Raw genomic sequence first — 72089 nt, 5'->3', positions numbered from 1 at the left:
TGCTGTTGATTGCAACAGGCAGCCAATCCAACTGGCAAGGACTCCAGGTGAGAGGCACACAGAAACCTTTCACAGCTTCTACCCTGTGATCTTTCATAAACAAGCTTTCACATATGTATATATGTATGTATGTATGTATTTATTTATTTATTAAATTAAGGAACATTAGACCATACTTACAAAAGCAGACAGAAAAAATACACTGAATTTTAAGCAGTTTAGCCCAGACAAATTAATAATTACAATTTGAGTTCAAATTCTCTTCAAGAAATCAAGAAAGCAAATTAATTTATTTCAATAACATAGGCATTCACATATACTCCTTCCCATCTAATAACAACCAAACTAAAAAATGACTAAACATGGCCACAGTTTTATTAAACCAGAATCTCCACACATCTCATCAGCATAATGAACAACAGAACAATAAAAATTGTTTTACCCCTTCCAGCCTGAACAAATAAATGATTACATTGTCCAAAATGCCACTTAGGGTGTCAGATGAGATCCAACCTTTTAATAACATAAAAACACATTAGCCCCTAAATGAATTAGCAATAAGTGTGGAGAAGCCAAACAGCTGGTTTGCAACAGTGAAAGTAAAGCTGGTTCCAAAGCATCCCATGAATATCAAACATTAAGTCCATAATTCAGCTAAAGCCAGACCCAATTTATCTCCCAGGCATAACTTCCTTGTCTGTTTCTGAACCCAAAATATGCAAGATTGTCACAAATTGATATTATAATCTCTTCCATCTGATAGGAAATTAATTCATTAAAAACATTTCTGGGATAACAGGGATACTCAGGTGAAGGTACGGTTTTAAATGGAAGGCAGGGGAGTCATATTTCTCTGAGAATTGCACAGTGATAAGCCACATGATGCAGGCCAGGCTGGCCAAAATCCTTGACGGATACTTAGGCCAGAGTGCCCTAAGATAAGCTAATGAGATTGATGAATTGTATCAATGGAAGGTCTTGAAGAGGGGGATGAGAAATAAACCCATTGGAAGAGACTAATGGTAAACTAAGATGTCTGAATAAACTTTCCTCCCCTAGACTTTCCTTGGATTATTTACTGCCACATCATCAGGTGCCCTAGGACAAATAGTGTGGTGCTCCTACTGGGGTCCTTTATATGGATTTATTATAAAAGATGAGAACTTGAGTTGTTTTTTTTTTGGTTGTTTTTTTTTTTTTTTTTTGGGGGGGGGGTCCATCTTGTTGGTAGGTGAGGGAAGAAAGTCTTACTGACTGAATGTTGTTGTACTCAGGATAACAAAGAAATCCTTGTTCTTGCGCTATTGGCCTGAGTGTGTTATCTCAGAGACATTATCTGTGGTGAGTGTGACACTGAGTTAGCTATAGAAATAGCCATCATGGCTGAGGGAATGGCGTTCTCTTTAGTTTTCTTAGGACTGACCCTGCCAATGGTTAACTAGTGCTGGGCAGACTTATACGGTCTGTGCCAGAGCCGGTTGTGGGAAGCGGGACTGGTGGTTGGGAGGCAGGGATAGTGCTGGGCAGACTTATACGGTCTGTGCCAGAGCCGGTGGTGGGATGCAGGGATAGTGCTGGGCAGACTTATACGGTCTGTGCCAGAGCCGGTGGTGGGAGGTGGGGCTGGTGGTTGGGAGGCGGGGATAGTGCTGGGCAGACTTATACGGTCTGTGCCAGAGCCGGTGGTTGGGAGGCAGGGCTGGTGGTTGGGAGGCGGGGATAGTGCTGGGCAGACTTATACGGTCTGTGCCTTGAAGAACACAGGTAGAAATCAAAGTAGGGTATACACAAAAAGTAGCACATATGAGTTATCTTGTTGGGCAGACTGGATGGACCGTGTAGGTCTTTTTCTGCCATCATCTACTATGTTACTATCCAGCTTATAATTGAAAAAGAAAAACGCTTATATTGCGACCCAAATCGGGAGATAGATGTTTATCTCACAAAAACGAATAAAGCGGTATAATCGAAAGCCGAATTTGGACGTTTTCAACTGCACTCTGTCGCGGATGCGGACAATGTTGATGGGGGCGTGTCAAAGGCATGTTGAAGGCGGAACTGGGGCGTGGTTATCGGCCGATCAGAGATAGGCGCCTTTCGCCGATAATGGAAAAAAAATATGCGTTTTTAGCGAGAATTTAGGGCACTTTTCCTGGACCCTGTTTTTTCCACGAATAGGGCCCCAAAAAGTGCCCTAAACGACCAGATGACCACTGGAGGGAGTCGGGGATGACCTCCCCAGACTCCCCCAGTGGTCACAAACCCCCTCCCACCACAAAAATATGCCGTTTCACAACTTTTTATGTTCACCCTCAAATATCATACCCACCTCCCTGGCAGCAGTATGCAGGTCACTGGAGCAGTTATTAGGGGGTGCAGTGGACGTCAGGCAGGTAGACCCAGGCCCATCCCCCCCACCTGTTACACTTGTGCTGGTAAATGGGAGCCCTCCACACCGCCCCCCAAACCCACTGTACCCACATGTAGGTGCCCCCCTTCACCCCTTAGGGCTATAGTAATGGTGTAGACTTGTGGGTGGTGGGTTTTGAGGGGGATTTGGGGGGCTCAACACACAAGGGAAGGGTGCTATGCACCTGGGAGCTCTTTTACCTTTTTTTTTTTTTTGTAACAGTGCCCCCTAGGGTGCCCGGTTGGTGTCCTGACATGTGAGGGGGACCAGTGCACTATGACTCCTGGCCCCTCCCACGAACAAATGCCTTGGATTTATTCGTTTTTGAGCTGGGCGCTTTCATTTTCCATTATCGCTGAAAAACAAAAACGCCCAGCTCACAAATTGTCGAATAAAACATGGACGTCTATTTTTTCCCAAAATACGGTTCGGTCCGCCCTTTCACGGACCCGTTCTTGGAGATAAACGCCCATGGAGATAGATGTTTTCGTTCGATTATGCCCCTCCACGTAACTTGTTTTGTAAGTTCTGTTAAAAGAAATTATAATTTTTACTGAAGCAGCAATGCTTTCTGTCATTCTACAAAAACTCAATTCCTGTGTCGATAATTTTACATTGTGATTCTTTCAGATTGATGCCTGAATAAAAGCTCTTCATTATTAAAGCACAGGTTTCTTTCTTTAACATCACCTCTGGGTAAAAAGCACAGGCTTGAGTAAGAGTTAAAGCGTTTCTAATGTTTTATATTTGCAAAAATTCATTAAAAAATGGGAGAAAATATACTGAAAAAAAATAGTTAAAGTGTTTACACAGGTATTGATTTTTCTCAATGATCTGGCTGGAAGCAAAGTGACGGAAGCGAAAGTGAGGTTTGTAATATATTGATTGTAAGTAAACATGCCCTGGTTCAACCGCTTTAAATAGAACTCTCAGAAAGGGGTAGACTTTGTTGATTTTAATCTGAATAAAACTGTTAGTGCTTTCCAGAAGGTCCTAGATGACCTCAGACGTAATCTGTTCACAGATGCTCTTGTGGAAGGATGTAAGAACTTAACGGATTTTGAGAATTTGTACACTTATTTTTTATAAAGCAACAAAGCCTGAGCCAGCGCTCCCAAGGCAAGCAAGGTGAAGAAGCCAAACCTGAGCTGATGCTCCCATAGTAGAAGACTAAATGGCTCTGCACAGCACCCAAGGGCCAGGAACAGCCCATGCGGACCCCTCCACACTCCAAACACTGCTCCCTCGTCCAGAGATGCCTCGAGATCGGGCCTCAGCCGCTGCACCTGCAGCACTCACCGTCATCCAGCCCACATAGTCCCAAACACAGCACTAAGTCACTTGCTGCATACAGCGACCAAGGACTCACGGTGGGTGACTGGAATCTCAACTGACGCATGGGAGGCTCTGGACTCACAGGCTTGGCAGCAGGCTTCACTGGATCCAAGCAAAGGTGAAAGCTGTAGGCAGAGCTTTTACTCCTCAGGACTACTGTCAGGCTTTCAAGGCAGGAACTAGGTTTGTGAGCCCTTGGGCCACTGCCAAGGAGCGGCAGCGGCAGGCAAAACCACCCCACACAGGGATAAGACAGAACTCTGACAGGGACGGCTATGCTTCACCTGCACTTGACCACCGTTCCTCAGGAGTTGAGCCCCTGGGTGCAGGTGGCCTGCAGGACTTACCGGACAGGGCAGGACCTGGATACCCACTAGGCAGGAAGTGGACAGGCAAAAGGGTCGGGAATTGTAAGCTGCAAAGCAGCCACTAAAACAGGATACAAATACTGACAGACAAGAGACAAGACTGGAAGCTGCAGAGCAGCCACTAAAACAGGGAACAAATACTGACAGACAAAAGACAAGACTGAAAGCTGCCAGGCAGCCACTAAACAGGGAACAAATACTGACAGACAAGAACTAGACAGAGAAATACAAACAAGAAACAAGACTGGGAACAAGATAAGTGCAATAGTGTATATTGGATAGCGTGTTATGCTCCAGTAGTGATCTACGTACAGAAGACTGATATACTATCACTTAGAGTTTAATTCTCATTGAGCATACATTTTGACCACAGACAAAATTTTTTTTAGATCTGTGGTATCCTAGGTTTTTTGGCCTATGATGAAGAGAAGACCATTGTGTCTGTTTAAGCCCCGTGAGAATAATGTTTGATCTCAGAGCTCTTTGAGGCCTTTTCCCTTTAAGTAGAGTCGTTTTTCATTTTGTGGATTGTTTGACTGTTTTGGATACTGTTGTATGGAAAACATATTGAGAAAAGTTTTCAGTACACAGGGTGTGCTTACAAAATAAAAAAAATCAGTGGGGATTTTCAATGATTGAGAAGCTTGTCCACCCTCTAGGGTGGTAATCCACCTTTGTAGTGGATACCCCTGCATGGGTGAGTTATATCTCTGAGAAGCTCCTCCTCTCATTAAAAAAAATTAGTATCATATATTCTCTTTCAAATATTGCAACGGTTCTACTCTCGTGCAATAATATAGAACAAATAAATTAATAAACGGATTAATAAGTGGACAAAGAAAGGAAGTGTTACATTTTAAATATTATGTTGTATTAGATAAGTTCTTCCACAGCTTTGTTATTCTTGTACTCTGGGGTTTTTTTTTTTAAATATTTTGGCATTTATATATATAAATATATATGTATATAATGTGTAAGCCGCATTGAGCCTGCCATGAGTGGGAAAGCGCGGGGTACAAATGTAAGAAAAAAATATATAAGCCTTCCAAGCAAAAAAAAAAAAAATTGAAAAGCTTATATTCAAAGGCATAGAAAATAGACACCAATGTTTCCTTCACGTTCAGTTTTGCCTGGTGCATGCGCATAGGAACTTACCACGCTAACTCTTCTGTGCATGCGCCAATCATGTCCCCCCTCTTTGCTTTTGCCTTAGGGTGCATATAATTTGCATGCCATTTCCTTTGAGCATTGGTGAGCTAATTTTCTGCACTGTTCTGGCAGTATTTTTTAGCACTGTTGGCTTACAGTGCTGAGCATCGTTTTTTCATTGTTTCCTCCAAGATTTCACTGTGATGTGCAAGATTTCACAGTTCTGTCCTGGCAAAGTATTTCTAACACTATGCCTGACAGTCAATTTAAAGCAGAATATAGAACATCACTATGAGAAGACTCAGAATTCTTGAACCAAAATCTTCTTTAATGCAGTAATTAAACAAGGAAAAATAAGTTACTGTTCATATGTGCTGGACAAGTTTTTTTTGCCTTGCAAACTGAGAGTCTGTTCTCAACCAGCTCTTTCTCATGCTGGGAGAATTTCAGTCGCATGCTGAGCACTAATGCTGTATATTCTTTATATTAGTGGAATTTTGATAGAGTCACAGTAGCTTGAAGAGATCATAAAGCAAAATACAGCAAAGCAGTTTCAGTTCACATAGGAAACATGCTGTAAATTGACTTTTACAGACCAGATGGAGAGAGAACATGCCGCAGATTGACTTTTACAGACAGATGGAGAGAGAAAGGTGTGTGTGTGTGGGGGGGGGGGGGGGGGGAAGGGGGACGACGACTTGCCCAGCCTACACAGAGAAGAAGTCAAGCTGATAGAAAAAGTTCCATAAGACATAGGAAACTGGACATGTGCTCTAAAAACCGAAATCTTATCACATGACTGATTAACCCTTCGCTATTAACGACCAAGCACTACCACCTAAAACCTTATGTCGAATAGGGTCTCTCTATAATCGATGACCTAATGTATGTTACAATCTAATCTATTACTTAGGAACCTTCTTGCAATATCTTAATGCATCCTTCTTTACCATGTATGTATGCACAAGTTATTTATATATACCATGATCTGTTCCATATATGTTATGTTCCATTTGTTTCCTCCACAAATGTAGCAGGTAGGGGGATATGGGCCTGGGTCCATCTGTCTGAAGTGCACTGCACCCACTAAAACTGCTTCAGGGACCTGAATGCGCTGTCATGGACCTGAGTATGACATCAGAGGCTGGCATAGAGGTTGGCAATCAGTATTTTAATGATGTTTTTTGAGGATGGGAGGGAGTTAGTGACCACTGGGGGAGTTCGGAGAGATCATCCCTGATTCCTTCCGGTGGTCATCTGGTCATTTAGGGCACCTTTTTGTGCCTTATTCGCAATAAAAATAGGTCCGGGTGAAAACGTCCAAGTTTTAGTCTTGGACGTCTCTGCTTTTTTCCATTATGGCTCAAAGACATCCAAGTCTTAGGAACGCCCCAGTCCTGCCTTCACCATGACTCCAATACGCCCCCCATCAGATTTGGATGTTTTTGCGTTGGACTTCCGCTAGAGACGCCCAAAATCAGGTTTTGATTACACCGATTTGGATATCTCTGAGAGATGGGTATCCAAGTGCCAATTTATGTTGGAAGATGGACGTCCACCTCTTTCGAAAATGAGCCTGAAAGTGAGATTGAATATTGAATGAATTAAATTATTAGTTTTGCTTCAAAATATAGGGACTGTTTCAGCGAAGTCATTCTCATTAGATACAAAAAGGAAAAAGAGCCTTAGTAAATGAGGCTCTAACAAGAAGTCTGTCAAGAAAAATTCAGGTTATAGGGAAAAAAAAGTTGAATAGAAAATTCCTCTCCTAGGTCGTCTGAATGCAACTCATGGTTTAACTGACTGATTACGTGACCAAAGGTAGTTTGCTCACGAGAGTATCTCTTGGTTTGATCTCTCGCGAAGGGACAGCGAGGCGCTGCAGTATATTGCTTTTAGCAAACGCTCTGTATTATAAAATACAGCCGTAATTACTCTGCTAGACATTGTGACCCCTGACGCAGGCGCTGGGCGCCGAAACACGGACCGTGTCGGGTCCATTCAAGGATTGTCTTATCTAAACACATGATTAAAGGTTTTATTTTTCCCCTCTTTTTGAAGGCCCCTGGTACTTTTTGTTTTGCTCTTTGCAACTCATGGGATGAAATATTTACTCTAGTATAAATTTTCAAATCTATAGTTGAGAAATTTAAACTGAAGAAATCACAAAATGTGTGGTGTGTTTTGATTGCTGATGCTAAAGTGATGTTGTACAGAATAACTGTTGTACAAAATGATGGTAGTATCCTCCTGGATGAGCTACTGTTAAAATGCTGAAATTGCATATAAAATATTCCTGTAAATTCAGTGCAAACAGTAACAAAAAAATTATGCACATTGGCATATTTGTACTGCTGTCTGATGCAATAGCATGGTGTTAGGAGAGAAATACAATAAAGGCTAAAAATGATGCTTTATTATGCATCTTTTTTGTGTGATTTGTTGTGTTGGGAAGCAACTCAGGCAGGCACAAGGGAGGTATAATTAAAAATGCTCTAAAGAAGCTAGAGAACAGCATACATCACCGTATGGTATGTGGTGTACTAGAACAGGCCTTGTGTTGTATAAGAACTGCAATTCATTCCGATGCTAGACAAACTAAGATGTATAGCTGTCAGCTAGTTACATTGCTAATACATTATTGATCAGCCAGCAGTACTTACCAATGTGGATAAATGAGAATTGTACTTTTTTCACTTACGTAATTTACAAGTTATGATTCAATCCAACACTACTGTAGAACTGCAAATTGCAGAACTATCACACTTGTCAACCAGTGCCATTGCAGTAAGATTTTAGCTTAAATAGTAGCTCACAACACAGCAATATATTTAAGTAGAATGTTATCACTTGTTCATCACAGCAGTGAAAGGAAAGAACTCTTTTTTTTTTTTTTTTTACCAGGCCACAATAGGTAATGGTGATACGTAGGGTTTCAATAGTCTTTCTTATACATATATGTATAAAAAAAATTGTCATCCTTCAGACTTGCTGACCTGAACATGTATACCTTAAAGGAAAGGAGAAACAGGAGTGACATGATACAGACGTTCAAATATTTGAACTCTGAAAGAATGACTTTAATTGTTTCCTTTATATTTGAGCCGGATTTAGAAGCGGTTAAACGATTATTCTTCAGGAATGCACAGTCCCTATTTTGTGGGGCAAAGATTTGGATGTACTCAGATGTCGCTAAGCAAACCCAGGAGAGAAGAAGGGCTTTTTTAGCCATAAGAAAAGAGGCCCTAGCCTCTTTTATTTGAATTATCCTTGTAAATGTGTAATAAAATACCTAGGGCTTAAATATATCTTCTTTAATCCTGAACATTTAAAAGTATTTGTGGATTCTAAAAAGTTGTTGGTAGCTTAGTATCTATGATTGAGTTAAGATATTGAATGTTTGGATAGGTGTGTAAAGCTATATTCATGTTATCTTATACCTATTTTTCTCTCCTGGAATAATGAGTAGTGGTCTAAAGAAGACATGTAAAAGATTGATTTTTATTTGTATTTCATTTTTTTCCTTCAATTTGAATATGCCTAGTCTGTATTTCCTTACAAGTGTTCCACTTGTTATGGTGTAAATTTAAACTTACAAATAAATAAATAATAATTTAAAAAAACAAATATTTGAAAGGTATTAATCCGCAAATGAACCTTTTCTGGAGACAGGAAGGTGGTAAAACTAGAGGACATGAATTGAGGTTGAAGGGGGGCAGACTCAGGACTAATATCAAAGTATTTTTTTCACGGAGAGGGTGGTGGATATGTGGAATGCCCTCCCACGGGAGGTGGTGGAGATGAAAACGGTAATGGAATTCAAACATGTGTGGGATAAACACAAAGGAATCCTGTTTAGAAGGAATGGTTCCGTGGAATCTTAGCAGAGATTGGGTGGTGACGCCGGTAATTGGAAACAAAATGGGAGCTAGGTAGACTTCTACAGTCTATGCTCTGATTGTGACTGAATAGATAGGGATGGGCTGGAGTGTAAATTTTAAGGGGCTTTGACGTTAGCTCCAGAACTTAGTACAAGAATAGTGCTGGGTAGACTTCTACGGTCTGTGCCCTGAGAAAGGCAAGGACAAATCAAACTCAGGTATACATATAAAGAATCACATACCATGTAAATGAGCTTATCTTGTTGGGCAGACTGGATGGACCGTACAGGTCTTTATCTGCCGTCATTTACTATGTTGCTATGTTCATATCAGATACTGGCAAATGTAGAAGAGAGAAACTACAACTTTCAAACAAGGAATGGTCCTGTGAAAGGTGCTGAAATTAGGAGAACAAATTCCAAAGCCATTCACTTGGGTATATAGGGGCCCTTATACTAAACCACATTAAGCTCTAACATGCACTTAGGGGTGAATTCTATAAATGGTGCCTAAAAACTTGATGCCGAAAAAACCCACTTAAGCGATATTCTGTAAGTCTCGCCTAAAGTTTAGCGTGGTTTATAGAATAACACTTAAGTGGAGAGGTCATGTGTAAATTTAGGCACCGCCATTCGCATCAATGAAAACGGTATGCAAATTCACATACCTAAATTTACACATGAAGCACTCATATTCTATAATTACATGCGCAACTCAAAACTACACCCTCAATCTGCCTATGACCCTCCCATTTCCGTGCCCCCTTTTTCAGGCCTCGGGTAAATTTTAGGCGCAGATCCCGTGCCTAAATTTACATGAGTAAGTTCCAAATAAATCTAATTAGTACTAATAATTACTTGTTAAAAAGCCAATTATTGGCACTAATTGGCTCGTTAGTCTATTAAATTGTGTGCACAAATTGGATGCACACCTAAATTTGCGTGCACTATTTTTGGAGACTTTTATAGAATCAGGGGGTTAAGGTGGTAAAAGGCTTACTGCAAATTACGATAAAGCATTTGGTGATAATTTATCTTTCAGAGTACGCTAATTGCTGCTGTTGTTGTTATTTTTCAGGAGAGGGCATCTAATGGGCAGGGAGTAAGCGTGGAAGTGTTATCCAGATAGTGCATTCACATGAGCTTAAAAATGAACTTGCTGATCTGCTGTTAGTGATCTCTAATCTGTCATTAAAATCTTCCATAGTACCTGAAGACTGGAGGGTGGCCAATGTGACTCCGATTTTTAAAAAGGGTTCCAGGGGTGATCCGGGAAATTACAGTCCGTAAACCTTACTTCAGTACCGGGCAAAACAGTGCAAACCATGGGTGTAGTTTGACTGTTTCATTGGGGGGGGGGGGGGGGCAAAGGATGGGGCGGGGCATATTAGCATATATATATATATATATATATATATATATATATATATATATATATATATAACGCACCTCCAACGTTCTAATGAAGCCTCACTTTCCCAACGTTCTAAAAGTGAGGTGGCAGAGATCAATTTTCCTCCATGTGTGTCTGCCCCACCCATGCGTCAAACGTGATGACGTCGAGGGCGGAGCACTGACACTGAACTAATGGCATCGACAGACGAACCAAGGACCTATGGGGGGAGGAGTAACGAACATATCGCGGATCACGAGGCATGGAGGGACGGAGGAGGAGGTAAAACGTCAATGCTAGCAGGCAGGGGGATGAGAAGCGAAGATCACGGATTGGTGGTGGGTGTGCAGCAGGCAGGGGGATGAGTACCGAAAATCACAGATCAAGTGGCAGGGAGGGACGAAGAAGGAGGTGGGTGTGTAGCAGGCAGGGGGCGGGGCAACGAAGATTGCGGATCAAGAGGCAGGGAGGGCCGGAGGAGGAGGACGTAAAACATGTCAGTGCTAGCAGGAAGGGGGAGGAGTAGCGAAGAATGCGGATCAAGTGTCAGGGAGGCCTGGAGGAGGAGGAGGTGGGGAGAGAGGGGGGGGCACTGGCAGGCAGGCAGGCAAGGAAGGAGGGAGGGAAGGAGGGGGGAGGGCCAACACCCTGACACACACTCTCTCACAAACACACTCGCACACAATCACTCTCTCAGTCACAAACACACCCTTGCATCTGGCAGGGAGGGAGGGAAGGAAGGAAGGGGGCCACCCTGGGGGAGGGAGCCACCCTGGCACACACTCTTATTCCCACACACACACTCTCTCTCTGTCACAAACACACACTTGCATCTGGGAGGGAGGGGGGACACCTTGGCACACACTCTCATTCTCACATACACTCACATTCCCACAGAGATACTCGCACACAGTGTCACTCTCTCAAACTCACAAACACACACTTGCACCTGGCAGAAAGGGAGGGGGGGCCCATCCTAGGGAGGGGGGCCCATCCTGCCACACACTCTCATTCCCACAAACATACACTCTCTCACAAACACATTCGCACACACTCACTCTCTCTGTCACAAACACACACTCGCACATGGCAGGGAGACAGGGAGGGGGGCACTGGAAGGGAGGGAGGGGCCACAGAAACACACTAATTCCCCTGCAAAAACCCTGACTAGCCCATCCTCTACACAAACACTATCTGTGACACACACACAGACACACTCTCTGTGTCACACACACAGTGAAGCACAGTTACAGATCGCAAAACACGCCCCCTCCCCAACATTCTTACACGATAATCGCCACCGCACTCCTACTTTGCCACACTCTCTTTCACTTCCACACACACAATCTATCTTTGTGATACATGATCTCTGTCCACAACCACCACCACCCCCCAACGCCCCCTAAAAAAATACACACACTGATGCACAACATGGACAGATGGACACTCACTCTCTCCCCCACCACACCCTCACAGATCAACAACTCTGCCATCCCTCAACCCCCCCCCCCCCACAAAACCAACATTTTCAACACAAAAAAAACCCAACGACAACACCACACTAATACAAGCCAACAACAACATGACCAACCCCCCCCCCAGTTAAAAAATCATATTGCACATAATACAAAAATGTCAATTATTCATTACTAACACAACAAAATTATCCACAAAATCCCTTTCAAAACATTCAGTGCAGAAAACAAATACCTTGCTAGTGCCCATTTCATTGCTCTCAGAAACGGACCTTTTTTACTAGTATATATATATATGCATAAATTCTTACCCAGCACTCCCGCTTCCTCTCCAGTAGTATTTCCCCACCCCCTTTCCCATACCATGCCAGTGTTGACCTTAGAAATGCATAGGCTCTATATGTAGATCCTTCATGAGGTAGTGTGTCATGATTTAGGCTCTAAAACCCTTTCTGATGTTTTGATGCCACCTCAGTAAGGCCAACACACAATTTCTCCACTGCAAAACACTATACACAAACGTGTGCAAAAACACACTCATAATCTTACCAAACCATAACAGCACTAATTCCAAGGATAGGATGAGCTACAACCTTATGCGTGGAAAGGCAGCACTGTAATTAAACCAGGCTCTAAAATACCAATACACTACCTCGTGAAAAGAACAAAACAAAAAGGGCTGTAAATACTGCACCTTGATCACACATGAAAAATACATGACACAACAGACATGAAACAAGGAACTAGAAATTAAAAAATATGAAGGCAAAATACTGAACTGGAAAGTTACCTCAAGAAGTCAGACTCGGCATGCAGCAATACTAGAGAAATTGAAACTTACATGCAAAATATCAGATACACATTTCCAAAAGGTGACATATTCCAATTAATACATTCTGAATAAAATACATTTTTCTACCTTTGTTTTCTGGGCATTTAGTTTTTCTATTTGCTTTGGTCCCAGTGTCTTCTGTTTTATGCAGTGTCTTCTTTCCATTTGATATTTTTTCACTGACCATGTCCATCATCCTCCTGTGTCCTTATGCGTCCTGTCTACCATCTGTAGCCCTGCCCCTATCCTTCCTCCAGTTTCAGCATCTGCTCTCAAAGTGTTCCAATACAGCCCTTAAATTCACCAGTTTTCCCTCCATCCACATCCAGCATTTCTCTTCACTCCTCTCCCCTCCATCCATGTGCATCTACTTCCTCTGTCTTCCCTCCCCTCCATCCATGTCCAGCATTTCTCCTCTCTTCCCTGCCCTCCAACCATGTGCATCTCCTTCTTGTCTTCTTTACCCTCCATCCATCCATCCATCCATGTCCAGCAAGTCTCCATTCTCCCCTTCCCTCTCCTCCATCCATATCCAGCAAATGTCCTCTCTCCCCTTCCCCCTCCATCCATCCATGTCCAGCAATTTCTCTTCTCTCCCCTGCCCTCTCCTCCATTCATCCATGTCCAGCAACTCTCCATTCTCCCCTGCCTTCTCCATCCATCCATCCATGTCCAGCAATTTTCCTCTCTCCCCTGCCCTCCTCTCCATGTCCAGTGATTTATATTCTTTCTCCCTGCCCTCCCCCCATCCATGTCCAATGATTCTCCTTTGACCCCCCACCCTCCCCTCCCATCCATGTCCAGTGACTTCCCCAGCTTCCCCTTTTCAGTCCTTGAGTTCAGTTCCAACCCAGCCCCTCCTTCCTGCCCTCAGTTCCCCGACAGCCCTCCATTCCTGCCGCACTGCGATTCAACCTTTTATTTTAAGTCGCAGCGATGGCACTGCAAACAGCACAGCGGGCTCACCTCCAGCCTTTCCCTTCCCTCTCAGTGTCCTGCCCTCATGGAAACAGGAAATACATCATCAGAGGAAGGCGGGACACTGTGAGGGAAGGGAAAGGCTGGAGGTGGGCCTGCTGTGCTGTTTGCAGTGCCATCACTGTGACTTAAAATAAAAGGTTGGACCGCAGCACAGAAGAAATGGAGAGGAGGGCTGTCGGGGAGCTGAGGGTAGGGAAGGAGGGACAGAGAGCTGCCTGCAGCCGGGTTGCACCAGCCCTGCATTTGGGGGGGCAATGCCTCCCCCTCACTCCTACCCCCCAAACTAAGCCCATGGTGGAAACTATTATAAACAATAGAATTACAGAACACATAGACAAACTTGCTTTAATGGGACAGAGTCAGCATGAATTCAGCCAAGGGAGGTCTTGCCTCACCAATTTGCTTCATTTCTTTGAAGGCACGAATAAACATGTTGATAAAGGTGAGCCAATTGATGTATTGTATCTAGATTTTCTGAAAGATTTTGACAAAATACATCATGAGAGACTAGTAGAATATTAAAGTCATGGGATAGGAGGCAATGTTCTTTTTTGGGTTAAGAATTGGTTATTGGATAGAAAACAGAGGGTAGGGTTAGATAGCCATTTTTCTCAATGGTGGAGAGTGAATAGTGGAGTGCTGCAGGGATCTATCCTGGGACCTGTGCAATTTAACATATTTATAAATGATCTGGAACTCAGAATGACGAGTGAGGTGATTACATTTGCAAATGACACGAAACTATGCAAAGTTGTCAAAATGCATGCAGATTATGAAAAATTGCAGGAAGACCTTAGGAAACTAGAAGATTGGGCATCCAAAGGCAGATGCAGGGCTGGTCTTAGGCAAGGGCAAGAGGAACAGTCGCACAGGGCCCCACGCCTCCAGGGGCCCCATGACGCTTCCTCCTGCTCCCCACCACTGCCGTGATCTGACTCCTTGCCTCCCCTCCCCCGAGCCACAGGGTGCCCTCCCAGCACATACCTGAGGCCACCCTGGTGGTGTAGTGGAGTCTTCAGGGCAGGAAAGATCCCCAGTCTTTCCTGCCCGCTGCCGGTGCTGATGCCTTGTTGCCACATCACTCTTTAAAAATGGCTGCTGAGACTGTTGGCTTAGGCAGCCATGTGAATATTCAATTAATGTTTCATTACTGCTACCAAGTATTACATGTTAATGAGATTTGTTTTAATTCATTTATCTAGTCCTTACATGCACATGCTTTTGCTTTTTAAACCCAAAGGCAGTGGTGTGCTGGAGCCGTTGTTAAAGTTTGCTCTGACTTGCGAGCCGGTTGTTACTATGTGCGAGCCGGCTCTCCTCTCTCCCTCCCTCCGGATCTGGTCCCTCACCTGAGTCGCTTGTCCATTGAATTCTTCGGGGCAGGCAGTCTTGCCTGCCCGCTGCCGGTGCTGACCCTCCCTCGCTGCCAGTTTGCTCTTTAAAAATGGCCGCTGAGACTTCCAGAGGTGGCCTCATGAGACTTCTGCTGAAGTCTTGGAGGCCGCCCTTGTAAGTCTCGGTGGCCATTTTGAATAACGATCTGGCAGCATGGGAGAGTCAGCGCCGGCAGCGGGCAGGCAAGACTGCCTGCCCCGAAGAATTTGATGAACAACTCGGGAGGGGGTGGCAGGGGAGAGAAGGGAGTCAGTTGCTGGACATGGGTGGCTGGAGGGGGGGGCAGGGGAGAGAAGGGAGTCACTGGACATGGGTGGCTGGAGGAGGAGGGGCAAGGGAGAGAAAGGAGTAGCTGGGCATGGGTGGCTGGAGGGGGGGCAGGGGAGAGAGGTCAATCACTGGGTATGGGTGGCTGGAGGGGGGGCAGGGGAGAGAAGGGAGTCGCTGGACATGGGTGGCTGGAGGAGGAAGGGGCAGGGGAGAGAAGGGAGTCGCTGGACATGGGTGGCTGGAGAGGAGGCAGGGGAGAGAAGTGAGTCGCTGGGCATGGGTGGCTGCAGGGGGGCAGGGGAGAGAATGGAGTCGCTGGTTATGGGTGGCTGGAGGAGGAAGGGGACAGGGGAGAGAAGGGAGTCGCTGGACCTGGGTGGCTGGAGGAGGGGCAGGGGAGAGAAGGGAGTCGCTGGACATGGGTGGCTTCAGGGGGGCAGGGGAGAGAAGGGAGTTGCTGGTTATGGGTGGTTGGAGGAGGAAGGGGGCAGGGGAGATAAGGGAGTCACTGAACATGGGTGCCTGGAGGAGGAGGAGGGGACAAGGGAGAGAAGGGAGTCGCTGGGCATGGGTGGCTGGAGGGGGGCAGGGGAGAGAGATCAATCGCTGGTATGGGTGGCTGGAGGGGGGCAGGGGAGAGAAGGGAGTCGTTGGGCATGGGTGGATGGAGGGCAGGGCAGGGGAGAGAAGGGTCACTGGACATGGGTGGATGGAGGGCAGGGGAGAGGAGGGGAGAGAGAAGAAATGCTGGACATGGATGGAGGGGAGGGAAGAGTGAGGAAGGAGATGAGATGAGTGAAAAGGAAGAGAGAGAAAAACTGCACATGGATGAAGAAAATAGGTAGAAGCTGGATCCACTGGACAGTCAAGTCTGCGGAGGACCAGAAATGAAGAAGAAAGGAGGAAAGGAAAGAAATAAATGGAAAGGAAGCCCTGGAAATGGAGTTAAGTGGACAGATAGCAGCAGAATCGGATACTGGGCCAGCATGATCAGAAAAACAGTCACCAGACAACAAAGGTAGAAAAAAAATCATTTTATTTTCATTATAGTGTTTGGAATATGTTCACTTTGAGAATCAGGTGCTCAACATTAAAAGTTTATATTTATTTACTTATTTATGGCATTATATCGGACATTAAACATGAATTAGATTGGAACCTGGGATCATTTAATTTTTTTTTCCTGGAGTAATGCATTCCCCCCCCCCCCCCCCCCCCCAGGCTCTCTCCCCGGCTATAGCCAGCTCTGCAATTTGGTTTCCTATGATAGCATTGTGCATATTTGATTTAGTTTTTCTGTACAAGTTTTGCTTGATTTGTCTTTATTTGAAATAAAAAAAATGTTTAAAATGCATCTTGTCAACAAGGGGTGGGGTAGGTGGGGCGGGGCTAGGTGGAGGGCCCCACCTAACTGGTCTGCACAGGGCCCCACAATTGCTAAGACCGGCCCTGGGCAGATGAAATTTAATGTAGACAAGTGCAGAGATGCACATTGGGAAAAATAATAGGAATCATAATTATTTGACGCTAGGGTCCACATTAGGAGTCATCACTCAAAAATAAGACCTGCAGGTCACTGTAGACAATAAGCTGAAATCTGCCCAGTGTGCTGCAGTGGCCAGAAAGCAAACAGGATGCTAGAAATTATTAGGAGAGGGATGCAAAAGAAGACCAAAAATATTATAATGGCTCTGTATCGCTTCATGGTGATACCTCACCTTGAGTATTGTGTTCAGTTCTGGTTGCTGTATCTCAAAAAAGATATAGCAGAATTAGAAAAGGTTCAAAGAAGACTGAACAAAATGATAGGGGTATGGAGCTGTTCCAATGTGAGGAAAGGCTAAAGAGTTAAGGGCTCTTCAGCTTGAAAAAGAGATGCCTGAGGGGAGGATATGATTGAGGTCTACAAAGTCCTGAGTAGTGTGGAGTGTGTGGAGGTCAATAGATTTTTCACTCATTCAAAAAGTACAAAGACCAGGGGATACTCAATGAAATTGCATTGAAATACTTTTAAAACAAATAGGAGGATATAGTTTTTCACTCAAAGAATAATTAAGCTCTGGAACTTGTTGCTGGTGGATGTGGTAATGACAATTAGCATATCTGGGTTTAAAAAAGGTTTGGACAAGTTGCTGGAGGAAAAGTCTATAGTCTGTTATTGAGATGGACATGGGAGAAGCCACTACTCGCTTTGGGATTGGTAGCATGAAATGGTGCTACTAATTGGCTTTCTGCCAGGTACTTGTGATATGGATTGGCTAATGCTGGAAGCAGGATACTGAGCTAGATGGACCATTGGTCTCACCCAGTATGGCTATTCTTACATTCTTATGCTCTTATGAGCATGTTCTAATTAGATAATGCAGATTTAACGCAGGAGAACTTAGTTCCTCCAAATTAGGAGATGGTAAATGCTCCTGCATTAATATTTTTGCATGTCTCGCATGCTAATGGAAAAATTAGCATCGGACCTGAAAAAAGAAAAAAAAAACCCTCGTTAAAATGTGCTAATCCCATTGCTTAATACATTTTAGTAAACGACACCCATAGTGATTAATCCTTATAAATTAGCTGTTTGAAAATAGATTTTTTTCAATGTAAAATGTGCACTTTTAGCTGCGTTAGGCATGGTATTAATAAGGGTAGTAGTGGTGTGGGTGGGGGCAGCGGCTTATCTTGAGTGGGACTGAAAAATAATGAGTAAAGATTAAAGCTTCAAATTCTTGTTCTTTTCATAAAAATCTACTTGCACAAAAAGCATAGATGTTGATTCACCGAATTTGAGTGGAGGAGTGGCCTAGTGGTTAGGGTGGTGGACTTTGGTCCTGGGGACCTGAGGAACTGAGTTCGATTCCTGGCACATGTAGCTCCTTGTAACTCTGGGCAAGTCACTTAACCCTCCATTGCCCCATGTAAGCTGCATTGAGCCTGCCATGAGTGGGAAAGCACGGGGTACAAATGTAATTAAAAAAAAATAATAATAATAAATTATATATGTTGCATAGTGCTCTTAGGCATGCCTATTTATGCTAGCTACAGACCCAGATTAAATGGTAATGCCTAAATTTAAGGAGGCCAATTTGGGGTAACTCATGCATTCTGAAATGAATTGAGGGGCCCAAATGCTGTTATGGAAATGCATTCTCCATGCTGCATTAAGAGGCCTAAATGGAGGGAACCTGATATAGAATTGATCCCATATCACATTGGAAGAAGAAAGGGTCATGGACTTGATATACTGCCTTTCTGTGGTGTAACCAAAGCAGTTTATATAATCTATGCAGGTACTTTTTTTGTCCCCACTGGGCTCACAATCTACATTTTGTACCTGGGGCAATGGAGGGTTAAGTGACTTGCCCAGAGTCACAAGGAGCTGTAGTGAGAATTGAACCCAGTTTCTCAGCCTAATGCACTAGCCATTAGGCTACTCTTTCACTCTGTAGAAGAATAGGAGGAAATGGTCGGTAATGTGTATAAATAAGGTATTATGACCTGCCATTTTATGAATCCTGCACTGCATTGTCAGCTTTATTTCAACATGCATGTCCATTTTGTGTCATGCAATTCAGCCCTTAAATAGTGTGAAAGGCAATTCTATAGGCTGGTGCATAAAAAATGTAGGCACTAATACTGCACCTAGTTAATAGAATAGTAGTGCAGATGGACATTTAATGTGAGCAAGTGCAAAATGGTGCATGTGAGAAAGAGGAACCCGAATTATAGCTATGTAATGCAAGGTTCCACATTAGGAGTCACCATCCAGGAAAGGGATCTAGGCGTCATTGTTGATGATACGTTGCAATCCTCTGCTCAGTGTGTGTAAATGGCTAAGAAAGCAAATAGAATGTTAGGTATTACAGTGAAACCTCGGTTTTCGTCAATAATCAGTCCGAAAACAATTGGCGAAATCCAAAACCGATGAAAACCGAGGCAATTAATGAGGACGCCCAAAATCGGGAGAAGGACGTCCATCTTCCGATGCAAATTGGGAGATGGACGTCCTTCTTTTTTGACAAAATCCGAGGCAACCAACGAAAACTGAGACAAATTTCTTGTCGAAAAACTCTACGAAATCTGAAACCGACGTCAACGAAAACCGAGGTACTACTGTATTAGGAAAGGAATGAAAAACAAAAATAAGGATGTTAAAATGCTTTTGTATTGCTCCATGTGCGACCACTCCTTGGATAATGTGTTCAATTCTGGTCACCACATCTCAAAAAAGATATAGTGGAATTAGAAAAGGTACAGAGGCGATGAAAATGATAAAGGGGATGGGACAAATTCCCTATGAGGAAAGGCTAAAGCAGCAAGGGCTTTTCAGCTTGGAGAAAAGATGGCTGAGAGGAGATATGATAGAGGTCTATAAAATAATGAGTGGAGTGGGATGGGTAGTCGTGAATCACTTGTTTACTATTTCCAAAAATACTAGGACTCAGAGGCACGAATTGAAACTACAAAGTAGTAAATTTAAAATGAATTGGAGAAAATGTTTCTTCACTCGATATGTAATTAAGCTCTGGAATTTGTTGCCAGAGAATGTAGTAAAAGCAGTTACCGTATTTTTCGGACTATAAGACGCACCGGACCATAAGACGCACCTAGGTTTTAGAGGAGGGAAATAGGGAAAAAAAAATTTTCCTTTTTCCCTCCTCTAAAACCTAGGTGCTCCGGTGCGTCTTGTCCGAGTTCGGGATCGCCCTCCCCTACTCACATCAGCGATGTTCCCTGGTGGTCTAGTGACGTCGGGGCAGGAAAGAGCCCCCTCTTTCCAGCCCAGCGCGCTGCTCTCCGTCCTCCTCCGTCCTCCTGTATGCTGCCTGACGGTCTCGGCGAGATTCAAAATGGCTGCCGAGACACTCGGCGGCCATTTTGAATATCGCCGAGACCGTCAGGCAGCATACAGGAGGACGGAGGAGGACGGAGAGCAGCGCGCTGGGCAGGAAAGAGGGGGCTCTTTCCTGCCCCGACATCACTAGACCACCAGGGAACATCGCTGACATGAGTAGGGGAGGGCGATCCCGAACTCGGGGGGAGGGCGATCCGGAATCGCTACCTTCGGACCTTCCTCACAAATTTTGGGGGAAAAAAGTGCGTCTTATAGTCCGAAAAATACGGTAGTTTAGCGATGTTTAAAAAAGGTTTAGATAGCTTCCTAAGGGAAAAGTCCATAGACCATTATTAAAATGGACTTGGGGAAAATCCACTGCTTATTTCTAGGTACTGCCAAAACTCCTGTGCCAAACTCTGCTCTCTTCACAAATAGTCCAAACAGATACAAAATAGCAGCGAATATTAAACAAGTTAGCTTTATAAATTTACTACGTGAGGTAGAGTCTCATATAGTTAACATGGCTGTTTTCATTTCACTCCTGCTCGTGTGTACGTTTCAATCATTGACTCTTCCCCCACCTACCTCTCTATCTTTTTCAAATTGTTCATAGACATGTATATAATTGTACCTTCATAAGAACTTTCTGGTCACACAACACTTATCTGTTCATATTGGTGTGCTCTTACACCCCGACAGGTGCCTGTTTCGCTACGCTTTGTCAAGGGGGAGTATCACCAAATTGACTGCAGTGTCTGTGTGTTCCTTCTCTCTTCTAGGATAAGCAGCATAAAATGTATTGTATTGTACTGTTCTGGGATCTTCCCAGTTACTTGTAACCTGGATTGGTCACTGTTTGAAGCAGGATTGCTGGGTTTGATGGCAATACTTATGTACTTATGTATGTACTAATACACTAATTGATAGCTATGCATATAAATGCTAAGCATAATTCTATAAATAGTGCACATAAATCATTACCCCCAAATTCTATGTATGGTGCTAAACATTGTGTGCACAAATTTGGGCATGTGCCCAATTTATGCATGCAATTTAATTGAATAATGAGCCAATTAGTGTCAGTTATTGAGGGCTAACAATCAATTATTGGCACTAATTGGCAACAATTTAAATTTATGTGTGCAATTTTCTAGTCTGTATTCTATAAAGATGGGCATGTAAATTTTTAACTGCAGATCCCCAAAGAGGGTGTGACCATGGAAGTGTTTGCTTCTTCATATTCCATTTTACTGGGACTAACGGACCACTTGTCCATCTGTATTTTACGACTATGGGAGGGGCATGGGCAGGACAGGAGCATTCCTACAATTTGCACAAAGTGTTATATAATACGGCAGATTTACACCTAACTAGGCACAGGGTTTACACCAGGTTTCATTTGGTGTAAATTCTTGCGTCCAAAATTGGGCATGGATCCCAGTGCTAAGCATTATTCTATAAATGCTGCCCAACTTTTGAGCGCCATTTATAGAATAGCACTTAGTGCTCATTTTTTTTTTTGCTGCCCAAATTTAGATACCATTTACAAAATTTACTTCTTAGTGTCTAACTGCCAAGGGGTGTACATATTGGTGGAGCATGGGTATGTCATAGGCATGTCACCAATGAACTCAAAATGTATAGAATACTCTCAGTTGCATGCATTGCATGGCACAGTTAAGTACACCCACTTATATCAGCCATTGACCTGTCGTAAGTAGGCATGCCTAACATTTGGCGTGCCAATGCAGCTTTGCATACCCTTAAGTCATTATAGAATTGGCACTAAGGCCACAATTCTATACATGGTGCCACATTTTAGGTGCCACAAGAGGACATGCTTGGCAGCAATTCTGTACTGGCTCAAGGGCTGTAGCAAGAAAGGTTGTACAATTCTCTTGTTCTTGAGTTGAAAAATGAATCACATAATTTACTCTCAAAACAGTATATTATGTACAGAACTAGCTGACCTCATTTAGATCTATTATATATTCCATCATTAATGACTTTACTTTGTCTACAAGAGGTTTGGAGAGTTAGGTTAAGATGACAATGACGTTGATTAAGGTACTATGGCTTGCAATGCTTTTACGTTTGTCTTTAAACTTTTATGAATCACAAAAATCATGGTCTCAGTGAGGTGGTTTGTATATCCAGGCCTGTTTTGTGGCTCAACAGGAATTTAGTGCATTGGATATAAGACTAGAACAGTATTTATTAAGCTTTAGGAAACAACTTTGATTGGCATGGACAGTTCATTGTTCTGTAGACAAATTATTTATTTATTTACATGCATGCTTTTTTACTTATTTATTTGGGATTTATTAACTACCATTATAAAGTAATTCAGGCAAGGTGGTGTGTAAGTTGGCCCTAGAACCCAACATGAGTACCAACATCATAGCACCCACATAGCAGCCATCCCCTGCAGAAAGGCCAGAGTATTCAGTAACCCTCAATACAGTTTGACCATAATCCCAGCAAGTGATTGCAGGCACCCCCCAAAAAAGTCATTACATATCGGGGGGGGGGGGGGGGGTGGAGGCCTAGCACCCCACTGTGAGCAAGAACAAGATGGTCAGCATGGCACATACAGCTACCTAGCTAATTGCACCAGGTAAACTGTCAAAAAGAGACAGCAATCAGAAGGAGGCACAGGGAAACATGCCCTTTCCCCTATATGGAGAGCCCACTCAGTATGCTACATCTCACACACCCCCCGCCCCCCCACAAAGCTATGCTCAGGGAGGACAGCACAGTGTCTACACAAGGCACTCACAGCACAGGGTGCCACATGCAAAGCAGGCCCTTGGGCCCCAGAGCCCACATAGATTGTATATGCCATTGTGAAGTCCAAAGTGATGGATTGCTCTTAGTGAAGCATCCAGCTATGATACAGCTGGGACCATGAAACCTCCACCCTTCCAGGTTGGACCCTCCCCTCAGGTTTCCGTGCCTTCTCCAAATGCATGCTCATGAATCATGGGGTGGGATGCTGGCCCTGGCAGCTGTGGGGACCCCACATAATTGCTATGGCTATACCGCAGCAGGACCCATCCTAGGCAGTACAGTGACTGTATCATGGAGGGTCCTGCAGAGATGGCTAGAAGACATGAAAGACCAAACAGGGTTTTGTGTCGTCTCTCAGTCAGTGTAGACCTCATAACCATAGGTAAACCAACCTCACCCAAATCCATGGTAGTACCTGTAACCCTGTCACCATTCATGGAAATACACATTGGCATCCAACATCACAGTCAGTGACCAGTCACCTTAGGGCCTCCAGCAGCCTGGAGCCTCCTCTTGCTTACCTGTAAGGATGAGAATTTCTCAAAGGAAAAACATGCATCCTCATCATGTCTTATCATAAGTCATACAAAGCAATGATGTTCTCCAGTCACCCATATATAGGCCCTCAACTCCCCCTGTACCTGCCTCATGTTGTGCTGCTGAACTACTTTGCAAGCCATATATGATGTGTCTGACTCATATGTGCACTATGTTCACACACACAGGTCATCGACCAGCAGCAGCCCACCAGAAAGAGGAAGAGGGAGAGAGGCAGGATGAGGAGGCTGTCCTGGTCCCGGCTGCCCAGACCCCTCCCCCCCAACCACCAGCCAGCCACCGTTCAGCCCACAGCTGAACACACACCCACCCCCAGCCACCGACAGAGGAGGAGATACAGTGCGAGCTGCTGGTCGAGTACCCTGGCCTGTTCCACATACCTCACCCCATGGGCCTAGGCCACAGGAGGCAGAGGAGGAAGTGGAAGTGGGCATTTATGACAACATGCCCCTGCAGGAGAGAAATCAAATGGCAGAGGAAGCACCACCTCAGATAGCACCCTTGCTGCCCTTACCAGTTGCACCCCCACTGACACTGCAGTCACACCTGCAGGGACCACCCCCTGGAGGATATGCTGGGCTAGATTGTGCTACAAGTCACTGACCAGCACAGAGACATGCAGCAGGGGTTTGCCACACTCCAGGCCACCCTCAGCAGTTTCCTAAAAGGTCATCAAGAAGCGGCAGCAGCAGCAGCAGTAGGAGCTGCAGGACTTAAAGGGGATCCAACACCTCTCTGTGTATAGACAAAACTTTATTATGCTCCACCCAAACAGAGTTAATTTGTTGTTGTTTCATACACAGCTGTACAGCTCCATTATTCTGAAATATGTGGTTATACAACGGCATTGTAATGCTGGCAATCTGTGAGGTTACCACAGTAATAGCACATGGCTGGGGAATGGAGAATGCAGATGGTGGAGTAGGAGAGAGGGGGGTGTAACTTGTACAACTGGGTCTTATTCATTGCAGCTATGCAGCTCTGATAAGTGCCTCTTGAGAGGCAAATGGAGGGTAAGGGTGTATCTCCATCATTATTTGACATCCTTAGAGTCACTTCAGAAAACTCTTTCATAATTCAAGATTACATATTGTTCTTTGGATCTTTTTCCTTCCATGTAGCTAAAGGTTTTACGCCCTACTTTGTTTCCTGCACTACTGCTAATTATAAACCATAGTTTGGTTAGTGGGCAAGTTCCAATTCTATGGAAAACAGAGGAGTGTGGTAGCCGTGTTAGTCCACTCTTAAGGTTATCAATAGAAATCAAACAAAATAAAACATGGAAAAGAAAATAAGATGATACCTTTTTTATTGGAAAGCTAATCAAGTTTCACTTATATACACTGTCAGCTAGCACATTTCCTTATTTCCGATCTGATGAAGAAGGGCAATCTTCGAAAGCTAATCAAGAAATGTATTAAGTTATGTCCAATAAAAAAGGTATCATCTTATTTTCTTTTCCATGTTTTATTTTGTTTGATTTCTATTGATATCCTCTTTTGAAGCAACCGGTTTCAAATTTATGTTTTTGATAAAAATTATAGAGAAAATTGTATCTCTTCAGCTTATATCTTTTGTTGATGATAAAATGTCAGCATTATAGGCACAATTTCCACCACTCAGGTGTTCAGGAGATGCACAAGGAATATTGTGCAGAGAGTTCTGCAGGCAAGGTAACCTTCCCCAACATAGGTGGCCCCTGACAAATGTGATAGCCAGAGAGCATAAAAATGGACACTGCAGGAGGGTGACAGCAACTACTGCTGCAGGGCAGATCCTGCTAGGTGAAAGCATCTTTGTCCAACAGCAGGCCTCAAGAGGCAAGTGCCAATTAGTGTGGGAGTTTTGGCAACTGGTACCAGCATGGGTTCAGTGTCAGTGTCAAGACTAGAATTTGCTCTCTGCACTACAGCCTGCCTCCTCCACACCAACTCTGGTTATGGGCTTTATCACAGGTGCATCAGATGTATCCTTATATATCAACATATATTGAAATTAAGGCAGCATGCTGGATTTTTAAAATAATTAATGGTTGCTGCCCTCAAGTTCTTATTCAGTTAATTACGTTTCCTACTAAGTACATAAGTATTGCCACACTGGGACAGACCAAAGGTCCATCAAGCCCAGCATCCTGTTTCCAAAAGTGGCCAATCCAGGTCACAAGTACCTTGCAAGATCCCCAAAAAGTTCAATACATTTTATGCTGCTTATCCCAGAAATAAGCAGTGGATTTTCTCCAAGTCCATTTTAATAATGGTATATGGACTTTTCTTTTAGGAAGCCGTCCAAACCTTTTTTAAACCCAGCTAAGCTAACTGCCTTTATCACATTCTCTGGCAATGAATTTCAGAGTTTAATTACACGTTGAGTGAAGAAAAATTTCTCCAATTCGTTTTAAATTTACTACTTCGTAGCTTCATTGCATGCCCCCTAGTCCTAGTATAATTGGAAAGAGTAAACAAATGATTCACATCTACCCATTCCACTCTACTCATTATTTTATAGACCTCTATCATATCTCCCCTCAACCGTCTTTTCTCCAAGCTGAAGAGCCCTGGCTGGTTCAGCCTTTCCTCATAGCCTTTATCATTTTTATTGCTCTTCTTTGTACCATTTCTAATTCCACTATATCTTTTTTGAGATGTGGTGACCAGAATTGAACACAATATTTGAGGTGCAGTCGCACCATGGAGCAATACAAAAGCATTAGAACATCCTCACTTTCGTTTTCAGTTCCTTTCCTAACAATACCTAACATTCTATTTGCTTTCTTATCCTCCGCAGCACAATGAGCAGAGGGTCTCAACATATTATCAACAAAGATGCCTAGATCCCTTTCTTGGTCGGTGACTCCTAACGTAGAACCTTGCATTACGTAGCTATAATTTGGGTTCCTCTTTCCCACATGCATCACAAGTGCAAAATGATGCATGTGGGAAAGAGGAACCCAAATTATAGCTACGTTCATTTTTCAATTCTATCAGTATACTGGGATGAATACCATCTGGTCCAGGAGATTTGCTACTCTTCAGTTTGTCAAATTGCTCCATTACATCCTCCAGGTTTATAGAGATTTCATTCAGTTTCTCTGATTAATCAGCTTTGAATACTATTTCTGGCACCAGTATCTCTCCCAAATCTTTCTTGGTGAAGACCGAAGCAAAGAATTCATCTAATCTCTCCGCTATGGCTTTGTCTTCCCTGATTGCCCCTTTTACGCCTTGGTCATCTAGCTGTCCAACCAATTCTTTTGCCGGCTTTTTGCTTTTAATATACTTAAATTTTTTTTTACTGTTTTTCCCTCCAATGCAATCTTTTTTTCAAAGTTCCTCTTTGCCTTCCTTATCAGCGCTTTGCATTTGACTTGACATTCCTTATGTTGTTTCTTATTGTTTTCAGTCAGTTCCTTCTTCCATTTCCTGAAGGATTTCTTTTAGCTCTAATAGCTTCCTTTACCTCACTTTTTAACCATGCCTACTGTTGTTTGGTCTTCCGTCCTCCTTTTTTAATACAAGAAATATATTTGACCTGGGCTTTCAAGGATGGTATTTTTGAACAGCATACCTGATGTAAATGTTTGACCCTCGCAGCTGCTCCTCTAAGTTTTTTTTTTTCACTGTTCTTTCATTTTATCATAGTCTCCTTTTTGAAAGTTAAATGCTAACATATTGGATTTCCTGTGTTTACTTACTCCAAAGCTAATATCAAATATGATTATATTATGATCACTGTTATCAAGCGGCCCCATCACCATTACCTCCCGCACCACATTATGTGCTCCACTAAGGACTAGGTGTAGAATTTTTCCTTCTCTTGTTGGCTCCTGTACCAGCTGCTCCATAAAGCAGTCCTTGATTTCAACAAGGAATTTTACCTCCCTAGCATGCCCTGTTGTTACATTTACCCTGTCAATATCAGGGCAATTGAAATCACCCATTATTATTGTGTTGCCCAGTTTGTTAGCCTCCCTAATTTCTGATAACATTTCTACATCCGTCTGTTCATCCTGACCAGGCGGATGGTAGTACACTCCTATCACTATCCTTTTTCCTTTTACACATGGAATTTCAATCCATAGGGATTCCAAGATGTGTTTTGTTTCCTGCAGAATTTTCAATCTATTTGATTCAAGACCCTCCTTAATGGGGGGGGGGGGGGGGGGGCGCTGTTGAGCTCTATGTGAGACGGCTGCGTGTTGGATGAGCTCCCACCATTGTCAATATAACTCAGGAAAATAAAGACGACAAAATAATTTATTTTTAGACTTTGTCTACACATAATTGCCACTGAATGTGCAATTGTTATAAATGGCTTTAAATAAATCATGAAAACCAAACAGAATCGAGCTTGCTTCCACGCAAAAGAACACAGGCCTTGGCTCCGACGACAACTCAGCAGACATATTGGAGAAAATCCGCTGCCTCAAAGAACTAATGTGTGAAATGAAAGGCGATGCCACTGAAATCAAAGAAGATATTTCCACTATTAAATCTTGAGTAAAGAGGTGTGGTAGCCGTGTTAGTCCACTTTTAAAGGTAATCAATAGAAATAAAACAAAATAAAACATGGAAAAAAATAAGATGATACCTTTTTTATTGGACATAACTTAATACATTTCATGATTAGCTTTCGAAGGTTGCCCTTCTTCATCAGATCAAAAATAAGGAAATGTTGGTAGATGACAGTATATATAACTGAAACATCAAAGTATTTCAGTGACAGTCTAACAGGATTGGGGTGGATAGGTGAGAGAAAGGAAGATATGCATGGAGACAGGAGGGTGCCAAAGCAGTACAATTTTATGGTTTAGAATGGGCTAGGAAAAACCAGATCTTTGTTATGTCCTGTCTGGTGGGTGTCAAAATATTTAATCATTCTGACTTCAGATGGTTTGGGGATACTTTCTAGGGGACATCTGCACTTAGGCAGGGAGGTGGTGATGGGCAATCAGCTAGAGCAGGTAGGTCCAAGGGTTGCAGAGTCTACATTGATGAGCTGCTGCCACCGTTCCTTTTTGTATATAGGCATGGAGCAGCAGCATTGAACATATCTGGGGAAGTGTAAGAGTTATGCAATCCCTTATATCAGTCTTGGATGGGGGGGGGGGGGGGGGGGCTCTGGGCATGGGAGACATGTTCTGGTGTTTTCAGCATTTCTGAGCCATGGGGACAGGGGAGGGGGCCTGATGGCCTTCCCACTAACTCAGTGCATATGATCCTAGCAAGGTGTGGGACTTTCACATGGCTGAAACTAGGTTCCTAGCAGCACTGTAGAAAACTCATTGTGCCAGGGTCCTCCTAATGAGCTCCCAGACCCTCACTGACACATTATTGAGTGGCAGATGGTGGTGGCTCTTCATAATTTCCATCCTAAGGCACAGAAGGACAAGGAGCTAGGACTCCTCTACTGAGAAGTTTGGCTCTCTTCTCAGAGATATGTTGAAATGAATTGAAAATGCCCTTCCATGTGCAACACCATATATAGATGTGTTACACATGAAAGGGATGTCCTGACATTGGCAAACAGTGTTTTGACACCGTGGGACCGCTTCCGCGTGTAGGTGTTTTCCGAGGGTTATTTTTCCATTGGAAGACATGACTGATAACGTCTATGTCAATCTATGGCATGCCTTTATTGTTGCTGGTTTGGGGGGGTATTTTCGAACATTGAAAAATGTCTTTCTTGACAATCCATAATGTCAATGTTTTTCTGATTGTTTTGAGATAGGCGTTTACTTTTGGACTTGGACATCATATTGAAAATGCCGCTCTAAATCACCACTATATTATATAACATCTCTTAGAAAAAAAAATGACAAGCAGCAGAATTTTAAATAATATGCTTGCATATAATGCAACATGCTGAGAACACAGCAGGAAGAATGATTTTCTGATTACATATATCTTTTTTAGTTAGCAGTTAGATGATAATCTTGATAGGAAATCATTAGGTCTTCTCTCTGGATTTCTATTTGTTTGCTTGCTCATAACGTCTTAATGATCTTACTGCTGGAAATTCTCTTTTGGATTATTGGCATGCTATATTTAGGCTGCAAAGGCCATGTCAGGTTTATGAGTTTCATGTCAACATGTGCAAACATTTCTTATCAAAACACCATCTAGGCGCACTGAATTTATAAGCTTCAAATAGGTGAAGTGATATTGTATTCATCTTGACATTTTCTTTCCATTTGACTTTATGCTGAGCCAGGACCTCTACATTATGCTTCATGGCTGATGTTTCTTGTGATTCAATATTACTCATCACTTTTTCATTAAGATTCACTTCTCCTGGTTATTCAACCTGCCATTTTGTTCTTGGTAATTTTTTTTAAATATTTAGCATGAATGAGTCAATGTTGCTTTACAATAAGAACATACTCTAAACTGCTAGGACAATTGATTCCATTTAAATTTACAGACCAAGTTAAGTAAATAAGTATAATAAATATCAATAGAGTTTGTACAAGACTGTTATCAATAGAAATCAAACAAAATAAAACATGGAAAAGAAAATAAGATGATACCTTTTTTATTAGACATAACAATACATTTCTTGATTAGCTTTCGAAGGTTGCCCTTCTTTGTCAGATTGTAAATAAGCAAATGTGTTAGTTGATAGTGTATATAAGTGAAGTACCAATGACATAGGAAAATGTGGGAGAGAGGTTCTGGAAGCCAAATTTAGGCTCTTAGGTAGAAAGCTCAAATCCAGATCATCTAGGGTAGCATTTTCTGAAATGCTATCCGTTCCATACACAGGGCCCAAGAGACAGGCAGAGCTCCGGAGTCTCAATGCGTGGATGAGACGATGGTGCAGGGAGGAGGGTTTTAGATTTATTAGGAACTGGGCAACATTCTGGGGAAGGGGGAGCCTATTCCGAAATAAAATGAGAACGGTGAAAAAAAAACTTCAAGAGGAGCGGCAGCGAGGGTCAAAGATTTACATCAGGCGTAGATTCTGTTCAAAAACACCATCCTGGAAGCCCAGGCCAAATATATTCCGCGTATTAAAAAAGGAGGACGGAAGACCAAACGACAGCTGGTGTGGTTAAAAAGTGAGGTGAAGGAAGCTATTAGAGCTAAAAGAAAATCCTTCAGAAAATGGAAGAAGGAACCGACTGAAAATAATAAGAAACAGCATAAGGAATGTCAAGTCAAATGCAAAGCACTGATAAGGAAGGCTAAGAGGGACTTTGAAAAAAAGATTGCTTTGGAGGTATATTAAAAGCAGGAAGCCGGCAAAAGAATCGGTTGGACCGCTAGATGACCGAGAAGTAAAAGGGAAGACAAAGCCGTAGTGGAGAGATTAAATGAATTCTTTGCTTCGATCTTCACTGAGGAAGATTTGGGAGTGATACCGGTACCGGAAATGGTATTCGAAGCTGACTAGTCAGAGAAACTTAATGAATTCTCTGTAATCCTGGAGGATGTAATGGGGCAGTTCTACAAACTGAAGAGTAACAAATCTCCTGGACTGGATGGTATTCATCCCAGAGTATTGACAGAACTGAAAAATGATCTTGCAGAGCTATTGTAAGAAATATGTAATTTATCCTTAAAATCGAGTGTGGTACCGGAACACTGGAGGGTGGCCAATGTAACACCAATTTTTAAAAAAGGTTCCAGAGGCGATCTGGGAAATTATAGACTGGTGAGTCTGACATCGGTGCCGGGCAAAATCGTAGAGACTATTATTAAGAACAAAATTACAGAGCATATTCAAAAGCATGGATTAATGAGACAAAATCAACATGGATTTAGTGAAGGGAAATCTTGCCTCACCAATCTACTACATTTCTTTGAAGGGGTGAACAAACATGTGGATAAAGGGGATCCAGCTGATGATTGTGTATCTGGATTTTCAGAATCATGGGATAGGAGGTAGTGTTCTATTGTGGATTAAAAACTGGTTAAAAGATAGAAAACAGAGAGTAGGGTTAAATGGTCAGTATTCTCCATGGAGAAGGGTAGTTAGTGGGGTTCCCCAGGGGTCTGTGCTGGGACCGCTGCTTTTTAACATATTTATAAATGACCTAGAGATGGGAGTAACTAGTGAGGTAATTAAATTTGCTGATGACACAAAGTTATTCAAAGTCATTAAATCGCGGTAGGATTGTGAAAAATTACAAGAGGACCTTACCAGACTGGGAGAATGGGCGTCTAAATGGCTGATGATGTTTAATGTAAGGAAGTGCAAAGTGATGCATGTGGGAAAGAGGAACCCGAATTATAGCTACGTCATGCAAGGTTCCACGTTAGGAGTCACGGACTAAGAAAGGGATCTAGGTGTCATCGTTGATGATACGTTGAAACCTTCTGCTCAGTGTGCTGCTGCAGCTAAGAAAGCAAATACAATGTTAGGTATTATTAGGAAAGGAATGGAAAACAAAAATGAGGATGTTATAATGCCTTTGTATCGCTCCATGGTGCGACTGCACCTCGAATATTGTGTTCAATTCTGGTCGCCATATCTCAAAAAAGATATAGTGGAATTAGAAAAGGTGCAGAGAAAGGCGACGAAAATGATAAAGGGGATGGGATGACTTCCCTATGAGGAAAGGCTAAAGCGGCTAGGGCTCTTCAGCTTGGAGAAAAGGCGGCTGAGGGGAGATATGATAGAGGTCTATAAAATAATGATTGGAGTTGAACAGGTAGATGTGAAGCGTCTGTTCACACTTTCCAAAAATACTAGGACTAAGGGGCATGTGATGAAGCTACAATGTAGTAAATTTTAAATGAATTAGAGAAAAATTTTCTTCACTCGACGTGTAATTAAACTCTGGAATTCATTGCCAGAGAATGTGGTAAAGGCGGTTAGCTTAACAGAGTTTAAAAAAGGTTTGGACGGCTTCCTAAAGGAAAAGTCCATAGACCGTTATTAAATGGACTTGGGGAAAATCCACTATTTCTGAGATAAGCAGTATAAAATGTTTTGTAGTTTTTTGGGATGTTGCCAGGTATTTGTGATCTGGATTGGCCACTGTTTGAAACAGGATGCTGGGCTTGATGGACCTTTGGTCTTTCCCAGTATGGCAATACTTATGTAATGAACATAACTTAACTCTTCCTCCCTAAGATTCCCTAATGTGTCTCGTACACATGGACTTTCTTCTACCACAACATCACCTTGTATTTGTTCTTACCGAAATTGGTGATCACCATTACGGTACTATGTAAGCCACTTTGAGCCTGCAAATAGGTTGGAAAATGTGGGATACAAATTTAACAAATAATAATAATAATAATAATAAACATTAGCTTATGGCCCTTAATACAAAATCGAAAATCAGCCATTTTATTGCTGCACTAAAAATGGCCTTAGTGCATAGGAAAGACTCACGTAAGGGTGGACCAGGGTCACTTTTTAGCTCTGCTTTGTAAAAGGGACCCTAAAATGTAAAACTATGAAAAGAACTCCATTAATAGATAAGAAAGACATTTATACAACAGTTAAACATTAAAGAAATGTGTTCTGGGGTAGAGTACAAATGAAATTTCATTTTATGCATTCTGTTTATAAAATACATGCATACTCATGCACTTTACATGTGACCTTTTGCCTATGGCTTTAATCCAGGGGCAATTTCCAATGCTTTTGCCTATTTATCATAAGTACTTAAATGATCTTTGCACATAGGCGATCTGTTATAAAATACCATTAGGATTTATTTAGTTTTTTTCTTTTTGAAAGGGAATTGTTCTTTTGTCCATATAAAAAAGTAACATCTTTCAGTATATCAACAATCTTGTATCAAAACAATGGAAATAAATTCTATCTAATCATATTCAAGCCTTATAGGAGTGATCATGATCTTAGGATCAGGGAATTTCTAATTACAATAATTTATTTTCCCTTCCCTTCTTTAAATTCTGTTGAAGATGGCATGCCTTATTGATATATTGAAGCCTAGCTGATCTTGACAATTTCCTCTGATATGATGCCTCATTGCTGCCCATTGTGGTCTGTATTGCTTACCACAATCGTGGCAGCTGCTTTCTTCTCTACCCGAGCATGTTATCTCTGCATTGTACCCAACACTAGTTAGCTCAATGGACAATGACATTCAACCTGTATCTGTTTTGTTGTAGTGCATGTCATTACAATAACAGCCTGGTAGTCTTTCCGGACTATATATTACAGTCATTTAAATTAGAACAAGGGTTCTCAACCCAGGACTCAGGACACACCCAGCCGGCCAGGTTTTCAGGTCACCTGCACTGAGTATGCATGAGATAGATTTGCATACAATGGAGGCAATACATGCAAATTATCACATGATATTCATTGTGGACATCTTGAAAACCAGACTAGCTTGTCATGTTCTGAGGACTGGGCTGAGAACCCCTGAATTACAGGAATTTGTAGTATAATGATTCTAAGGACACCCCCCCCCCCCCCTAAAGATCTCTTTCAGATCACAAAGAATAAAGTCAATAACCCTTATGGGCTAAGGAGGAACATAAGAGGAAAGGAAAGGCTACATTGTGAAAAGCAGTGAGTATTAAAATAAGTCTAATATTATTTTACCTAGGGCATACTTATTTGTATAGTATACAGCAGTAGAAGATTTTAAGAAGAAACATCTTAGGTCATCCCACTCCTGTGATCAGGTATTGTAACTATGGCAACATCTTTTCACATCTCACATACTGTGGCACTTCTGAATTATGCTACCTTAAAAAAAAAAAGAAACAGCTTACTGTAGGTGAAAATGGATTTGGTTTTCTTTCCTCTAACCAATAATAAGAAATGCATTTACTTAAAAAACTATATATTTGATAAGAAGAATAGGGGTCAATTCTATAACTTGGTGCTAAGATGTAGGCATCATAACGGGGCATGCCCAGTGCCAATTTTATAATGCAGGTTTCCTCAAATCCTGTCCTCAGGGTCCACAACCTAGCCTGGCTTTCAGGATTTCCACAATGAATATGTACGAGATCTATTTGCATGCAGTGGAAGCGGTGAATGCAAATAGACATATTGACTGTGGAAATCCTGAAAACCAGTCTGGGTTGTGGACCTCGAGGACTGAATTTGAGGACCCCTGCTATAATGATATTTAAACATGCCTATGCTGTTATAGAATTCTAGTGCAAAGCCATGTTGGTGTTTCAAAATTTTGGTACACCCATTTATGGCAGATCAGTGGCTGGTACTAGAATGCACCATGCAACATGTGCAACTGATACTATTCTAAAAGTGCATCATTGGTGACAGGCTCATGGCCCATCCATGCTCTACCCATGCTTTACCTATATGTATGTCCCCATTGCAGGTATGGGCTAAGCAACTTTGATACATACTTTATAGAACAGTTCATAGAACCTACACTAATTACTGGTGCCTCGTGACGTGTGTAAGTGCTTGCATTCTCTGAACTACTTGTACATTTGGTGCCCACCGGTAGATGCCAAGTTACAGAATGAGGAGTATAGTGTTTGTGTTTCTTTACTACTACTACTTAACATTTCTAGAGTGCTACTAGGGTTACGCAGCGCTGTACAATTTAACAAAGAGAGACAGTCCCTGCTCAAAGAGCTTACAATCTAATAGACAAGTGAACACACCAGTGATTCCCAAACCTGGTCCTGGAGGTACCCCAGCCAGTCAGATTTTCAGGATACCCACAATGAATATTCATGTGAGAAATTTGCATGCACTGCCTCCACTGCATGCAAATATGTCTCATGAATATACACTGTGAAACACACACTCAATACCTGGGTTTATCAATTCCAATATAGTTGCAAAATCTTCTCATACATCATATATAAGCAACTATGACATATGCAAAATCTTTATTACTTTTCACCAATCAACTGCTACAAAATCATTAAAACATATTACATCTCATATATTACCATTCTTGCTCATAAACACTCACATCCCTACACATTTCTACCCATAATTTCAACATTCATTCACACCTACAAACAATGTTATATAAACAGGCATATTTTCGAAAGAGAAGCTTTCGACACAAATCACAAGATAGGTGTCCTTCTCACAGGGTCGCCCAAATCGGCATAATTGAAAGCTGATTTGGGGCGTCCTCTGTGACCACTACATAGGGGAAGCCTTTGGGGAGAAACAACTACAGTTAAGAACATAAGAACATAAGTGTCCTTATACTGGGACAGACCAAAGGTCCATGAAGCCCAGTATCCTGTTTCTGACAATGGCCAATCCAGATCACAAGTACCTGGCAGATCCCAAAGAAACAAACAGATTTTATTCTGCTTATCCTTGAAATAAGCAGTGGATTTTCCCAAGCCCATCTTAATATTGGCTTATGGACTTTACTTTTAGGAAATTATCCAAACCTTTTTTAAATGCTGCTAAGCTAACTGCTTTTACCACATTCACTGCCAACAAATTCCAGATGTATTTACACATTGAGGGGTCCTTTTACCAAGCTGCAGCAAAAGGGGGTTTGCACTAGAATCAGTGCATGTTTTTATGTGCGCCGAGGCTCTCCTTTTACCGCAGCGAGCAAAAGGCAGGTCTTTCTTTTTTCCTCAATCTACTGAATTTCTTTGAAGGGGTAAATAAACATGTGGATGAAGGTGAGCCGGTCATGGGTGTACCATGGAGTGATGGAAATTATGAAGAAAAAAAACCTGAGAATATCATAAGACATTATGATATTCTCAGTTTTTTTCTTCATAATTCTTAACATTATATTTGCTTTCTTAGCCCTGCTGCACACTGAGCAGAATGTTTCAACATTTCATCAATGATGACACTTGTAATAGAAATTTTAAACTGTATAGTCACCTCATGAATCACTTGCAGTATATCAAGTGCTAAAAATAAATAAGGGGCCCTTTTACTCAGCCGAGTGGGCGCCTATGCACACCCAACGCGCATCAGTTTGGAGTTACCACCTGGATACCATGAGGCCCAGTTGGTAATTTCAGTTTTTAAATGCGTCAACTAGGTATGCCGGAAAATAATTTTTATTTTCCTGCGTATGGTGGAAACCGGGCGATAATCATCATTCTACGTGCATAGACGATTACCACACGGATACTGTGTGAGACCTTACCTCTAAGTCAATGGCTGGCAGTAAGGTCTCAGACCCAAAATGGACACGCACCAGTTTTTATTTTGCTGTACATCCATTTTCGGCAAAAATAAAAATAGGCCCTTTTTACAGGCGAGCTGAAAAATGGATCATATAGCTGTAGTTTGGGGTCTTCTTTCCTACATGCATCACTTTGCACTTCCTCACATTGAATGTCCTCTGCCATTTGGATGCTGTTTATTTATTAGGTCTGCCATCTCTGTTGCGCAGCGGAGCCATGGCCCTTTTACTACCCTGGACAGAAGACAGAAAGAAGACAGAAGACAGAAGACAGAAAAGTAATGATATTTGGTAACACATCCTAATATACAGAATGCCCAATCATCCAGTCTCGTAAGGTCTTCCTGTAATTGTTCACAATCCTCTTGTGATTTAACAACTTTGTGTCATTGACAAATGTAAATGCCTCACTAGTTATTCCCATCTATAGATCATTCATAATATGTTAAAAAGCAGGGGTCTTAGCACAGACTCTTGGAGAATCCCACTATCTACTCTTCTCCATTCAGAATACTGACCATTTAAACCTGCTTACTGTTTTCTATATTTTAACCAGTTCTTAATCCACAATAGGACATCAGCTCCAACCCCATGACTTTCTAATCTCCTCAGGAGACGTTCATGGGGTTCTTTCTCGAATGCCTTTTGAAAATCCAGACATACAATATCGACTGGCTCACCTTCATCCACATGTTTATTCACCCCTTCAAAGAAATGCAGTAGATTGGTAAGATAAGATTCCCCTTTGCTAAATCCATGTTGGCTTTGTCTCATTAATCCATGTCTATGTATATGCTCAGTAGTTCTGTTTTTTATAATAGTCTCTATTATTTTGCCCAGGTGATTTCAATTACCCAGGGCTTGCTAGGGAGATAAAATTCCTAGATGAAATCAAGGACTGCTTTAAGAAGCAGTTGGTTCAGGAACCAGCATTTCACAATAAATGTGGATGCAACCTCTATTTCATTCTTGGTTCTATGTATAGTGAAGATAGACCATGCCTCAGTGACCACTATATATGGGAAACCCTTGGGGAGAAAACTACAGTTAAGAACATACGTGTCCTCATACTGGGACAGACCAAAGGTCCATCAAGCCCAGTATCCTGTTTCTGAAATTGGCCAATCCAGATCACAAGTACCTGGCAGATCCCAAAGAGGGGGACAAGTCCTTAGTGGAGTACATGATCTGATGCAGTAGGTAATGGTGCTGGGGCCACTTAATAACAGTGATCATAACATGATCATATTTGATATAATATCTGGAGTAAATACACACAGGAAATCCAATATATTAGTATTTCAAAAAGGAGACTATGATAAAATGAGGAGAATGGTGAAATGAAAATTAGAGGAGCAGCTGCAAAGGGGTGCTCTGTTGAACCGGAGATTTACTTGTGCACAGATTAATAATCATTATGTGGCTAATTTTGACAATGATGATTTTTCAGGCGAAATGCTGCCAATTATTTGACTAAAGTGTGGACTGCTTATGGAGGGTCAGTAGAGGACTTCATTGTAGCCTTTAACCATATACATTTTAATTTGAGGGTGAGAGATTAAGTAGCAGTTCTCAAACTGATCCGCTTAATTAATAATTTCAAATTAGTGATCCCTCCTGGATTAGTCATACATCAGCATTTATACCAGTTTTCAGCAGGCATAAGTTCTGCGTCCAAAGTTAGGCGTGAGATCCATGCTAATCTAATATTCTGTAAAGGACATTCTGCACAGAGCACCATTTCCAGAATACTACTTTATAGTGCATGTTCCCAGCATCTAACTTTGGGTGCCTTTTACAGATTTACCCCCAGTATGTGTACGTAACCTGACAGGAACAAAGGAAAGGTGCACGAGCAATAGTGTCTATATATTTTCCATGGGTAAATTTGTACCTTGTTCAAAGAAGGTGCAGTTATGTACATAAGAACATAAGAATAGCTATACTGAGTCAGAACAATGGTCCATCTAGCCCAGTATCCTGCTTCCAGCAGTAGCTAATTCAGGTCACAATTATCTGACAAAATTCCAATTACTAGCAAGATTCATGCTACTGCTCCCAGGGACAAGCAGTGGCTTTCCTCATGTCTACCTCAATAGCAGACTATGGACTTTTCCTCCAGGAACTTGTCCAAATCTTTTTTATACCCACATACACTAACCGCCAATACCACATCTTCTGGCAATGAGTTCCAGAGCTTAACTATTGAATGAAAAATATATTTCCTCCTATTTGTTTTAAAAAGTAGTACTATGTAATTTCCTTGCATTTCCCCTATTCTTTCTACTTTTTGAAAGAGTAGTGAAGGAGTGGCCTAGTGGTTAGAGTGGTGGACTTTGGTCCTGGGAACTGGGTTCAATTCCCACTATAGGCACAGGCAGCTCCTTATAACTCTGGGCAAGTCACTTAATCCTCCATTGCCCCAGGTACAAATAAGTACCTAAGCCACATTAAGCCTGCCATGAGTGGGAAAACGCAGGGTACAAATAAAAAAATATATATATCAATTTAACCAATCTATACCACTCTTTTGTGGACCTCAATCATATCCCCCTTCAGCTGTCTCTTTTCTAAGCTGAAAAGTCTTAACCTCTTAAGCCTTTCCTCATATGAGAGGAGTTCCATCTCTTAATCATTTTGGTTGCCCTTCTTTGAACCTTTTTCTAATTCAACTATATCATTTTTAAGATACAGTGACCAGAATTGCGCATAGTACTCAAGGTGTGATCGTACCATGGAGTGATACAGGGACATTATAATATTCTTTGTCTTATTTTCTATCCCTTTCCTAATAATTCCTAGCATCCTGATTGCTTTTTTGGCCGCCGCCACACACTGGGCAGAAAATTTCAGTTTATTGTCTATGAGGCCACCTAGATTTTTTTCTTGAGTGCTGACTCCTAAGGTGGAACTCAACATTAAATAACTGTGATTTGGATTATTCTTCCCAATGTGCATCACTTTGCATTTATCCACATTAAATTTCATCTGCCATTTGGATGCTCAGTCCTCCAGCTTCCCAAAGTCTTCTTGAAAATTTTCACAAGCCGTATGTGTTCTAACGTATCTGGGTTTAAAAAAGGTTTAAAAAGATTTGGACAAGTTCCTAGTGGAAAAGTCCATCGACTGCTATTGAGACAAACATGGAGAAGCTACTGCGTGCCCTGAGTTTGGTATCATGGAATGTAGCTACTATATGGGTTTCTGCCTGCTGCTTGTGACCTGGATTGGCCACTGTTGGGAACAGGATACTGGACTAGATGAACCCAGTATGGCTATTCTTCTGTTCGTATGTTCTAACAACTGTAAATAGTTTTGTGTCCTCTGCAAATTTTTGATTGCTGTACCCGCTGTTCATGAGTAACAGTATTGAAAAATATTTTCAGTACAGCAGATCTAACATAACAGCGGAACTGCACATCCTCCCCCTAATTCTGTAAAAAGTGCTAAAAGGGTGCATGTGCAATTTACTTGTGCATTTTAAATTGAATAATGAGCTAATTAGTACCAATAATTGACTTTTTAACAAGCAATTATTAGCAGTAATTAGATTCAATTAACATGTATGTGCATACATTTTTAAGCACAGGTTGAAAGGAGAGCACAGAAATGGGAGGCCATGGGTGGATCAGGGAAGATCAGGGGCGTGCCTCTTAGTTAAGCACATAGTTTTAGAATAAGATGGATCCACACCTAAGTATAGGTGCGGGCATTTGCACCACATTTTCGTTGGTGAAGATAGCTGTGCCTAAATGTAAGTGGGATCCCTGGGCTGTGCTGGTATTAGTACACAGCAGCTAAGCTAGCGTTGCTTATTAAACAGGGGGGAATAGATTTTTGGGTGCTCCTTAGAAAATATGCACCTCATATTCCACAATGTCCTGTATCAAATAAATTATAGTCCAGATTGAAGTCCAACTGAATACAGAATTATTTATTTATTTATTTGTAGCATTTGTATCCCACATTTTCCCACCTATTTGCAGGCTCAATGTGGCTTACATTGTTCCGTAATGGTGATCACCAATTCCGGAATAGAGAAATACATAGTTAAGATGGAGATGACAGAATGGATTAGATAATCAGGTGAAGAAAGGGAAAGAGAAATGGGACTTGATATACTGCCTTTCTGAGGTTTTTGCAACTACATTCAAAGTGGTTTACATATATTCAGGTACTTATTTTGTACCAGGGGCAATGGAGGGTTAAGTGACTTGCCCAGAGTCACAAGGAGCTGCAGTGGGAATCAAACTCATTTCCACAGGATCAAAGTCCACTGCACTAACCACTAGGCTAATCCTGCTGGAACAACTGTATTTAGCTCATAAATAAAATGTTGTACTTCTTTTAAAAGTAGATCATCCACATAATTTCTCCTCCAGGATCTGTGACTACTGTAATCACACAATATCTCAGCTCTTCAAATTTATGATCACACTCAACACAATGCTCTACCAATGTAAGCAACCTCGAAGTTACCAAAATACAAATGTTTATGTGAAACTACTTTAAGGATACCCACTGCATGTATCTCTGAGGGCACCTTTTCCAAAGCTGTAGTAAAGGGGGCCCTGCGGTAGCACCATTGCATGAATTTTCTGCACACCGAGGCTCACTTTTATCACAGTGGGTAAAAGGATTTTATTTTTTTAAAGGAAATTGCCATGCAGTAAGTGAACCACTTGCCACGTGGCCATTTCCCAGGGTTCCCTTACTGCCACGTATTTGAGAGGTGGTAATGGCTTCCATGTTAACCCAGGGGTATCCAGGCAGCACTTGGTACTGCCCAATTATTGATGGATAAGCCCCCAGCACTAAAAAAAATGTAAGTATTTTTTTTCAGTGCCAGAAAAGGCACACGTTGGGGGCAGGCGGTAACCGGGAAGCATATAGAACTGCCTGATTACTGCTGGATAAGCCCCCAGCATTAAAAAAAATTAAGTATTTTTTTCAGCACCAGGCAAGGCACGTGTTGGGAGAAGTCACTACCACCAGGCTCCTGCAGTAGCCTGGTGGCAGTGCCGGATTGAAATACGGCAATGCAGCGGTACAGGTACCGCCTCTCTGTAAAAGGGGTCCTGAATTAGAAATAGCTCTGACACAAAATTATTTTTGCTTCCAGAAGCATTTTTTCATACAGATAAAAGGAACTGCCATGGGAGCTTCACTGGCTCCTGATTTGGCTAATTTGTACATTGGTAGCTTTGAGGTTGCTCACTTTAGTAGTTACTACTACTACTATTTAACATTTCTAGAGCGCTACAAAGTGTACGCAGCGCTGTACAAACACAGAAGAAAGACAGTCCCTGCTCAAAGAGCTTACAATCTTATCACTTTATCCATCATATTAAACTTTGGCATTGGTACATAGATGATACGTTGTTATTTTGGCAAGTAGTAAGGAAGAGTTTCTAGAATTTCAGCAATGGTTGAATATGAAAGACAAAGATGCAAATTGACTACCACCAAATCACATACTTGGATATTTTCAAGGTAAAAACAAGATATGGTTTTGCCACTACAGCTTGTACTAAACTTACTGATAGAAATAGTAGTTTTCATAATAGGAAACTCAAGCTAAATTTGCCATATAGTCAATTTCTGAGGTTACGTAGGCTCTGCTCAGATTTCCAGGAATATGAAGGAAAAGGTGAAAGATTTATGGATAAGTTCAAAGAATGAGATCATCCAAGTAGAAATGTATATGAAGGTTATATCAAGGACAAGTGCATAAAAAGAGAGGAAATACTTCAGTGTGTGAAAAAAAACTCAGACTATAATATGATGAATGTGATCTATATTATTCAATACCCATTTTTACTACTATATGTAGGGAAGATGAAGAGCACAAGAGTTGTTTAAAAAGAAAGTTCTTAATGGCACCATTGGTAGAACATTGTGAGAAGTGTGATCATAAATTTGAAGAGCTGAGATACTGTGTGATTAAAGTGGTAAACAGTACCTGGAGTAGAAAGGATGTGAATGATCTGCTTTTAAAAGAAGTACAACGTTTTATTTATGACTTAAATACAGTTGTTCCAGTAGGATTAAATTGTGATCTTGATTTAAAAGGCTTTTTAAAAAATAATTTATTCTGTATTCAGTTAGACTTCAATCCAGACTGTAATTTATTTGATACAGTACATTGTGGAATATGAGGTGCATATTTCCTAAGGAGCTCCAAACAATCTATCCCCCCCCCCCTGTTTACTAAGCCACGCTAGTGGATGTCCTGCGCTAATGCCAACACATCCTATTCACTTTGAATGGGCTGTGTCGGCATTGCCACGAGGCTTAGTAAACAGGGCAGTATGTTTTTTACTCCAGATTACTAATCTATACACAGAAGTAACTAGATTGCCTAGAAAGCCTTTATGTAACAAGAATTCTGTTAACAATGAACTATTATCTCAGTTTGGATATGTTTTTCTTTTTTAGAAATAGAAGAGATGTAGTAAACCTGTCCTGATCTGAGAAAGACGATTCTGGCCTTTTAAAGCTAATGCAAGTTAGTCCAACCCCCCCCCCCCCCCCCCCAAAAAAAAAAAAAAGTAACATTTTATTTGCTTTATTTATATTTATTTTCTGGCCAGAAAATTAATTCTGACACATTCAATGGAAGGAAGGAGAAAGAACCATAATAGAAGTTTCTACCCTATAGGACCAAAGGTTGCTCAAAAAAAGCTATCTAGGTCAATTAATACAATTGCATACCACAGGATGGCAGTAAAATACAGATTTACAGAACGAGCTATGCAGACAAAATAATTCCTGTGCATACTTTGCCTTTCCTACTCTAAACTATCCCCAATCTCAAACCATTTTTCCATGGCAAAATGTATGCATCCTGTAAAAACACATGAACACTTCACTGGTGAGCAGAGGCTCAATTTTCAGCTTGGTGAATTTACCAAGGTAATAGCTTAGCTATGCAGACAAATTCTTTTTTCATTTTAACCATTTCACTGATAAAAAGGATTGAAAGATTTATTTTAAAACTTATGGATTGTCTTTTAAGGCAAGAAAATTTCACAAGGTAATATGCTCTTTTAACATAAAATATATAATTTTCATTTACTGGGGAAAACATTCAGACCTACATTAGTATTCAAAAGCACTTATAACGTCGACAGTGGTGCCTTAGCAGTTATCATCTGATAATTTTCTCATTAACCACCTAAGGTGGAAAGGGTATGGAGTGGGTGGAGAAAGGACATGATACGTGCTATACAGTCATCATGAAGGTAATTACTGCACATTAGTTAGCATGACTGATAGTATGACACAGTTAACCCCATTAAAGTAAAATGTCTCTGCCTTAAGTAGTCCTTTTACTAAGCCTTCCTAGAAAGTGGCCAACACTGTGATTTAGCATGCGGGTTTCATGCATGTTCCAGCCACTTTCTAGCACAGCTGAAAAATGGCCATGTTTGATTTTTTTTTTTTTTTTTTAAATGGCCACACTCTAATTTCCCTATTAGTGTGTGGCTATTAATGCCAGGAGCCCTTACTGCCCCTATTTAGGAGGTGGTAAGGGCTCCCATGCTACTTTTGTGCTAATCGGGTAGTGCATGGTAGTGTGCCTGCGCTACACAATTAACGCAGGGCATGCCTACTCCCTTCCCCCCATGCTAGAAAATAATTTCTATTTTCTACCATAGGGATCAACACATGCTGATTACGGCAATACCGCGGGACACTTCAGCGCACTCCACGATGGTGCTCTTTTGGCACACACTACCCTTGCGGATCGCCCTACCGCCCTTTCATAAAAGGGCCCCTAACTGAATAGGAAAGAGTTGGGAATGGTTAACTCAGAGATTTTGCAGTTACTATGCATTAATTATGGCAATTACCAAGTGGTATTTGCAAAATCTTACCATACTGTAGTAAATAGACCCCGGTGTTTTACCTTTTCAGTAAGTATGTTTCAATTCAAGAGAGATAAAGGTAATACAATATTGATTGAAAAGGACTAGTGGTGTAAACCTAAAACTTTCATTTTGTCAGGGGGTTGGGGGGAGGAGGGTACAACATTGCCAGAACTTTTATTTCTCAGTTTGTTTTCATAGGGAAAAGGTTAGCCTTGACACAATCTATTAACTACCATCTCTGTCTCTATGAGTTAGTGCCTGATGAATAACTTGTTCTATGGAGCTACACAAAATTTTACATTATGAAATAACTGAGACATTTTCTGTTCCAACTTTTTCTTACACAAAACCTTTCCTGAATTAGAACAAAGTAGTAGAAGCACAGACATTTTCCGCAGCGGTTCGCTAATACAAAGAATGAGTTTGGGCAAAAAAACATCTGCAGATGAAAAGATCAGTACCTATTCCTGAAGCCCACTTTTTGTCCATTTTCAGGAAATTCAAATTATAATAAGTTATCTTCTTTTGCAGATATTCAAGCCCCAGATCTCAGCTAGGGCTTGATAATGAGGCTTGAATATCTGCAAAAGGCTACTAGTGGCTAAGGCAGCTAATCAGGATATGGGGCTAAGGGCAGGAGGGTAACAATCCCCTATTGCTTCTTCAGGTAGTGGTTGCAGTAGTGTTTTTATTTGATTTGCTTACTGGCTTGCTTTTTACATTACATAATATTATTATTTTCGGCCTACGCCATATGGTGGTACACGGATTCCAGAAATCAAGCAGCTAGACATCTTCTGGGATAAACATCACAAACAGCATTTTTAAGAGCTGAAATCAAGCATCTAGATATATTTTTTTAATAATAAGCCTTTAATAGTTTTCTAAATAACAGATAATTCTGCAGTTTCCTAATTTGATATACACATGCAAACAGTTGATGTCAGATAAGGTAATCCCATCAATAACATTCTTTTCAAACAGATTCCCCTAGGGTTTGGAAAGTGTAAAGATAAGGTATCATGTAGAGTATTAGATTTGCTACTCCAATCTAACATGTATTGCATGCAAATCCATGTAATATCTTATAGATCATTGTGGACAATTTAAGTTGTATGCGGGCCTCTACTGGCAACTAATGAAATCTTACAAACATAGGAGATACTGTGTCATTTTTATGAGCAGAAAAAATAAGCAGAGCAACCATATTCTATACTGTTTGTAGCTTCTTCAAAAGATTTTTCTGACAGCCCAGGTAGATAATATTACAGTAGTCAACTGAGATAATGTTAGGCTTCCACCACTAATCTGAAAGTGGAGCATTCCAGATAACCTACGTAGTTTTTGTAACATCAAGAAAGCTTTCCTTACCACTACATTCACCTACTTATCCATAATTAAAGATCTTGTCAGAAAAAGTCCTAAGATTTTCGGAGTCAATTCAAATTTGAAATTAGAATTACTCAGTTTCAACATATTATTATTCCATATGTTGACATGCTTTCCTATTAATAAAAACTTCAGTTTAACCTTGTTAAGTTTCAAGTAGTGAGCCTGAATCCATTGTTGATGTCAGATAAGGGAATCCCATCAAAAACATTCCACGGAGAAGAAGCATGGAAATGTCTTCAGGCTTGATTGAGGAGACATGCGTTGATACAGCATTAATTGCGAAACATGAGTTCATGTTGGATTGATTGGTCTCCGAGATGAGTGATCGTTTTAAATAAAGCAATAAAGTAATAGGAACGAAGGAAGAAAATATAGTGATACTACACTTTTAAGCTAAGTACAGTCTAATTAAAAATTAAAGACGGTTTTGTATAAAGAAATTAAAATTAAAAGTTGAATCAAATGAGGAGTATCTGCCCACCATAAAAAGTGCCTGGCTCACACTATAGCCTGAATGGTGGTGACAGAGATATCTGATAGATCCTATACAGTAATACCTATTCAAGTTATATATAGAGGATGTTAAAATAACTTGTGAGTTGGGTAATGATATGTGATTTACAGGGCCATGCCTAGGGTCTCCGGCGCCCCCCTGCAGTTGACCCCACCGGCGCCCCCCCAAAACAATCGCTACACTACCCGCCCTCTTCTCCCCAGATCCTTTTCCTTTTTGTTTAAATTTACCTCTCTGGCGGGCGGCAGTGTAGCGTTAGTGAGAAGGAGGCGGCGCTCCCCCGCCCCGACGTGTCTTCTTCCCTTCGCTCAGTGTCCCGCCTTCTTCTGACGTCATTTCTGACGTCAGAAGAAGGCGGAACCAAGCGAAGGGAAGAGACTGACATGTCGGGGTGGGGGAGCGCCGCCTCCTCACTAACGCTATGCTGCCACGCGCCGGAGAGGTAAATTTAAACAAAAAAAAAGGACAAGGATCTGGGGAGCAGAGGGCGAGGTAAGCATGGTGCGGTGGGGCGCCCCCCAGAGGATGGTGCCCTCCTGCCATGCTTACCTCGCTTACCGTGTCGGTATGGCCCTGGTGATTTATATAAGAGTTTTGGAATGGCATTCCACTTGAATTCAATGTTTTTATCTTGCTTATTATCTGCTACTACTTGGTGCTGTTATAATAGGGGTTGGAGGCAATTTTTGCAATTGGCAGATGTTTCACAATGGGTAGCTGGTAAGCTTTTTTGTGGGATGGTGTTGGATTGTATTATAGCTATAACTAGGAAGGATTTGTCAATGTCTTCCCTCATTGGAGCTTTGCAAGTGTGTTGAAAGATCTCAGAGACTCTACCAGATTTTTTTTGCTCAAGAAACCACTTCAGGGCTTCTGTAGTTATCATTACTCAGTAGTGCTTCATTCTTTATGCCAGTCTATTTGTCATGAGATCTTGTGGGCATTATTTGAAGTGCTGCCAAGGATTTATATATCTCCTTTGAAGGTGCTTTATTTCGTGTGTCATTGTGTGAGAGTGATCTTTTGGTGAGTAATGTATGAGTTTATGAAAGAAAGGGCAAGGCATAGATGAGGCTCCTACACGTGAATAACTTACAGAATACTGTAAGTTATTTGTTAAAGTGCTGCATTTGCTCTTGCTATTGACATGGCATACACGGGCATGCTTAATTGTAGGTGTGTGGAAACCGATTTGTGCCAGTATTCAATAATGGAATCTTGAAACCCTGATGCCATTCTAGAACTTGTAGTCAGTGGGCGGCATCTAGGTACATATCTGGGGCACTCAGTTAAGAATTGTCCCTATAATTCATATGTCCACTGGTTAATTTTTTGTTGTTTTGTGTTTCTGAGTTGATTCCTTTTTTAGTTTTCATTGGATACAAAAGACTGTTGTAGGGTTTGTGGACATTCTTATATGTTCTGGACTCAGAGGTGGGTGGAGAAGTCATGACTGAGATCATATTTGGGTCTTGCATAATCTGAATTCTGAATATATTGGTTGGGCATTCGTGGGATGCAGTGGCACCAACTATTACTTTCTCTACTGCTAGGCTAGACCTTGGTTGGCTGTTCCACATTTATTGTTAATTCATCTGGGGGAAATGACTTGTTTTCAGTTAAGGGGTTTGCTTTGCTTCCAGAAGAGTTTGGTGTGGGGCATTTTAGGAAATGGGTAAATTCTGAACTGCAAAGTTTATGTGGTTTGGGGGTTTGGTTTTGAGTCATAAATTGTTAACTGTAGATTATCTAGGACTTTATCAGCCTAATGGGTCTGTCTGTCAGATATTTGTTTAGATATATTTTTGTATTCTTTTCAGGATATTTTGGAAGTTGGGGGTTAAGGTTTCAAGATTATAGCTGTATGTAGGGAGCAGAAGACAGGCAAGTTGCTGTCTTTGCATGAGGCAGAGTTGGGTATGTTAGTCTCTTTTTTTTTTCCAGCTTAGGGAGATTTGGTGTAGTTGAATTTTGGTTCTAGTGTTACTGTTGGGAAGTTGATGGGCTTCCAAGCAAGAAGCTGGAGGACTTTGACCTAAACAACCTGGCATCACCAAAGCAGGTTATGTAGGCCTAGCTATATTAATTGGCTAGGTTGGAAAAGAGGAAATAACAGGTTGAGCCTGCCCGTGGGTGGGAATAATGTGGGATATAAATGCCATAAATAAATAAATAAATAAATAAAATTATGGGCCCAATATTCAGCCGATGGTGATCAGCATTTTGCTGACCGCTGACAGCACTAAACCTGGAAATTTAATGCTGGGCTGTGTTCGGGCACTGGCTTTGAATGTCCAAGTTTGTGGAGCTGGCTAGGAGGATAAACAGGAAACAAAGAACAATCCTCTTCACTAGAAAGTACAACACACAGCAAAGGCAACAAACTCATAATATAACAATATACACTCCTGATGAAGACCTTGATTGGGGGGGGCTGGCTAACAGATAGCTGGTTAAGGAGCCCTTTTACCAAGCTGTGGGAAAAATGTTCTGCACTGATGGAAGGAGCCGTTTTTCCCACGTGCCAGGGCCCTTTTTACCTCAACAGGTAAAAAGATCCCAAGCACATATGGCCATGGAGTAAGAGAACTCTTACTGCATGGCTATACGACAGGAAGCCTTTATTGCCACCCATTGAGATGGTGATAAGGGCTCCCGCACTAACCCAGCAGTAACCAAGCAGCTTGTGGCGATATCTGATTACCGCCGGGTTACTGCTGTGCAAGCCATTACCTGGGGTTTTCTTTTTCCCTGGAAATTGCACGCACTTGGGGCGGGACTACTACCGGCAGCCATTTTGGGCCAGTGGTAGTCCCGAAAGAGTGAGCGGTAAGCCCGTGTTGGGCTTACCAGCGCTCTGTAAAAGGGCCCCTAAGTGTGATATTCAGCACTTAACTGGCTATGGGTTAACGCATAAAGATAGGATGAACTTTTGTGTGGTACTATTTATGTGGTTAACCTGGCCAGTTAAGTTCTGAATATCAGCACTTAACCGGCCAAGTGATGACTCTGCCCTGGAATGTCCCCAAAATAGCCAGTTTTGCGTTTGATGCTAACTGGTTATTTTCAGTGATGCTAACTGGTTGAGTACCACTGAAAATGACTGGTTAACCCTGAACAGGTGATTTAAATGGTCAGGAGCTATTTCTGGCTGGTTAAATTGTATTGAATATATATCTGCCCCTATCTTGCTATATTTCAGGGATATTAGTTCTTTATGGAATATGAATAATGGGCATTGCACTTTGACTTAACAAATAATAAAATAAGCAACATGAAATCAGAGATCAAGTGTTTGTTTCAGTCGTATTTAGCACAGTAGAGCCTCAGATTATTTGTATTTGAATTTAAATCACTATTCGGCTGAATATGAATAATGTGTTTGGGGCCAAATTGAATTGAACATGAATAATCAGTATAGTCCTAGTGTCTGTTAATAATTGAATAATGTTTGTCAGTGATCTTTAAACCCTTTCTTTCTGTTTGGGATCCACCACTTTCCTTACAAATGGCATAATTCAGCATTAAGATATCTTGCCACATGTTTTATACTGAAGCAACTCAAAAATGTGCCATGAATGAGTGTAAAAGGTTTCCCTCTAATGTTGCTGGATCTACACCAATTTTTAACAGTATTGTTCACATTCATGGAGATAATGCATAGAAACATTTTATAAAGGAAAAACAATTGCCTCAGGTACAATAGAAAATTGCCATAGTTAAAATAAAGTGAGTAGTGAGAGATGAAAGCAAGTAGTGCAGTGATGGTAGAAAGTTGAGCTGCTCTTGAAAACATATTTACTTTTAATGACCAGACTTATGGAGAAGAGGGCAACCAGCCTAAATAGGCTTCTAGGTCACTATACACTTGATATTTGAGTGGCCCTTACTGCCAGTTATACCACCCCACATTTTCTCACTGCACCTTTTCTCACCTTCCTTATCTATCAGTGCAGAGGGTAAGGGCAGGGACAGCAATATAGCAATGTCCATCTGCTTGAGCAGGTTTTAGGTAGAATTATTTATTTATTCATGTATTTGTTTCAACTGAATCATGAACGTTATCCTGAAAATTCAACAAAGCAGTGGCATAGGAAGGGGGGGGGGGGGCGGGAGGGGCGGTCCGCCCCAGGTGCACACGCTCGGGGGGTGCCGGCCCCGCTGGTTCCCTGCTCTTTCTGCCCCGGAACAGGTTACTTCCTGTTCCGGGGCAGAGAGAGCAGGGAACCAGCGGAGCCGACGCTGCTCCGAGTGATGTGCAGTCGGGGTGGATCGGCCCTCCTGCAGGTAACAATGCGGTCCGGGGGTGGGGTTTGCGCCGCAGAGGGGGGGTTGCGCCGTGCTGCACCCGGGGGGGGGGGGGGGTGCGCAGCGGCGACTGGCCCGGGGTGCCCGGGGTGCCGTTAGCCCTCGCTACGGCACTGCAACAAAGTCTGACTTCTAAGACCATAAGTGACAATGGCCATTATTTTAAGAAACATGATCATTGTAAATTGAGGCATTTACATGTGGAGATCCACACCACACAGAGAAGGCAGGACTAAACTCTACATGTGTATTTCCTGTTTTAGGAACAGAATGCATATGTATGAGGAAAATCCACACTCACTGCTCCGTTATACATCAACACATCCACTTATGAATTCTCAATCCTGAAATCGCACCACACTCATACCTTTAATCACAGAAAATGTATACCATAGGTTATTCGTTTTTATATGCTATATATTGTCCTCAGAACCTCTAGTTTCTCGTTGTTTTCCTTTCAATGTTTCAATGTTCTTTTCCATTGATATATTCCTTAACGATACTTTGATTTGTCTCGTATAACTCTTCACAATATAATCCATAACCGAATTGTAACAAAATGTAATTTCCATCATTCATAATGTATTGTAAGCCACTTTGAGCCCGCAAAAAGGTGGGAAAATGTGGGATACAAATGCAATAAATAAATAAATAAAACGTCCATATCAGGTTTTACTCCAGTTCAAAGCATGTATAGGTTTTTTAAAAGTGCTCAATTTACACAAGGGATTAAGAGAGCCATTCTTTTAATCTTGTAAAAGGAATGGGGCTAGGATTTGATATACTGCCTTTTGGTGGTTACAGTCAAAGCAGTTTATTTGAGCAATAGAGGATTAGGTGACTTGCCCAGGGTTATAAGGTACTGCAGTGGGAATTAAACGCAGCTCTCTTGATTCTCAGGCTACTGCACTAACCATTAGGCTTCTCCTCCACTCTGCTATAACCTGTTCCCTCTTGTATCCTCTTTCAAAATGAAGCTAAACTAAAATTGAGGCCTCACCCCTTACTTGGTACCACTTACACATGTACATAAGAACAACCATACTGGGTCAGACCAATGATCCATCTAGCCCAGTATCCTGCAGCCACAGAAACCCAATTAGTAGCACCATTCCATGCTACCAATCCTAGTGGCTTCTCCCTTGTCTATCTCAATAACAGACTATGGAATTTTCCTCCAGCAACTTGTCCAAACCTTTTTTAACCCCAGATATGCTAACCACCATTACCACATCCTCTGGCAACAAGTTTCAAAGCTTAAATATTCATTGAATGAAAAAATATTTCCTTCTATTTGTTTTAAAAGTATTTCCATGCAGTTTCACTGAGTGTCCCCTGGTCTTTGTACTTTTTGAATGAGTAAAAAAATGATTCACCTCCACCTGCTCCACACCACTCAGGATTGTTTAGACCTCAATCATATCCCCCTTCTGCCGTCTCTTTTCCAAGCTGAAAAGCCCTAACCTCTTTAGCCTTTCCTCATATGGGAGCAGTTTTATCTCCTCTATCATTGCAGAATTTCCATGCATCTCATTTCCATCTGATTTCCTTTGAGTGTCAATCACTGTTTCAAAATCAGAAAGGTCAAGAGCATCAGGCCCTAAGTCAGAAAAAGTGCCCTAACTTACCAGCTGACAACTAAAGGGATTAAGGCATGACCCCATCTTTTCCTCTAGTGGTTACTGACCCCCTCCCATTCCATCCAGAAAGATGTGACAGAGACAGTAGATTTCAGGCTCTATGATAGTTCCAGATATTATGGTCATTCCTAAGAAAGCAGCAAGCAAGTGGATGGAGTAGCCTAGTGGTCAGTGCAGTAGATAGTGAACAATGAGACCCAGATTCAATCTCTACTTTAACTCTTTAATTTCAGTACAAATATGTGAGCCCTCCTGGTATATAAAAATACTTTCTGTACCTAAATATACAAATGACATGCAAGATTCAGGGCTATTTTAGTGGTGGACCTTTAGGTACAGTAGGTTTTTTCTATTCCTGGAGGGCTCACAATACAATATAAAGGGGTTTAGGTGGGATTCGTACCTGGGTCCCTTTATGTGAAGTCCACTGCATTGACCACTAGGCTGCCCCTCTGCACTACTAGCATGTATGTGTGGCCAGTTTACTAGAAATGCTTCTAGACAGATGTCCCCATGGCTTGTTGTCTTAATTTTTTCCTGAGATTTTTTTTTTGAAAAGGTACTTGAAGATGAACATGAAAATGTCTAGCTCAGAACCATAATCGAACCAGAAATTTAGATATTTTTCTGGTTTGATTATGACTCTGAGCTAGACATCATATCAAAAATGTCCCTCTATGCCTCCATAAAAGTAAAAATATTAAGAAGGCTGGCAACCACTGGCTATTCAGCATAACCTTTATGATTGGAAAAATGTTATTGTGAAATTAGAATGAAGGAAGGGTAACATCTTGGATCCATTAGGTTACATAATAGTTAACTTCCTTGACTGCATGATCAAAGAACTATATAGAATTCAGAGATAGATGTGGTATAACTGAATATATAGTAAGACTTTGTTGCAGTGTTGTGGATAATTATCAATGATAAACTGAATTCAGGTCAAGTAAAAAGGGGTTATCAATGGAAGGACTTAGATATCAATCCTGAGTTTAATTACATTTAATATCTTTATAAGTGTTATTAGATAGGAGTTGAGAGGAGTCAGGAACAGCCAGATTTGACCTGGTATCTTATAGATTCAAATTGACCTTTGCAGGCTACACTACTGAAGAACTTATGATTACATCTAAAATACATATCAGAGGCTTCCACCTATTTCCATGATTAGAACAGCAGAAGCTAGACAATATTAAATCTTGCATTTAACTTCCTCTGAACTTCTTTGTTTTTACTGGTACAACAAAATATCTTGCTTTCATCTATTTGTCTCTGGCTTAGAACTTAGCAATGTTTCAGGATGTTTAGTTGCTCATGTAATTCTGGTACTCATAAAACTAGTTGGATCCAATTCTTATACTGCACCTGATATAGAACATTTCCACAACAGCTGGAAATGACAATTTGTAGCCAAGATAAACAGCACAGGTACTCAGACATGATGGCATCAACAACAGTGATGAACATCAGCTCACCCATCCACAGCAATTGGTGAACTTTTGCTGCTGAGTCACTTCCAATACCCCTTTCACCAATGCACAAAGCTCAGATGTGCTATCAGATACTCTTGAAGGATACAGAGCTCTAAAGGTTTTAAGAACTGTGGCATTTGTTGCTCTTTGGCTGCATTGCTAGACACATAGTTTATTTATTTATTTGTAACATTTGTATTCCACATTTTCCCACCTATTTACAGGCTCAATGTGGCTTACATAATTCCGCAAGTGGTGATTACCAGTTCTGGATATGAGAAATACATAGAGGGGCATAATCGAACGCGAATGCCTATCTCCATGGGCGTCTATGTCCGAAAACGGGTACGTGAAGAGGCGTGGCGTTTTTCAGCTGGGCGTTTGTTTTTTAGCGATAATGGAAACTAAAAACGCCCAGCTCAAAAACGTCCTAATCCGAGCCATTTGGTCGTGGGAGTATACTCGCCCCCCTGACATGCCAGGACACCAACTGGGCACCCTAGAGGTCAGTGCGGTGGACTTCAGACAACACTCCCACATGCATAGCTCCCTTACCACGAGTGCTGAGCACCCAACCCCCTCCCCCAAAACCCACTACCTACAAATGTACAACACTAACATAGCTCTTAGGGGTGAAGGGGGCACCTACATGTGGGTACAGTGGGTTTTGCAGGCCTCCCATTTACCAGCACAAGTGTTACAGGTGGGGGGATGGGCCTGGGTCCGCATGGCTGAAGCGCACTGCGGTACCCACTAAAAGTGCTCCAGGGACCTGCATACATGCAGGCCTCTAGGACTGGTTGCTGCTATATAACATTGGCACACCAGTTGACACCTGAAGACTAATCTCTCCGAAAACATCCTTTATTGGAATAAGCATGCTTACTCACAGTTAACAGCAGATCAGAGGTTGTGCCCCACTGGCAACGAGTCTCCCTGGTACTGAGATGAGCAGTAGGTCAGAGCTGGAAGAATGGTGTACAATGCCCTCTTTCAGCCACATTCAAGGGAAGAACTAAGTTCTGCAACGTGGCTAACACGTGAAAGGGATCTAAAACTGGCTTACAAAAATGGCCACTACCTCATGGACTACCGGAAACAAAAAAGGGCACACTCTGACCCAGTAAGCAGGGGGAAAAGCACCATGGGAGTAGAGCCTACCAACTACCAACATCGTGAGCATTTGCCACAAGCTACTGGAATCATGGAGCCCAATACCCTACACCCACCACAATGCATTGCTGATGTGACTCTGCAGTGCGCATAACAGAAAAGGTGTCACACTCACCCAAGAGCCACATCAGAACGAGGGAAAGGCTGTCACACTTCTTCCCTTGGTTCATTAATCTCATCCCATGGCTTTTCCTACCATCTCTATGCTGATGACTCCCAAATCTACCTTTCTACCCCTGATATCTCACCTTGCATCCAAACCAAAGTTTCAGCGTGCTTGTCTGACATTGCTGTCTGGATGTCTCAACGCCACCTGAAATTAAACATGACCAAAAACTCTTCTCTCTCCTTCTCTGATCATATCCAGCAGATCGCCAAGACCTGTCATTTCTTTCTTTACAACATCCGCAAAATCCGCCCCTTTCTTTCCGAGCACACTACCAAAACCCTCATCCACACCCTTGTCACCTCTCATTTAGTCTACTGCAATCTGCTTCTTGCTGGCCTCCCACTTAGTCACCTCTCCCCTCTCCAATCGGTTCAAAACTCTGCTGCCCGTCTCGTCTTCCGCCAGGGTCGCTTTACTCATACTACCCCTCTCCTCAAGTCGCTTCACTGGCTCCCTATCCGTTTTTGTATCCTGTTCAAACTTCTTCTACTAACCTATAAATGTACTTACTCTGCTGCTCCCCAGTATCTCTCCACACTCGTCCTTCCCTACACCCCTTCCCGTGCACTCCGCTCCATGGATAAATCCTTCTTATCTGTTCCCTTCTCCACTACTGCCAACTCCAGACTTCGCGCCTTCTGTCTCGCTGCACCCTATACCTGGAATAAACTTCCTGAGCCCCTACGTCTTGCCCCATCCTTGGCCACCTTTAAATCTAGACTGAAAGCCCACCTCTTTAACATTGATTTTGACTCGTAACCACTTGTAACCACATGCCTCCACCTACCCTCCTCTCCTTCTTCCTGTACATATTAATTGATTTGATTTGCTTACTTTATTTTTTGTCTATTAGATTGTAAGCTCTTTGAGCAAGGACTGTCTTTCTTCTATGTTTGTGCAGCGCTGCATACGCCTTGTAGCGCTATAGAAATGCTAAATAGTAGTAGTAGTAGTAGTAGTAGAACACATTCTGCAGTCATAGAGGTGGGTACGGCATTTGAGGCTGGCATAGAGGCTGGAAAAAAAGTTTTTAAAGTGGGTTTTTTTGGTGGGAGGGGGTTAGTGACCACTGGGGGAGTCCGGGGAGGTGATCCCCGATTCCCTCCAGTGGTCATCTGGTCAGTTGGGGCACTTTTTTGGGACCTGTTCGTGAAAAAAAAGGGTCCAAAAAAAGTGACCCAAAAGCGTGGTAAAAACGCCTTTTTTTTCGATTATCAGCTAAAGACGCCCATCTCTCCTCGTCCGATAACCACGCCCCAGTTCCACCTTCACCATGCCTCCAACACGCCCCCATCAACTTTACCCGTTTCCGTGACAGATTGCAGTTGGAAACGCCCAAAATCGGCTTTCGATTATACCGATTTGGGCGCCCACGGGAGAAAGACACCCATCTCCTGATTTGGGTTGCAATATAGGCGTTTTTCTCTTTCGATTATAAGCTGGGTAGTTGGGGCAAAGGGACAGATTAGGTTAGGTTACAAGAGGAAAGTTCATTCTATGATAAGAGCTAAAGGTAATAGGTTAAACTTCAATCACAACAAAAAATAGCTTGAACAATTAGGATCATTAAACTGGAAATCAAGATAATTAGCAAAACAGTTGAGATATAGAGAATACATGTTGTATAATTGCGTTTTGTTAATTTGAATTTATGAGGAGTTGTTATTGTATGCTTTCTTAAATAGGTTTTCAATAGTTTATGGAAGGTCATGATGTCGTGTGTTATTTTTATGGATTTTAGTAATTCATTCCAAATTTGCGTGCATATGTAAGAGAAGCTGGATGCATATGTTAATTTATATTTCAGTCCCTTACAGTTTTTGTAGTGGAGATTCAGGAATGTTCGTGATGAGCTGGTAGAGTTCCTGGTTGGTAGGTCAATAAGGTCAAATGCTACTAAAGTTGCATTAATGATCAATCTTTTAAGAAAGGCTTTCAGGTGTAGAATGAGTCTCTGTTTGAGCATGGCACTGTTTTCATAAATTACGTAGAATAATTTATGGCTTGGGATTTGGAATCTCAAACAGAAAGCAAGTGATTAAAATCAGTCTGATGAAGTTGAAATACATTATTGGGGTAATTCTCAAGAAGATGCCTAGAGTTAGATGCCAGGATAGTACACACTACACCCAAATTCTATAAGTCACAAAAATTGATTGCACAAATTTGGGCATGTGCCCAATTTGCATGTATAAGATCACAAGGGCATACTATAGCATACACTATATTGTTAGTATCACAATTAGTTAAAGTGATTTTGAAAGCTAAATACGCTATAGCTGACCTGTGAAGATGATGGATGTTGTTAACATTGCCATACAAAATAATTATGGTTGGCAATGAACATCGCTGAGGTCAAGTAAAATCATTAAAATACTATTGAGAAAAGTTTTGCATTTAAGCTGCACTGTGTGTATATATATAGGTGGTTGGACACTTGAAGATTGAAACATGCATAAAGTTAGGCATAAGTGCTATTCTATAAACCATGCCTACCTTTAAGTGGGGTTTATAGAACAGTGCTTTTTTTGGCGCCATATATAAAATTCACCCCATTGCGCTAATTCTATAACAGTAATTGCATGCATAATTGCCATTATAAAATAATAATATAAGTGCCCATTTATGTGTGAAACTTTAGGTATGAGCACTTATGCCAACTCAATGATGTAAGTGCACACAACTAACTAATGTCAGTTATGCATATAAGTGACAGTATTCTATAACCTGTGTTTGCTAATCTTGGATATACCATGTCCCTCCTAGGTCACTATACCCTTGCATGCTCTAGATTTTGCACACACTGTTTATAGAATACCAAGGGTAGTTGCACAAGTAACTGCTAGCGTCAATTAACAACATTAATATCCTATTATTGGTTGTTAAAGCCTATTAGAATCCAGTTAATTAAATTACAGACATAACTGCCCTTATTCATTAACTTGTGCATGCAAAAATGTGTGCTAAGCATTCCTTAGCCCATGCAAGTTTATAGAATTAGGGGTTATCCCCAGGATTCTATATAGAGCGCCTAGAAGTCTGCGCCAAACTCCAAGTGCATCCTATAACAACGCACATAACTTAATTGGCTTAACCAGCTAATTAGTGTTGATAACAGCTCTTAACAAGCAATAATGAACACTAATTGTCAATAATTAGAATTTACGTGCACAATGCGCTAAGCGCATTATGTAGTGCAGTGCTCCTAACTTCTAATGCATGCAGGCAAAAAGGGGCGTGGTTATGGCCGGGGAAATGGTTGTTTCATTGGTGTTCCTACATTTACACATGTAGTTATAGAATACGGCCCAGTGTGCCTAAATCTACACGCTGGGGTTTAAGCGACATTTTTTCATTGTAAATGGATGCACATAGTTTGAAGTGTTGAGATATCAACTAAGTGTATTCTATATACCGTGCCTAAATCTAGGCACCGCTTATAGAATATGCTTAGTTGGCATTGATTTCCATAGAATGTTGATTTCCATGCCAATGTTTTAGGTGCCATATATAGAATCTCCCCCTATATGTGTAATTCTATAAAGAGGATGCCAACATATGCAGAAATATCAAAGAAAGGTGAGAAAACCAACAGACAGTCCACGGGGGAAAAAAACAGAGTTGGAAAAAATCAAGAAAACAAAGCACAATGATTTGCTAGTACAACACTCACTTGCCTGATGCAGCCATATTTTGGCTTGTGTCTCCTTCAGGGGCATATGATATTATCATTATAGGGTTACTAGATGTCCCCAATTTTCGAGGAATGCCCCCCATTTCAGACCCCTGTTCCTGACAAGTCCTTGTTTGACAATTATCTGTCCCTGATTTTGGCAATAGGAACAGAAGTGCCATAGAGGGGCATAATTGAACGAAAACGTCTATCTCCATGGGTGTTTATCTCCGAGAACGGGTCCATGAAGGGGCGGACCAAACCGTATTTTCGAAAAAAATGGACGTCCATGTTTTATTCGACAATTTGTGAGCTGGGCGTTTTTGTTTTTCAGTGATAATGGAAAATGAAAGCGCCCAGCTCAAAAACGAATAAATCCAAGGCATTTGTTCGTGGGAGGGGCCAGGATTCGTAGTGCACTGGTCCCCCTCACATGCCAGGACACCAACCGGGCACCCTAGGGGGCACTTTTACAAAAACAAAAAAAGGTAAAAGAGCTCCCAGGTGCATAGCACCCTTCCCTTGTGTTTTGAGCCCCCCAAATCCCCTCAAAACCCACTGCCCACAAGTCTACACCATTACTATAGCCCTAAGGGGTGAAGAGGGGCACCTACATGTGGGTACAGTGGGTTTGGGGGGTTGGACGACTAATAAGCATTAAGCAGCACAATTGTAACAGGTGGGGGGGGGATGGGCCTGGGTCCACCTGCCTGAAGTCCACTGCACCCCCTAACAACTACTCCAGGGACCTGCATACTGCTGCCAGGGAGGTGGGTATGACATTTGATGGTGAAAATAAAAAGTTGTGAAGGGAGGGGGTTAGTGACCACTGGGGGAGTCAGGGGAGGTCATCCCTGATTCCCTCTGGGGGTCATCTGGTCATTTAGGGCACTTTTTGTGGCCTTATTCGTGAAAAAACATGGTCCAGGAAAAGTGCCCTAAATTCTAGCTACAAACGCATACTTTTTTTCCATTATCGGCGAAAGGCGCCCATCTCTCCTCGGCCGATAACCACACCCCAGTTCCACCTTCGCCATGCCTCCGACACGCCCCCGTCAACTTTGTACGCTTCCGCGATGGAGTGCAGTTGAAAACGTCCAAAATCGCCTTTCCATTATACCGATGTATTCGTTTTTGTGAGATAAACGTCTATCTCCCGTTTTGGGTCGAAATCTAGGCGTTTTTCTCTTTCAATTATAAGGTGGATAGTAACATACATACATAGTAGATGACGGCAGAAAAAGACCTGCACGGTCCATCCAGTCTGCCCAACAAGATAAACTCATATGTGCTACTTCTTCTGTATACCTTACCTTGATTTGTATCTGCCATTTTCAGGACACAGACCGTAGAAGTCTTGCCCAGAACTAGCCCCACCACCCAAACACACCAGCCCCGCCTCCGAATCTCGGCTAAGATATAAAACGTTTTGTACTTCTTTGGGATCTTGCCAGGTATTTGTGACCTCGGAGGAGGGAAAGGTGAGTAGTGGAGTGCCTCAGGGATCGGTGCTGGGGCCGATTCTGTTCAATATATTTGTGAGTGACATAGCCGAAGGGTTACAAAGTAAAGTTTGCCTTTTTGCAGATGACACCAAGATTTCCAACAGAGTGGACACCCCGGAGGGAGTGGAAAACATGAAAAAAGATCTGAAGAAGCTAGAAGAATGGTCTAACGTTTGGCAATTAAAATTCAATGCGAAGAAATGCAAAGTGATGCACTTAGGGAGTAGAAATCCAAGGGAGACGTATGTGTTAGGCGGGGAGAGTCTGATAGGCACGGACGGGGAGAGGGATCTTGGGGTGATAGTATCTGAGGACCTGAAGGCGACGAAACAGTGCGACAAGGCGGTGGCCATAGCTAGAAGATTGCTAGGCTGTATAGAGAGAGGAGTGACCAGCAGAAGAAAGGAGGTTTTAATGCCCCTGTATAAGACATTGGTGAGGCCCCACCTGGAGTATTGTGTTCAGTTTTGGAGGCCGTATCTTGCGAAGGATGTTAAAAAAATGGAAGCGGTGCAAAGAAAAGCTATGAGGATGGTATGGGATTTACGTTCCAAGACGTATGAAGAGAGGCTTGCTGACCTGAACATGTACACCCTGGAGGAAAGGAGGAACAGGGGTGATATGATACAGACGTTCAAATATTTGATAGGTATTAATCCGCAAATGAATCTTTTCTGGAGATGGGAAGGCGGTAGAACGAGAGGACATGAAATGAGATTGAAGGGGGGCAGACTCAGGAAAGATGTTGGGAAGTATTTTTTCACGGAGAGGGTGGTGGACGCTTGGAATGCCCTCCCGCGGGAAGTGGTGGAGATGAAAACGGTAACGGAGTTCAAACATGCGTGGGATATGCATAGAGGAATCCTGTGCAGAAGGAATGGATCCTCAGAAGCTTAGCTGAAATTGGGTGGCGGAGCAGGTGGGGGGAAGAGGGGGTGGTGGTTGGGAGGCGAGGATAGGGGAGGGCAGACTTATACGGTCTGTACCAGAGCCGGTGATGGGAGGCAGGACTGGTGGTTGGGAGGCGGGAAATACTGCTGGGCAGACTTATATGGTCTGTGCCCTGAAAAGGACAGGTACAAATTCAATTCAAGGTAAGGTATACACATATGAGTTTGTCTTGGGCAGACTGGATGGACCATGCAGGTCTTTTTCTGCCGTCATCTACTATGTTACTATGCTACATCCATTTATGAATTCTCAACCCTTAATCTCACCACACTCATACCTCTACTCACAGAAAAATGTACACCACATACTTCATATAGCGCCTCTAATTTCCTGTTCTCTCCTTCCACTGTCTCATTGTTCTTCTCAATTGATTGATTCCTTAATGATTTTGATTTCATCTCGTAAACTCTTCACAATGTAATCCATAACCTGAATTGTAACAAATTGTATTTCCACAATTCATAATGTATTGTAAGCCACACTGAGCCAAAAAGGTGGGAAAATGTGGGATACAAATGCAATAAATAAATAAATAAATAAATAAAATTTGAGTGTACCCTAGTCTTTGTACTTTTTGAAAGAATAAAAAATCAATTTACGCTTACCCATTCTAGACCACAAGTATTTTATAGACCTCTATCATATCCTCCCTCAGCTGTCTCTTTTCCAAGCTGAACAGCCTTAACCTCTTAAGCTTTTCTTCATATGAGAGAGGAGTTCCATCCCCATAAACATTTTGGTCACCCTTCTTTGAACCTTTTCTAATTCTGCTATATATTTTCTAAGATAGGGCAACCAGAATTGCATACAATTCTCAAGATGTGGTCACTCCATGGAGCGATACTGAAACATTATAATATTCGTTGTCTTATTTTCTATCCTTTTCCTTATAATTCCTAGCGTTCTGTTTGCTTTTTGGCCACCGCCACAAGTTGGATAGAAGGTTTCATTTTATTGTCCATGATGATGACACCTGATCTTTTTCTTGGGTGCTGACTCCTGTGGATTCCTATGTTCTCGTCATCAAAGATTATATACGATCAGATTCTGCAATACCTTAATAATGTAATTAGTTGTCCATTATTTATTATTTGTAGTACAAGAACAAAGATTAGATGTGACCCTAAAACATTTTAAGCCTTGATTTTACTATGAATTAGTATATTCTTTTTTTTTTATTGTGCTTTATATAAGTGGCCTGGTGGTTATTGTAATAATGTCTGGTGAACATCTAAAAGCTAACGTTAGGAGTAAAGAAAATACAAAAAAAATATCTTAAAATAACTATCCTTATTTTAAATGCAATCTGGCTTTTATGTAGGACAATGCATCATTAGTCATTATGTATATTACTCTTCCTCCCCCACTCCCAACTCCCATGCAAACTGTTCAGTTACAGCTGTCATTTAAATTTGCTCAATTGTTTGGAATGCAATTCCCTCATTAAAATATTGTGCTATACTTAACCTGGTTTTGCTCTAACTTTTATTTTCACCCTAGATTTCTAAAATAATTGTGGAACACTGAGCAAAAACAGGTTAAACCCTAGTTTGAAAAATCATGCAGTTATAGATTGTTCATAATGAAAATTAAATAATGATGAACTCAAGAGACCTTTTGCTTGATTCCCACAGTGTCATCACTGAGAACTCAGTCTCTCATTTTTTTCGGAGCATAACAGATGATTAGGGTACTATCCATCTTCTGAAGCCATTAAAAATCAAATCACACACATAGACATTTAGGTAGAACCTTTACTTTTTTTCAGTTCAACTTCTTAATTAAATTTGAAATTTAAACAAGGAAAATTAACAAACTACTTGAACAACACAAGCTGTGCATGCTTGATGTAAAAGACATTTGAATAATTAGAGGAGAAAACATAGGCATCATTTTACTATTTTACTAAAGTGCAGTACCAAGTCGTGTGTGGTAGCTGTTGAAGATATTCCCAATATCTACCCGTGCAATTACAGCTGGGGGAAAACCCTTTAGCATGCAGTTAACAGTGACAAATAGCATGGGTGCACTTATCATCTCCTATGTAGGTGGTGGTAAATGCATCCATGCTATCTACATTTGAGACAGCTTATGGCAAGTTACTGTGAGATAACTGGAAGGTGCAGTCAATGCCCATTCCCCACCCATAAAGCACCTAGTTCCTACTTCATTACAGGATATGCAATTAGCATGTGACGAGACACGTGCTGTCATTCCAGCATGATAACTATTACTGTGAACGTGTGCTAAATTTTACTGCACACTAATTCACATGGTAACTGTTTACTGGTACTTAATAAAAGGACCCCTTCTCATTTTATCTGCACCTCCAAGATATCTATCCTGTTGCAGATTTTGGTATTATTCAGAAGGAGGCAAACTTATCCCAACAGACCTTCCACAATATCACTTACAAAAATGTTGAAACAAACTTGACCAAAGATCAATCCTTGCAGAACATTACTGGTAATGTCCTTATCCTCTGGTACTGGTAATGTCCTTATTCCATTTACTACTACCCCTGGTAGCTTTGTTTTTCTTACCATGTTTACCTCTTCTTTCATCTTCTCAAAACTGGACTTAGCTTTCATTAATGCACTCCCTTGACATTTCTACAGATCCCTCTTAATCTTGATCTTCTTTGATAACATTTTTCCTGTAATAATTTCCCGCAAATCTTCCTTCTGTATTGCCATTTCCCAAAAAGAATCCTGATCTAATTTGTCTTCTTCCCTAAAGAAACACTCCTTGTCTATTTCTATTGGTGTTTTATTTTTATTTCTAAATATTTTATGATGTTAATTCTGAAATTATACTTCTCACATCCACTAACAAGTCATGCTAATACCTCTCAGTTGGTAATTTTTCCATTGGTTCCTCAATCATATATTCTTCATTTTCCTCTCCCTTCCTTTTCAGGACTTAATGGTGTCTCTGTACTGTCTCTACATGTTTATATTTCATGTTCATTTGAACATAAACACTCATTTTGTCTTACACTCTGATCTTCACTGGACTTGGAGATGATATGCTAGTAATTCTTGACTCATTTACCTATTTCAATAATATTTCAAATAGACCTCCTATATATTGAAGTATATTCATCCCTATTATACAATGGGGCTCATTTTCAAAAAGAAAAATGTCCAAAAAATGACTAACCTGCTTATTTTCGAAAGGAGAAAAGCGCCCATGTTCAGGAGATGGGCGTCCGTTTCCCGTGGGCGGCCAAATGGGTATAATTGAAAGCCGATTTTGGTCGTCTTCAACTGCACTCCGTCGCGGGAACGAATAAAGTTGACGGGGGCGTGTCGGATGCGTGGTGAAGGCGGGACTTGGGCGTGGTTATCGGCCAAGCAGAGATGGGCGCGCTCGGCCGATAATAGAAAAAAGAAAGGCGTTTTTAGCGAGAATTTAGGACACTTTTTTGGACCCTTTTTTCTCACGAACAGGTCCCTAAAAAGTGCCCTAAATGACCAGATGACCACCGGAGGGAATCGGGAATCACTTCCCCTGACTCCCCCAGTGGTCACTAACCCTCTCCCACCAAAAAAAACCCACTTGCAAAAACCTTATTTCCCAGCCTCTATGCCACCCTCAAATTCCGTACCCACCTCCATGACAGCAGAATGTGTTCGATCCTCTCACAGCCTTTCCCTGGGTCAGATGTGGCTCTCGGGTGCACTGCAGGGTCACATCAGCATTGCATTGTGGTGGGTGTAGGGTATTGGGCTCCGTGATTTCACTAGCTTGTGTTACAGTCTCACGTTGTTGATAGTTGGTAGGCTATTCTCCCATGGTGCTTTTCCCTCTGCTTACTGGATCAGAGTGTGCCCTGTTTTGTTTCCGGTAGTCCACGAGGTAGTGGCCATTTTTGTAAGTCCGTTTTAGATCCCTTTCGTGTGTTAGCCACGTTACAGAACTTAGTTCTTACCTTGAATGTTGCTGAAAGAGGGCATTGTACACCATTCTGCCATCTCTGAGCTACTGCTAATCTTAGTACCAGGGAGACTCGTTGCCAGTGGGGCACAACCTCTGATCTGCAGTTAACTGTGAGTAAACGTGGTTATTGAAATAAAGGACGTTTTCAGCGAGATTAGTCTTACGGTGTGAACTGCTGTGCCAAGGTTATACAGCAGCAACAAGTCCTGTCCCTGGAGCACTTTTAGTGGGTACTGCAGTGCACTTCAGGCAGGCGGACCCAGGCCCATCCCCCCTACCTGTACCACTTGTGGTGGTAAATGGGAGCCCTCTAACCCCCCCAAAAAAACCCACTGTACCCCCTTCACCATTACCCACTGTCCCCCCTTCACCATTAAGTGCTATGGTAATGGTGTTGAGTTGTGGGGAGTGGGTTTTGGGGGGGGGGGGGATTTGGGGGTCTCAGCACCCAAGGTAAAGGATCTATGCACCTGGGAGGTAATTTAATGTATTTTCCTATTTTCTAAAAGTGCCCCCTAGGGTGCCTGGTTGGTGTCCTGGCATGTGAGGGGGACCACTGCACTACGAATCCTGGCCCCTCCCACGACCCAAAGCCTTGGATTTGGTCGTTTTTGAGCTGGGATGCTTCAGTTTCAATTATCGCTGAAAAACGAAAAAGCCCAGCTCAAACAAACGACCAAATCTCTAAAACGCCCACATCCAATGCATTTACCTGGCACAAACCGTATTTTTGAGACTAAAAATAAACGTCCATCTTTTTCGAAAATACGATTCGGCCCACACCTTCACGATTCGTTCTCGGAGATGAACGTTCTTACACATGGGCGTTTGCGTTCGATTATGCCCCTCTAAATAGACTAAACTTTCTGCAGCACACAAAACACATCTTGGAATCCCCATGGATTGAAATTTGACTTGTAAAGGGGAAAAGGATAGTGATAAGAGTGTACTACTGTCCACCTGGCCAGGATGAACAGACAGATTTAGAAATGTTATCAGAAATTAGGGAGGCTAACAAACCTGGGAATACAATAATAATGGTGATTTCAATTACCCTGATATTGACTGGGTAAATGTGATATCAGGGCATGCTAGGAAGGTAAAATTCCTTGACAAAATCAAGGACTGCTTTATAGAGCAGCTGGTACAGAAGCCAACAAAAGGAGGAAAAATTCTAGACCTTGTCCTTAGTGAAGCACATGATCTGCTGCAGGATGTAATGGTGCTGGAGCCGCTTGATAACAGTGATCATAATATGTTCAGATTTGATATAAGCTCTGGAGTAAGTACACACAGGAAATCCAATATGATAGCATTTAACTTTCAAAAAGGAGACTATGATAGGCTGCGTAGAGAGGGGTATAACCAGCAGAAGAAAGGAGGTATTGATGCCCCTCTACAAGTGAATATTGTGTTCAGTTTTGGAGGCCATAACTGGCTAAAGATGTAAAAAGACTGGAAGCAGTGCAAAGAAAAGCTACGAAAATGGTATGGGATTTGCGTTGCAAACCGTATGATAAGAGACTTGCCGACCTGAACATGTATACCTTAGAGGAAAGGAGAAACAGGGGTGACATGATACAGACGTTCAAATATTTGAAAGGTATTAATCCGCATACGAACCTTTTCCGGAGACAGGAAGGTGGTAGAACTAGAGGACATGAATTGAGGTAGAAGGGGGGCAGACTCAGGAGTAACGTCAGGAAGTATTTTTTCACGGAGAGAGTGGTGGATACGTGAAATGCCCTCCCGCAGGAGGTGGTGGAGATGAAAACAGTAATGGAATTCAAACATGCGTGGGATAAACACAAAGGAATCCCCACATGCCATTTTTTTAATGTAGGTACAGAAATAAACAAGAATAAATGATCCCAGTTTCAACCTAATTCATGTTTTGTTTTTTTAATTATGCTGTAAGTCTGCACCTGAAAACATCTCTGCATACATGATTAGCCCTCTACTTGCTGTAGAGAACCAGGGGGGAGCCCACCGTCTCTGAAATCTGCCCAGGTGGTCATTTAAAAGGAACCGAAAAGATTTACAGAAAAATAAAGCATAAACCAAGCCCCCATGCCAGCAACTGGAAAGCCAGTGGAACTGTTCACTGGCAGTGGGTGGTGGTTCCGGGCTTCCTATCTGCTTCCCTTCTCCCTTTCTCCTGCCTGCAGATCTGCGAGCAACGCGGGGGGGAAGGGTTGATAGCTTCTGCAAACAGAAATAACCAGTGCCACGGAGGCGGAAACCGTTGCCCATTCCAATTCCATCCCACACACACTGCGAGCCAGCCAGAAGAGACAGAGCACACAGCACGCGCCCTGGAACGGTCCCTTACAGCCAGCAGTCAGAGAAGAACAGCTCACACAGTCGAGGCCAAGCGCCGAACAGCCTGCAGCACACACCGGGATGGCCATGCCTGAGCTGAGGAGAACCCGGCCCCCGCCCCCACAATGCTGCCTGCACTGCTTGAAGCCAGGAGAAGAAGAACATTGTTGAGAGAGCTCAGCCACAGCTGCCATTGCAGTAAGTTACCACAATGGCCGTTGCAGCTGAGCTCTCTTGACGACTTTCTCCTCCTGGCTTCAAGCAGTGCAGGCAGCACTGTGAGGGCGGAAGATGGAAGTGTGTGGGCACTGGGTGGCTCACAGCAGCAGAAGTCTGTTCACTTCTTTATGCACTTTAGGTCAAGCAGGCAGGCGATGACGGCGATCCGCATCATCACATGCACCGTGTGCAAGCAGAAAGGTGGTGGCGCATATGCATAGACACCATTTTTTGACAAATCTATTTGGGGGAGCGACCGCTCCCCCTGTGCCCCCCCTAGCTACCCTACTGCCTCCCCTCCCTGTACCCTCTGGGATCCACTTCTATCCTGTTCCCAAGCTGCTGGCAATAGGCTGGCCCTAGCAGGAGCCGAAAGTGTGTCAGAGTCCTCCCCCTGTAGGTTTCCACTGTCCTCACTATCCTCACTCCATCCTACTGCCTCTGTTGCACCCTGAAAATCAGGCCACCTGATTGACCGGTGTCAGATCTGCTGCTGGACCCAGCACCTAGGAAAGGAGCATGTGCTGGCCCTGAGGGACCTAGCTTCTCAGTTGTCACGCTGGCCTAGGGTGCTGTGGGATCCCATCCTTGGACATTTGAGGGTGGTTGCAGTTCAGCACCTGAGGCAGGTTCAGCGAAGCTTGGCTGGGCTGTGTGGCCATTGGTCGAATTTATGACTGGTGTGGAGGGTGTTGATGCAGGACTGGTGACCTCACTGGTTGCAGATCAAGACTCAGGTGTTTGCTATGTTGGCAGTGTGCCTGACAAGAATGCTGTGTAGTCCAAGAGATCCCAAAGAATCTCTTGGACCAGATGGTATTCATCCCCGAGTACTGACAGAATTGAAAAATGAACTTGTGGAACTATTGTTAGTAATATGTAATTTATCTTTAAAATCAAGCATGGTTCCAGAAGATTGGAGGATGTCCAATGTAATGCCGATTTTTTAAAAGGTTCCAGAGGTGATCCGGGAATTATAGACCGATGAGCCTGATGTCAGTGCCACACAAAATGATAGTCTATTATAAAGAACAAAATTACTGAGCATATTCAAAAGTATGGATTAATGAGACAAAACCAAAATGGATTTAGTGAAGGGAAATCTTGTCTCACCAATCTATTACATTTCTTTGAAGGTGTGAACAAACATGTGGACAAAGGGGAGCCGGTTGATATTGTGTATCTGGATTTTCAAAAGGCGTTGATAAAGTACCTCATAAAAGACTCCAGAGGAAATTGGAAAGTCATGGGCTAGGAGATAGGGTCCTATTGTGGATTAAAAACTGGTTACAAGATAGAAAACAGATAGTAGTGGGGTTCTCCAGGGGTCTGTGCTGGGACCGCTGCTTTTTAACATATTTATAAATGATCTAGAGATGGGAGTAACTAGTGAAGTAATTAAATTTGCTGATGACACAAAGTTATTTGAAGTTGTTATATCGCAAGAGGATTGTGAAAAATTACAAGAGGACCTTATGAGACTGGGAGACTGGGCATCTAAATGGCAGATGACATTTAATGTGAGCAAGTGCAAAATGATGCATGTGGGAAAGAGGAACCCGAATTATAGTTATGTAATGCAAGGCTCCACATTAGGAGTCACCGACCGGGAAAGGGATCTAGGTGTCATCGTTGATGATACATTGAATCCCTCTGCTCAGTGTGCGGCGGCCGCTAAGAAAGCAAATAGAATGTTAGGTATTGTAAGAAATATAGAAATACTAGTATAAAAGGCCCGTTTCGGTAGGCAATGAAATGGGCGCTAGCAAGGTAATCCCCCCCTCCCTCCCTCATTCCAGACCCCCTCCCTTCCGAGTGCCAGACCCCCCTCCCTCCCTTCCTTCCGAGTTCCAGACCCCCCTTCCTCCGTCCCTCCCTTTTGAGTTCCAGACCCCTCCCCCTTCCTTCCTTTCCTTCCGTCTGAGTTCCAGACCCCCCCTTCTTCCCAGTTCAAGGCCCCCTCACGCCCCTCCCACTGAGTTCCAGTCTCCCCCCTCCCTCCAATTTCAACACCCCCCCTTCTGCGTTACTGACCCCTGGACCCCCATGCCGCGACCCTCTCGACCCCCTTGCCGCAGAAAACCCTCCCCCGCTGGCATTGCGTACCTGTGCTGAAGACAGCCAAAGTTCTCTTCTCGTCTGCGCCGGCAATGCTTGTTGAATGATCAACTATTGAAGTTTCTGTGCGTGCGTCTGATGTCAGACGCACGCAAAGAAACTTGAACAGATGATCATTCATCAAGCAACGCCTCGGCGCAGCCGAGAAGAGAAGTTTGGTTGTCATTAGCACAGGAACGCGACGGCGGAAAGGGGGGGGTCGAGAGGGTCGCAGCAGGGGTCCAGGGGTCAGTTACACGGAGGGGGGGGGTTGAAATCGGAGAGAGGGGGGAGTCTGGAACTTGGTGGGAGGGGCGTGAGGGGGCCTTGAACGGGATGGGAGGGAGGAAGGGAGTGACGTGTGTGTGTGTGGAGGGTGGGGGTGTTGATGTTCTTCGGGTGGGGGGTGCTTTGGAGATGCGCCGGGGGGGTCTGTGTTGCCCCGCTCCCTGTCACTTGCTCAGAAGTGACAGGGAGCGGCGCACTGACAGCTGATTGCCTTGGAATCAGCTGTCAGTGACGTTACTGATGTCAGTGTGTTCTTAGCTGCCTAGCAGACCACCTCCAAGGGATCCACGGTCCCAGGCAGGTTAGAACGTTGGAGGTGAGAATTATTATATAGAATATGGCATTTTCATATAATAGGCCCTAGCTAAGATGTCTTTAAAAGAAAGCATTTTACTATATCTTAGCTGTTTGAATCATTGCACAAAGGAATCTGTAAGAAGCAGGAACAGGAAAAGGGGAGTGAGAAGTCCACACATACAGCAGGCAGACAAGCTTACCAGCTCAAGGCAACATCTGTGAGATAACAGGGAACTATGAACAAAGAGACTACAGAGAGGGAGGGGGAGAAGTCCCAGCTGCTGTTACACAGAACCCTAGCAGACAGGCAGACAACCATTGGCCAATGAGAAAAACTAAGGGGCAGACACTTAAATGTAACTATAAAGTCTATGAATCTTATAGAAATCTGTGTGTGTATAGAGACAAGCTCCAAGTTAGAGCTGACCGAACACACACCTCATACTTGCAAGAATGATTTGTTTTTAAACATTAAATTGATTACTTAAGCTTTGATTCATCAATCTGATTTTATGAGTCCTATTTGTGTATAGGTTCTCAGGTTATCTGGGAGCTATTTGCAACAGGCATTATTAGGAAAGAAATGGAAAACAAAAATGAGGACATTATAATGTATTTATTTATTTATTTGTAGCATTTATACCCCGCTCTTTCCCGCTCGATAGCAGGTTCAGTGCAGCTTACAATAAATGGGCAATGTGTAACAGAGATAACACAATGTATGGATACATCATTTTACAGAGATAACAAGTTGTATAGAGAATGAGAAGATGAAGGGATATGGGGGCAGGATAATGTGTGGTTAATGTTAGTGGTTTGGATTAGTGATGTGGTTTGGGTACTTAGATTAAGTTGGGTCGTTCGAATAGGCTCGTTTGAAGAGGTATGTTTTCAGCAACTTTCGGAAGGGTAGAAGTTCGTTGGTTGTTCTAATGTGTCTTGGTGTGGTGTTTCAGAGTTGACTGCCTATCACGGAAAAGTTGGAAGCGTAGCAGGTTTTGTATTTGAGGACTTTGCAATTAGGAAGGTGAAGACTGAGATATGTTTGAGAGGATTTGTCCTGTTCCTGTCTGGGAGGTCAATTAGTTTGGTCATGTAGCTTGGAGATTCTCCTTGGAGGATCTTGTGGATCAGTGTGTGTATTTTGAAGTTTATTCGCTCTTTGATGGGGAGCCAGTGTAGTTTTATAATGCCTTTGTATCGCTCCATGGTGCAATAGCATCTTGAATATTGTGTTCAATTCTGGTCACCGCATCTCAAAAAAGATAGTGGAATTAGAAAAGGTACAGAGAAGGGCAACAAAAATGATAAAGGGGATGGGATAACTTCCTTATGAAGAAAGACTAAAGTGACTATATGGATCTTCAGCTTGGAGAAAAGATGCTGAGGGGAGATATGATAGAGGGCTATAAAATAATGAGTGGAGTTGAACGGGTAGAAGTGAATCGCTTGTTTACTCTTTCCAAAAATACTAGGACTAGGGGTCAAGCAAT

Source organism: Microcaecilia unicolor, chromosome 2 (genome assembly GCF_901765095.1).
Source record: "Microcaecilia unicolor chromosome 2, aMicUni1.1, whole genome shotgun sequence".
NCBI lineage: Eukaryota > Metazoa > Chordata > Amphibia > Gymnophiona > Siphonopidae > Microcaecilia > Microcaecilia unicolor.
The sequence above is the reverse complement of the archived record's forward strand: the minus strand, read 5'-3'. Positions refer to the sequence as shown.